Below are 72,089 nucleotides of genomic sequence, written 5' to 3' on the forward strand. Positions count from 1 at the left end.
GGGTGCCTGGCATTTACTTTCAGAGCAGGCCACGGGGCCATATATAATTTGTCACATTGTCTGCAAAGGAATTTCCACAGCAAAGGCCACACTGGGACTCTGCCCCCTGAGTCTTCTGTTCACCATCTGTTCTGAATGGGATATATCTCTTCCAGCAGGATATCCCTGGTGTGGGACGAAGCGGCTACTCAAAGATGTCTTTAGCGCCCCTCCCTGCCAAACTCAAAGCTCCTGAGCACTTGTCTGGTCAATGTGGAGTAGAGGAAAGAGCCCTGGCAGCAGGAAAGTGAGGCTGATGGAGCCCCAGAGCCTAGGGGAGACTCAGGCACCAGTGACTGCCACCAGCTGAGGGGGGTAGAGCCCAAGGCATGAAGTAGATCCCCTGTGGGAAGAAGAATGTGTAGAGACACTGCCTCAAGACTCTCGTAGGATGTTCATGTTCCACAGCCTCACTGGTAGTACCGTTTCACAGCAAGTCACTTGTGAAACGAGTAACAGAATTAATCATAGACCTGCTAGGACACAAGCTTTTACGCTAAGTTATTAGAAAAGTAGCTCATGGTTTTTTGTCTGCTGTTTGTTTTATTTATTTATGTTTTAGCTCATCTTTTTAACACACACGATCCTATACATATAGCAATACATTGGAAAGCATGCTGCTAGGACTCGAGTGGAATTGGTTATCCATACTGTGTCGGTGTGCAAAACAGGACCTGCTCCATTCTCCCACAAGCAGAAAACAATTCCCTTCGGTCTACACCACAGGGATCCGACACAGAGTCTGAGAGTTGGAAAGCTCACTGGAGGTCACGCGGTCCAACCTCTCCCAGGCAGAGGGCTCAGCTCCTATGATTCTTGGCGCCAGGGAATAAGGTAAATGGAGAAAAGTGAGTTCACTTCTCCTAGGGTAAGTCCTACGTGAAGGGGATAAACAGCAATAGATAATCCTAGAGTTTTCCAGAGGCAACACTATATGGGTCTATGAGGCTGCAATACTGAGGAGGTTAAACGGTAATAAAATGCCCTGTCTGGAACCAAAAGGTGAGTATAGCTCTAGGTATCAGGATATTACTGGTTTGGTTCCCCACTTCTGAGACAATAAAGTAGTATTGCTTTAACTTCACCCTGAGACCCTAGAGGGAACAAAACCTCCCCTTTCTGTTAGATCCAAGATCCTCAAGCATTTGTGTTTCAAATGTTGGGTTCCTTTTGGGGAGGGAGGAACATAAACACTTGTGGTGTTTGATTTGTGTGTGTGTGTGTGTGTGTGTGTGTGTGTGTGTGTGTGTGTGTATACACACAAAGAGAGGTTGCTTCTTGCCTCTCACCTCCCTGCAATACAAGTCTTTGCCTCTTTCTCTGAACTTGTAACTTTCAGCATTGTGCCAGGGGGCATGCAGTTTCTAGGTTGTCGGTTTTCCAAGGTCATCCTTTGAGATGAGCTGTCTGCTGTATGCATCTGTAATAAGTCAGACAAGGGTTTCTTCGGCTGACTTGGTAGGCTCTTCCCCTCTGATCTGAACCTGCCGAGGAAGTCTGTGCATCCTGTAACCTGTTAGTGACTGTAAATTCCTGAAAGAGAATGAAAGCAGAGTTTAATAATTCGAAGCACCCGGTCCTTCTCTCCTCTCCTCTCCCTCCCTGTCCTTCGGTGAGTGTGAGAGGATGTGACAACGTCTGGAGGAGTTGGTGGAGAGAGAAACAGCGGCCTGTGGGCTGGCACTCAGAGAAAGAGGTTATCCTAGAATGAAATACAAACCATATCACATTGATTTTCCCTTTGGGGGGCCCGGATATCACATCCTTCCATTTCCCTCTAGTCCCGGCCCGCCATCGACGGGGAAGCATTAACAGGGAATAATCAATGGTGTTCTGTCCTGAAAATAAAAGGCTTGTCATGTCTCTCCATTTGGTGGAATGGATGTGGGACCAGGGGTCATGTGGCCAGCTTCCATCTGTCTCCTGACACAGGCACTGACTCAGACATGCTTTCCATCCAGAGGGCTGCAGCCCACAGCCAGGTGATTGCAAACTCTCCACGGGCATCAAGAAAAACAAGACCTCAGTGTCTTTGAACTCTTGTATCAGGAGTTTGGCTAACTATCAACATGGCAGCTTAGGAGTGGCTTTACTGAACTTTAATTTCTGGGTTCCATAATGGACTGATGTTCCTTAATATGATGGGTGCTGTGCTTGCAGTCAAAAGAAGGCTATGTATTTACTGTTTGACAATAAAAGCACAGAAATTCAGAACTAATAGGGACTTAACTCTGAGGTCCAGTCCTATTCCCCATCTGATATGTGAATTTGTTACAATTTTCCCGGGAAACCCAATAGCTGCCTGAATGTTACTGCCTCCTAATATTATTCATCCATAGTCAGAAAGCTCAACTCTTAGAAGGTATTTCCTTATACTAACGAAGATCTGTTATGGTGCTCATGGCCATTTCCCTAGTATCCTCTCCATATGCTCCTACTTCTTTCACTTAGACCCTGTTTCCACTTGGTTCCCAAGTACTGATTCTTTGCCATTCACAATCCTGTTAAGTCCCTTTAGATTTAACCCTTATATTTGGTTATTCATCAAAGACTCTGGCTTAGGAGCGTGCCAGTGGCCCTTTCCTTTTAAACTCTTTGAGCAGCCTCCTTATCCCTGCCTAATCCCCCACTCCTCCCCTCAGAAGTAAGTGGGAAGCATCCACTTCCATTTTCTGTACTTGTGTCTACTTTGCTGAAGACTAACTCTGCTGGTTTCAGTAGATATCCTTTGGACTTCTTTTAAACTATCACTAATCTAAAATCTCTCTGCATTTTTGATGCCTGCTATAGCTAAAGCCATATTTTCCCATCCTATATGTATATGATTTAATTTGATTTGGACCTACTTGAAGAACAGTACAACTGCTATTGCATTTAATCTTCTTAGAGGGATCCCTGGGTGGCGCAGCAGTTTGGCGCCTGCCTTTGGCCCAGGGTGCGATCCTGGAGACCCGGGATCAAATCCCACATCGGGCTCCCGGTGCATGGAGCCTGCTTCTCCCTCTGCCTGTGTCTCTGCCTCTCTCTCTCTGTGACTATCATAAATAAATAAAAAATTAAAAAAAAATCTTCTTAGATTAGTTTGCTGCTCCACTTTTTAAAGATCTTTTAAAATCATATCCTGACATGACATGCATGCACCTTGATTCATACGTAGCTTTGGTTAATCTGCAGATTTGAGAGGCATACCTTTTCTGTGTTGGCCTCCATCACTGGCAAAAATGAGAGGATGGGATTCAGGACAGAGCCCTTGAATAACCTCTAGAAACCTCTCTTTAGATTAATATTCATGAGGCAATCTCATTGGGTATGGTAGTTACTGATTCCCCCTAATTAAACTAGCATCTATGCTGTATTCCTAATGATGAAGATTATTTATTGAGACTTACTATGTGCCAGACAGTGTTCTGGTGCTTTATGTGCATTGTCTCACTTAATCTGCATAATAGCCCAGTGGGGTAGGTACTAACATTATTCCCATTTAACAGACGAGGGACAGAGCAGTTAATTAACTTGCCTGAGAGCACAGAGCTCTTAAGTGGCAGAGCCACAATATGAACCCAAGTATTCTGACTTAGAATCCATACTGTTAACCACTCTGTTATATTTATATCTCATCCTCCACAGCGTAAAATTCCTTGTCAGATGCCTGTGTATTCTAGCTCCTTCAACAGCTGCATGCTTATGAAAGCCAGGGTGAAACTAGATAAAGCCACTCTGAGCATGAGCATCCGACCTTGGGGACCTCTTCCAGTTTGCCTTGCACTGGCCTGGCCCTCTTTGCCATTGTTCTCTCAATGGCTCCTCTGATTTGACTGTGATTGGTTTGGGGATAGGTAGATAGATGAGATCTTTTTTCCTTCCCGAGTTGCAAACCAACTGAGGTATAGACCCAGTAACCAGGGAGATGGAGACCCAGATGTCAGCTTTACAACTGAATGGAATGCATGGCTCTAGATTTGCCAAGTGAATTACATTTCACTTCCTGAAAGAAGCCTCCTTGTGACAAGGACAGAGCCCATTCCACTAAGTTACTACACATAAGAGAGCAATGACCCCTGAGGGCAGGCAGGCTTCAAAAGAGAGCCCAGAAGGTGAATATGTCCTATTCCTTCTCAAAATGTACCAGGGAAGTTTTCTCCCTCCCATCCTATTAATAATAAGAGTAAGCATCTTAGCATTTCTGAAACACTTTCCTATTCATTTTCCCATTCAGTCCTGCCTCAACCGTTCTGTGGAAGGAAGAGTGGTTTTTTTGGGGGGGGGGGGGCGTTTGTTTTTGTTTGTTTGTTTTGTTTTGTTTTGTTTTGCTGAAATCCCTCCACATATTAGCGTGGGTTCTGGAAACAGATTACCCCTGGGGCCCAAACATGGTTTATTCACCTTATTTCCAGCAACAGCTCTAATTTTTTGGGGGAAGGAATCTGTCCTCTTCCATTCTCACTTCATGAAGTTTAGATGAAATTTCTCCTCCCCTTCTCAAGGGATGGGAATACTACTAAAGCTAAGCAGTGGGATTCAGTGTCCCAAACTTCCAATCTTGAGTAGTTGGATGTAAGGACAGCCTCCAATAGCAAAAGACAACACCAAATACACACATTCCATGGGGAGTGCCCTGACAACATGGTTCTCTAGCCAATTAAGTCCTGTCCATCCTTGCCCTACCACTCCTCCTTTCTGTCAGTCCTGTGAGTTCACCAAAACTTTCTCAGGAAAGTCCACTGTTTCCTGTCAATAGATGAAGAGTCTATTGCTTATAGCAATATAACTGTAAGAAAAATAGGATACACATTTTAATAGTTACTGGGCTCTGACCCAGCCTACCCTGACTCAGCTTCTGGCCTCATTAACACAATTTTCTAGGTTTCCTGGTTGGCACCTCTTCTGACATGCTTCTACCATCCTTTAAGGGACAGCCCAACATTGTGCCTGATGGGAGGGGATTAGGAAATCCTTTGTTGAATTACAGATATACCATATCCAAGAATCTAATAACCATGGCAAAGATAGAAATGATGTCATCATGTTATATGTGTGTGTTTTGTAAGTGAATCCATACAATGTCCTAGTGTTTGACATTTTGTTTCCTGAGTGCTTGGAAGTTATTTAGAATTTGAAACTCTTGCTTGGGTGTTAGTAATTAGATCCCTGTATTTGCAAAGTGAACCAGCAATGGGAACTTGGGCAAGTCTATTTGAATCTCAGTGTCTTCATCTGTAAGATGGATGGAATAATTGTATCTATCCTACTTATTATTCCAAACCTCTGTTTAGGGCTTTACCATTTAGCCTTTATTCTCTCATTTGATCCAACCATACTGTTTATTATTATAAACATTATAAATATTATTATTATTATTATTAAAAAACAAACAGGAATTTGTATGAAAATGCTTAGTGAAATGTAATGCATTATATCTGGGCTGCAGTTTCTTATAAAAGCTCCAATCTCCATCTCTGAAAATCTTCTATTCTCCTGGTTGCCTCCAAGATCCCTGACAATAATTTAGCAATCCCATTTGCAAGGGTTATCAGCATCCTGGAAAGTAATTCATTGAGGTAAGCGACTTTAATTCATTAGAGTAGCTAGGGAACAGGTGCACTTTTTATAATCTCTTCACTCAGGGTTTTAATTCTCTCTTATCAACATTTGTGTTGCCCATTTCGTGGTAGAAGATGTTATTTGACAGAAAAGATGGAAGCAAATTAGTGGTGTAGAAGTTCTGCCTTCTATCTGATAAAAATCACCACCATTCCTAAACAGTGGCTTCTGTCATCTTTGTTTTCCAACTTGCCCTAAATTTAACTTTAAAAAGCAGAAGCCATTTCTGATGCTTTTGGCTTTGTGTGTGTGTGTGTGTGTGTGTGTGTTGTGTGTGTGTGTAAATTTCAACTCATTGCTGGCTTCAGCCTTCTGATACTCTTTAAGCCAAAATTCATCTTGTTTATTAGTTTTTGTGCACATTCCACTCTGCCAAGATTTCCAAGAACAGAATCCCATGAGAATAGGTGCCTTATTTGGGAAAGTGTTTTGAGCACTCAATTCAAGACCCCCTTTGCCTCACTCAAAGACTGAAGCCTTAGTTAGTTAGTTACCCTCCTGGAAGTGATCCCAGGGATTTGCCATTGTCCCAGGGACATTTCTGATTATCAAAGTAAGTCATACAGATTGGCATACTATAGAGCATTTGAAAAGTTTAGAGATGTGGAAAAGTTTTTTAATCTTAGCACCCCAAAATAGCTACTCACTGGCATTTTGGTATAATTCATCTAGACATTATTCTACATGTATTTCAAAATCTACGTGCATATAGTGATAATACTCTGCATTGAATATTTTGCATTGGACATGTTGCATAGCCTCCCTCCTATTAATATATAAATTCTTTATAAGTGCTGTATTTAATGCCTGTATAATATTACATATGTGAAACACATAGTAGTGCTATTATTGAACTATTATTCTTGTGTTCCCAGGGATTTTTTTTTTATTTTGTAAATAAGCCATGCAAAGTTAGAAAGGAAACAATCCACAAGACTGCCCTCATTTTCTTAAAGCTTTTTTTGAGATAGAGAAAGAGTGCATGGGCATGCAGGGGGAGGGGCAGAGAAGGAAAGAGAATCTCAAGCAAACTCCTTGCTGAGCACAGAACCGGATATGGGGCTCAATCTCATGACCCTGAAATCATGACCTGAGCCAAAATCAAGAGTCAAATATTTAGCCAATGAGCCACCCAGGCACCCCTGCCCTCATTTCTGATATCAACTGCAAAGTTAGGAACAGCTCACAGGACTACCTTCATTTGTGACACCAATGATAAGTTTGGGAGTTCCCAAGACTGCCCTGAATTTCAATAATTCCCTAGAGGGACTCACAGAGCTCACAGGTAGCTATCATATTCATGGCTATGGTTTATTACAGTTAAAAGATACAGATGAAAACAGCCATGGGAAGAGATTTCAGAAAAGATCCAGACATGGAGTTGTTCTTTACCCATGGAGTCATAGACGGCATTACTTTTCTGGGAATAATATATGACAACATGCATGGAGTGACTATGGCCAACCATGGAAGCTCACCTAAGCCTTGATGTCCAGAGTTTTTATTGGAGCTCCATGGTTGACAACCTGTGTGGCTGATCTTTAGCTTCCAGATCCTCTAGACATAGATTGGATATCACATGGCCCAATGACCTGATCATAAATCATCCCCAGGTAAACAAAGACACTCTTATTAGTCAGGACATTCCAAGGACCTAGGAAGCACCTCCCAAAGTTGAGGACAAAGACCAGAACATTCTTTGGGTAAGGTGAATTCTCTATTACACATTCTGTAATAAATATCTTTGTGCATAAACTGTCTACTTTGAAGGTTATTTCTTTAGAGTAAATTTCCAGAAATGGAATTATGGATCAAAGGATATGAGTATTTTATTAAAGAATTTACTTATTTGAGATAGGGAGTGAGAGAAAGCATGAGTAGGGGTGCAGAGGGAGAGGGACAAACAGACTCCCCCCCTGAGCAGGGAGCTCAAAGCTGGTCTTGATCCCAGGACCCCAGCATCATGACCTGAGCTGAAGGCAGATGCTTAACTCACTGAGCTACCCAGGTGCCCTAAAGAATATGAATATTTTAAAGACTCGATACATATTATCAAAATGCTTTCTTTTTTAAAAAAAAAAGATGTTATTTATTTATTCATGAGAGACACGCACAGAATGAGAGAGAGAGGCAGACACAGGCAGAGGGAGAAGCAGGCTCAGCTCCATGCAGGGAGCCTGACTTGGGACACGATCCCGGGTCTCCAGGATCCCGCCCTGGGCTGAAGGCGGCACTAAACTGCTAAGCCACCTGGGCTGCCCTCAAAATGCTTTCTGAAGAGTGTACCCATTTGTACACCACTCATCCTCCACCCTCTTCCAACAATGCATCAGAAATCTGTTTTATCACACCCTTGCTTGCAATGGGTATCATCACAAAAAAAAAAAAAATTCTGGTGAATTGATAGACATGAAGTGGCATCACATGGTTTTCATTTGCATTTCTAGGATTAGTATCAAGAGTATATACCAATATGTTTATTTTTAAAGCTTTTGTTATGCAGGATTTTGAGCACATTTGTGACATTTCTGTCACAAAAGTTGACAGAATAGCTTAATGAGCTTCCATATGTCCATCATCCCCACGACACCACCACCAACCCCTGGGAATTCTGTTTCACTTATATCTCCACCTTCTCTCACTCCCAAGTTTTTTTTTTTTTTTTTTTTTTTTTTTTTTTTATGAGAGAGAGAGAGCACAGGAGAGGGAGGAGAGAAGGAGCAGAGAGAGAGGGAGAGAGAGAATCTTAAGCAGGCTCCACGCCTAGTGCAGAGCCCAACACAGGGCTCCATCTGAGATTATGACCTGAGCCAATATCGAGAGTAGGACATTAACCAACTGAGCCACTCAGGCACCCTCACTCCCATAGTTTTTTAAAGAAAATCTCCTAGATATATCATTTCATCTTTACTATTTCAGTAAGAAATTCTAAAAAACTAAGGACTCTATTAAAAGACCACAAATACTTCTAAAATTAATAATTTCTTAATGTCATCAAATATCTAGTTGACATTCAAATTTCCAATTGTTTCATAATTATCAGGGTTTGTTTTTTACATTAAAAAAATCAGAATCCAAATGAGGTCCAGATATTGAGATTTGTAGATATATCTTTTTTAAAAGATTTTATTTATTTATTCATGAGAGACATAGAGAGAGAGACAGAGAGACAGAGACACAGGCAGAAGGAGAAGCAGGTTACCTGTGGGGAACCCGACATGGGACTTGATCCCATGACCCCAGGATCACACCCTGGGCCAAAGGCAGGCACCAAATCGCTGAGCCACCCAGGTGTCCCTGTAGATATATCTTTTCATCTAACATGTGACCTTTAATTTACAGATTCTCCCTCTCCCTCCTTCCCTCCATTCCCCACCCCTAACCACTTCCCTCTTAAGATATGACTTGTTCACTGCTGTACCCCTGCTGCCTAAAACAGAATCGGGTTCATAGTAGATGTGATAGACAGGCTCTAAGATGTTCCCATGACCCCTGCCTCTTGGCGTCTGCATCTTTGTTTAATCCCCTGCTTTTGACTGTGACTTCATTTTAACCAATAGAATATGGCAAAAGGATGAGATGTCACATCCATGATTGCAATATGTAAGACTTCATTTGTTAGCTGCCTCGGTTTCTCTCTCCCTCCCCCTCTCCCTTTTACTGGCTTTGGAGAAGCAGGCTGCCATGAAGTAAATGACCCTGTTGGAGAAGCTCATGTGGCAAGAAACTGTGAGTTAGCACTCTCTAGGAGCTGAGAGTAGATCCCAGCAAGAAACTGAAACCCTCAGGTGGTAACTACAAGGAAAATCTGTGGGAGCTTGAAAGCAGATGTTTTCTCACTAAAGCCTCTGATGAGACCACAGCCCCAGCCAACACCTGGATTGTGAGACCCTTACACAGAGCACTCAGCCAAGCTGTGTGCAGACATCTAACCTATAGAAGCTACAGATTATAAATGTGTGTTGTTTAGGGCTGCTGAGTTTTTGGTAATTAAGTGGTATAGAAAGTGAATGCAGCAGCTGTGCAATGAACTGATGTTGAATTGATTGAGTGAATACATAAGGAGGTTAGTTAGGCAATGGTCAGAAACTGTGCTTTTAACTGTTGAAAATGTCTTCCAGCCATTGACCGCATGGTCAAACTCCACCACCACTCCACTGCCTCTTGAGATGGTTTGTGCCCCACATCTTCACTGTTTGAGTGGGGTCAGGCCCTCCATCAAGCCAGGCCAACTGTGGTATCCTCCACATGGCCTCACACCATTCCTAAACCTTCCCCCCATCATCTCCTCTCAGCCTGCTTCCACTGACCTCAGGGGGAGTTTCTGGAGGGTAAGCCCCCTCATGAGAGCCCTCCTAAAGGTTTGAGTCTTCTCAATAGACCTAGTAGTTCCTTCTGTGATGCGGACGACATGGAGCAGGTGGTCTTTGGGTGTCTGTCTCCACTTTATTTGCCCAATGACTGTTTCTGCCCTTGATAAAATTTACTTTCTTCTCAAAACACACCATAGCCAGTACGATACTGAATGGTTGTAAATTGTTCCAAACAAAAAGCTTTGGGTGGGGCATAAGCAGGAAGCTTCTGATGACCCTGTGTGGTCACAATGCAGAGAGGCCACCCTGGGAAACTTCCTTGTACTTCCACTCAGCAGGGGCCATTCTCTGTCTCCAGAGACCAGGGTTCCACAAACCTTCTGTTTTCACATTCTCTCTACCACCTCCTTTATTCTAGCCTGGGTGTTTAAAAGCAATCATTGTCAGAATATGCCATTTAATCTGTTTTCATTTTTTATTGTAAAAAGAGGATGCAAGGGCTAGCAGTAATATTGTAGATGAATAATGAAAGAATTCCTCACAGCTGTTCAGGGATATATATTTTTCCTGCAATGGAGCGAGACGGATTCCCATCGCAGCTCGGAGACTTGTTCCATGAAGCCCCTCATCTGTCATGTTCTGAGGGGAAGGGGAAGGTGGAGAAATGTCATTATGGATGTAACTGGGCTCAGAAGTGACTGGTCAAGGTTGACACTGCAGTCCTGACGGAGCTGTTTATGGAAATTTTCCTGGGAGGCACTGCTGGCTGGTGGGGTGGGCAGCTCCAAACAGCCCCCACTCTGTGGCTGATTCCTAATTCCTTTCCAATCAGCCTGCCTTGAAGCTGGAATAAGTCCCTCCAAGGTAGCTACCCAAGAAAAATACCCTTGATCTGTTCCAAACTAGAAAGACAGGAAATCAAAACAGTAAGTATTCTCTGACTTTTGCAATAAGCCTTCACCAGATGTCCCTATTGTCTCTATAATTTCCTGTCCCCAAACTGCTGGCCGATCTCCCTGGGAACTCTGAGCAGAGTGGGGTCAGGGTGGTCTATATCAGTGGCTTGTGCATTACACTTAAAGGGAGAGATGCCTGGGGTCTGGGTGGCCTGCATCCTGTTTGCCAGTCCTGTGTGGATGCCGATTTAATCTTAAAATGAGACGACTGAGAGGACAAGAAATAGATCCATCTCATAAGATAGAGAAGCTAGACCTCAATTTCCTCTCCCCACCCTCTTTTCCTAACCTCAGGAAACAACTAGTGCAAAGAGCTCTTCTGCCACTAACAGCTGTTCTTCCCCTCTCCGCTCCTGATTTTTCAGAAGCTGACCCTGATTTCAGTGCCTACCCCACCACGGCTCAGTACATCAGGGAAGGGGCTGCTGGACAGTTGGCTGTCACTCCACCTCTCCCCTCTGGTTTTCTGTTTGCTTGAGGAGAGAAACTATGCACCCCCACCTCACCCTTTAGATGTATTTTTGTATTGCCAGCCTCATTCCTAAAAGGATTTTAAATGTCTGACAGAAATATGAATGGTACAGCAAGGTAGATACTAAGGAGGAACACCAGGCCGAGGAAATAAAAGCAGGAAAAATAAGATAGCCTCGTGAGGCTCCTGTGCTAAAGGCTGATTGATGTTCACTTGCTAATTTGACTCTGAGTTTTCTAGAAGAAGAAAGCATAGTCAACAATTCCCTTCACAGTGTGTACAAGTTAAAAAGCAAACCACAGATATCCTTGAACTTACAATGAAGTTACATCCCCATAAACCCATGATAAGTTCAAAATACTGTACGTTGAAAATGCATTTAATCCACCCAACCTACTAAACATCATAGCTCAGCCTAGCCTACCTTAAACGTGCTCAGAACATTTACACTAGCCTAGAGTTGGGCAAAAATCATATAACAAAAAGCCAATTTTATAACAAGATGTTGAATATCTCATGTAATTTTTTAAAAAATATGTTTAGGGATCCCTGGGTGGCGCAGCGGTTTGGCGCCTGCCTTTGGCCTGGGGCGCGATCCTGGAGACCCGGGATCGAATCCCACGTCGGGCTCCCTGCATGGAGCCTCCTTCTCCCTCTGCCTGTGTCTCTGCCTCTCTGTCTCTCTCTCTGTGTGACTATCATGAATAAATAAATAAAATCTTTAAAAAAAATAAATAAAAATAAAAATATGTTTATTATTTCAGAGGGAGAGGGGCCGGTGGGGATGGGGAGGGGCAGAAGGAGAGGGAGAGGGAGAGGCAGAGTCCCATTGAGCATGGAGCCCATAGCTGGCTCAATCTCACAACCTGGAGATCATGATCTGAGTTGAAATCAAGTCAGACGCTCAATGGACTGAGCCATCCAGGCACCCCAAATATCTCACGTAATTTAATGAACACTGTACTGCGAGTGAAACACAGAATGGCTGTGTGGTTATAGAATGCTGTAAGTATATTGGTTGTAACCCTTATGATCCTGTGGCTGACTGGGAGCTGTGGCTTGCTGCCACTGCCCAGCATCACGAGAAAGTGTTGCTAGCCCAGGAAAAGATCAGAATTCAAAATGTGAAGTATGGTTTCTACTGAATGCATGTTGCTTTCTCACCATTGTCAAAAACTTGTAAGTTGAGCCATCATAAGTTGGGTACCATCTATAGTTTGGGAGAAAGTTCTGACGTACCAAGCACATCTTTGGTAGGATGTTTATTCTTTTATTCTTTTTTATTTTTAAAAAAGATTTTATTTATTTATTCATGAGAGACACAGAGAGAGAGAGAGAGGCAGAGACATAGGCAGAGGGAGAAGCGGGCTCCATGCAGAGAGCCCGAGGTGGGACTCGATCCAGGGACCCCAAGATCATGCCCTGGGCCAAAGGCAGACGCTCAACTGCTGAGCCACCCAGACATCCCAGATGTTTATTCTTTTAAATATGTGAACAATGCTGTCGATAATGTTGAGTTTTGGAGGCATAAAATTATTTAAAATGTTTAACTTTCTTAAGGCTGCTGTGAAGATCACTGGTGTTTGCATTTTGTGATTGTAGAAAGAGTTGATATCTTAAGGACTTAAGTTTAAAAATACACAATTTTTTTTCTCTTCTTACCCCTCCACCTCCTCCTTCTCCCTCATCCTTCTTATTCTTCTTATTCTCCTTTATTTCTTTATTCTTATTTCTTTATTCTTCTTTATTTATTTTTAAAATAAAGTTCTTTATTTTTTTTTTAAAAGTTCTTTTTTTTTTTTAAAGATTTTATTTATTTATTCATGAGAGAGACACACACACACACACACAGAGGAGGGGGGGGCAGAGATACAGGCAGAGGGAGAAGGAGGCTTCACGCAGGGAGCCTGACGTGGGACTCGATTCCGGATCTCCAGGATCAGGCCCTGGGTCAAAGGCAGCGTTAAACCACTGAACCACCTGGGCTGCCCTCACTGACTCCATTTTAAATCAGGTTTCCTTTATTCATTTTCACACTCAGGTATTATAAAATTAAATGCAGTGAGTTGGGCATAGGATTTTTCTAAAGTGTAATTTTCAAACTTGAGCATGTATGAAAATCACCTAAAAGCCTTGTTAAAAACATCTGGCCCCACTTCCAGAGTTTCTGAATCAGCAGGTCTGGGCTGGGTCAGAGAATTTGTGTTTCTTACAGGTTTCTAGGTGGTGCTATTGCTGTTTGTCTAGGCAGCACACTTTGAGAACCACTGTTTTTAAAGAAACTACCTTTCATTTCCTTTGCCCTAAACTGCCAGGAGCCAGTGTGGTCCATCTGGAAGTTCCCATCTGATTTTTCATCCCAAGCCAGGCAAAAATAGCCTTTGTCTTTTGTTTTTTTTTTTTTTAATTTTTATTTATTTATGATAGTCACAGAGAGAGAGAGAGAGGCAGAGACATAGGCAGAGGGAGAAGCAGACTCCATGCACCGGGAGCCCGACGTGGGATTCGATCCCGGATCTCCAGGATCGCGCCCTGGGCCAAAGCAGGTGCTAAACCGCTAAGCCACCCAGGGATCCCGCCTTTGTCTTTTGGCTAATAATCTGAATAATCTGAACCCAAACTAGAAATCTGGCTGGGCAAGGTTCAGAACAGCTGACACTGATGTTACAAGGAAGCAAAAGTTTAGGCTGTGAGCATGCATGTCTGTTCTATTCTATTCTATTCTTCTATTATATCCCAACCCATTCCATCACAAGTCATCCCATCTCATCTCATCCCAACCCATCCCATCCCATCCCACGCTATACCACACAGTAACATTCTATACTAAAATATACTACTCCATAACATACTATACCATTCTATACTACTAAACTATACTATTCCCTACACTATAGCATACCATACTATTCTATACTGACTACATTGGTTTTTTTCACACTTCTCATTTGGGCAAAGTAACATGGGGTGCCACTCAGATGCTTGAGAATTTCTGAAAATTAGAGAGATAACATTATCCATGTGTGTGTTAAATATAAGTATATGAAGGCAGGTGACAGACTAAAAACTCTGTTTTGCTGGGTAAAGATTCAGGCTCCTTTCCCAACCTGTCATCTGAAACTAAAATCACTTGCTAGTCAGAGTCCATTTTTGGCCAGAGTCTGGCCACTATCACCAACCAAATAGGGTTTCAGGAGGACAAAGATCAAACAGGAATAGAATTTCTTAGCCCCATAACACCTTGCATTCTTTGGGCTTCTTGGCCATCTTTACCAATATATCTTCTGTGGTTCTGCTACTGATGCTAGTCAATTCAAGAGCAGGGAATCAATACCTACTTGTGTGTAGTTTTAAAATATGTCCACTAAATTCTTTGATACTCTTCCCTTAGAGAGTGAAGCTTAATTTCCCATTTTTTTGGCTCTATGTAGTGACTCCCTTATAATGAGCAGAATCTGGCAGAAGTAATATTTTACCTGAAACTTGATAATTTTTGAAGGTAAGTCATAAAAGCTTTGCAGCTTCTTTCTGCTTCCCCACCTCCTAGGATCATTCAGTTTAGGGGAAGCCAGCTGCCATGTTGTGAGGACCCTCAAGCAGCCCTATGGAGAGTCCCAGGTGGCAAGGAACTCAAGCCTCCTGCCAACAGCCTGTGAGTGAGCCACCATGGGAGTGGGCCCTCCAGCCCTAGTCAAACCTTCAAATGACTACAATCCCAGAAAATGTTTTGACTTCAACCTCATGAAAGACCATGAGACACAACTGCCCAGGTAAGCTCTTTCCAAATTCTTGACTCACAGAAACTGTGAGATAATAAAAGTTTGTGAATATCTTCTCCCATTTAGTAGATTGCCTTTTCATTTTGTTGATAGTTTCCTTCACTGTGCAAAAGTTTTTTATTTTGATGTTGTCCCATAGTTTATGCTTGCTTTTGTTTCCTTGCTCAAAGAGACATATCTAGAAAAATATTGCTAAGGCCAATATCAAAGAAATTACTGCCTATGTTTTTTTCTAGGAGTTTTATGGTTTCAGGTCTCATATTTAGGTCTTTAATCCATTTTGAGTTTATTTTTGTGTGTGGTGTAAGAAAGTGGTCCAGTTTCATTCTTTTTCATTTAGTATTCAGTTTTCCAACACTGTTTGTTAAAGACATTGTCTTTTCCTCATCGTATATTTTTGCCTCCTTTGTCATAGATTAATTGACCAAATAAACATGGGTTTATTTCTGGGCTCTCTATTCTGTTCCATTGATCTGTGTGTCTCTTTTTTGACCAGTACCATACTGTTTTGATTACTACAGTTTGTAGCATATCTTGAAATCTGGGATTGTGATACCTCCAGTTTTGTCCTTCTTTCTCAAGATTGCATTGACTATGTGGAATCTTGTGGTTCCATACAAATTTTGGGATTATTTGTTCTAATTCTGTGAAAACTGCTGTTGGCATTTTCTAAGGATTACACTGAATTCTATAGATTGCTCTGGGTAGTATGCAAAAGTTTGTTATTTTAAGGAATTACAATTTGAGATAATTTGTTATATAATAATGTAAAACTAATACATTACAATAAGACAGACCTTTATAACACCACTACTGAGATTCCAATCCTGTCACATTCCTTCAAAGAAACTTTTAGTGACTCTTCATTACTTTATATTAAGTTGCCACTGCTCAGTTAGGTGACCAAGGCCCTTCTACATTATCTCCCACAACTTTCCTAAACAGACCCAACTGAACTATTTGCTGTGCTTCAAACACCCATCAGACTTTCATACCTTTGCCAGCTAGTCTGAAATTATTCCCCAGCTCTTGTCTCCATCTTCACCTTTAAAAATCCTTATATCCTCCAGGTCCTATCCCTAAAGCCATCTTTTCCATGAAACTATTTTTTAGTCTCTCAACCAGATGTTTCTCTCCTCATCCAAACCTCCACTGTTACCTTGTGCTTCTGTTTGCTGCCTACCCAGTAGACTTTCCTTCTTGCTCATGGGAGCAGAGCCCTGGTTTAGCTTCTGATACCTTTCCTCATTTTGACACAGGCAAACCCTGATTAGTTGAAACCATCTATAGTGGTCCCAATGCCCTTTGTAGTGATTGGTGTAGGAGTGGTCATGTGATATAATTCTGGCCAATGAATAATGAGGAAATGTCTGCATTCTGGGAAAAGCTTTTATTTTTTTAAAATATTTTATTTATTTATTCATGAGAGACACACACACAGAGAGAGGCAGAGACACAGGCAAAGGGAGAAGCAGGCTCCATGCAGGGAGCCCGATGTGGGACTCGATCCTGGGATTCCAGGATCACACCCTGGGCCAAAGGCAGGCGCTAAACCGCTGAGCCACCCCAGGATCCCCTAGGCTTTTTAAAATAAGGGTTAAAATAATATTTTTAGGGGTGCCTGGGTGGCTCAGTTGTTAAGTATCTGTCTTCCACTCAGGTCATAATCCCGGTGTCCTGGGATTGAGCACCATATCTGGCTCTCTGCTCAGCGAGGAGACTACTTCTTCCCCTCTCTCTGCTACTCCTCCTGCTTGTGCTTGTTCTCTGTCAAATAAACAAATATCTTTTTTAAAAAAATAAATATTTTAAAATCAAAGATATGGAAAGAACAGTTCTGCTAGCCATTATCTGTGTGGGTATGATTTCTAGAATCATAGCAACCATCTTATAAACATAAAGGGAGCTAGCCAAAGGATGGATGGACACTAGATAGGAAGAACCTGGATTCTTTATGATTTTGTCAGACCACGAATTAGCCAATCTTGTTATTGCCCTGCCTTTGGATGCCATGGACATGAAGTCCTTTTTTAGATATTCTAGATTAAATCAGTTAGATTGATTTTGTTGTTACTTGCAGCTGAAAATGTCCTGATTAGCACAAAAACCTGGTGAGGATACTTTTTAAGACCTATATTAAAATTATCACTGTATTCATTTTTCCTTGTATCCTCTCATAATCTGGAGGGCAAGGATTATGTTTTTATTGAAGTAAGACATACATACAGGAAAAGATAAAAAGCCCCTTGGTAACCACAAATAAAATACCTATAGAAGTTACACAAAAGAAAAAGAGAAAGGAATTGGAACTGAATAATAATAATAATAATAATAATAATAATAATAATAATAAAAGACTTTGTTTATAAAGGAAGGCAGCATAAGAAAAGAGGCAAAAGAACTATAAGACAAACAGAAAATTGTTTTAAAAAGTGCAATAGTAAATCCTTCTCTATCAATAATTACTTTAAATGGAAAAGGACTAAACTCCTCAATAAAAAGATACAGAATGTTTGAATAGATAAAAACCCAATATCCAACTGTATACTGTTTACAAGAAACTCATTGTAGATCTAAAGACACACATAAACTGAAAATGAAGGAATAGAAAGGGTATTCCATGCAACAGTAACCAAAAGAAAGCAGGAGTGGTTATACTTACATCAGACGAAGTATACTTTAAGTCAAAAATTATCTCCAGTGATGAAGAAGGCCATTGCATCATGATAAAGGGATCAATTCAATAGGAAGATAAAACAATTATAAATATAGGGGCACATGGGTGGCTCAGTTGGTTGAGCGTCTGCCTTCAGCTCTGGTCATGATCTCACAGTCCTGGGATGGAGCTCCACATCGGGCTCCCTGCTCCTCGGGGAGCCTGCTTCTCCCTCTCCCTATGCTTGCTGCTCCCCTGCTTGTGCTCTCACTCTCTTTCTCTCAAATAAATAAAAAGAAAATCTTTAAAATAATAATAAATATATATATATATATACCCAACATCAGAGCATCTAAGTGTACAAAACAAATATCGACAGATCTGAAGAGAGAAATTGACGGCAGTACAATAATAATAAGAGACTTCAACTCCCTACTTTCAATAATGCATAGAATATCAAGACAGAAAATCAAGAATGAAACAATGACCTTGAACAATACTATAGACCAAATGGACCTAACAGACATATACAGAACGTTTCTCCCAGCAGCAGAATATACATTCCTACTCCCAACAAAGAAACACCCAGGGCTAGATAGCTTATGGCTGAATTCTACCCAACATTCAAAGAAGAATTCATACTAATCCTTCTTATATTCTTCTAAAAAGTAAGAGTAGAGGGAATACTTCCAAACTCATTTTATGAAGCCAGCATCACTCTGATACCAAAGTCAGACAAAGATACCACAAGAAAAGAGCATTATACACCACTATCTCTGATGAATATAAAAGAAAAATCCTCAATAAAATACTAGCAAACTAAATTTAACAACACATCAAAAAGAATGAACACATGAACACATGACCAAGTGAGATTTATCTCTGGGCTGCAAAATTTGTTTAACATATGCAAATCACACAATGTGATATACCACATTAAAAAACCACATGGTCATCTCAGTAGATAAAGGAAAGCACTCAAATTGGACCCCAATAAAAAAATAAATTTATTATTAAAAAATAAATGCAATATGAAGGGAAAAAAGGGAAAAGCACTCAATAAAATATGACATCTGTTTATGATAAAAACTCTCAACAGAATAGACATAGAAGGAAACTTCCTCAACATAATAAAGGCCACTTATGAAAAGCCCATAGTTAATACCTTAAGGAATGGGGAAAACTGAAAGTTTTTCCTCTAAGTTCTAGTATAAGGCAAGGAGGCCCATTCTTGCCACCTTTACTCAACATAACACTGGAAGTACTAGCAAGGACAATCAAACAAGAAAAAGAAATAAAAGGCATCCAGATTGGAAAGGAAAAATTAAAACTATCTTTATTTGTAGATGACATGATCCTATATATAGAAAACCCTGAAGACTCCATAAAAAAAACTCCTAGAACTAATAAATAAATTCAGTAAAATTACAGAATACAAAATCAACATACAAAAAATCAGTTGCATTTCTTTTTTTTTTTTTTTTTTTTACTTTTATTTATTTATTCATGAGAGACACATGAGGGGCATGAGAGAGGGGCAGAGATACAGGCAGAAGAGAAGCAGGCTCCATGCAGGGAGCCCAATGAGAGACTCAATGCCAGGACTCCAAGATCATGCCCCGGGCCCAAGGGAGGTGCTCAACCACTGAGCCACCCAGGTGTCCCTCAGTTGCATTTCTTTACACCAACAATGATGTAGAAAGAAAATCAAGAAAATGGTCCCATTTATGATAGCATCAAGAGTAAAATACTTAGGAACAAATTTAACCAAGGCAGTAAAAGATCTGTACACTGAAAACTATAAAATTTGAAATTGAAGTCATAGGTAAATGGAAAGTTATACTGAGTCTATGGATTGGAAGAATTAACATTGTTAAAAATGCTCATAACACCCAAAGTAATACAAAAATTCAATTCAATCCCTATCAATGGCATTTTTCACAGAAATAGAAAAATGATTCTAAAATTTGTATGGGATCACAAAAGGCCCTGAATAGATGAAACAATCTTAAGAAAGATCTAAGTTGGAGGCAACATACTTCCTGATTTCAAATTATACTACAAAACTATAGTAATCCAGACAATATGGTATTGGCATAACACGAGACACATTCACCAATGAAACAAACTGGAGAGCCCAGAAATAAACCCAAGTTTTATGGTCAATGAATTTTGGACAAGGACATAACAGGGAAAGGATAGTTTCTTCAAAAAATGATATTGGGAAAACTGGATTTCCACATGCAAAAGAAACTGGACCCTCATCTTACACCATACACAAAAACAAACTCAAAATAGATTAAAGACTTAAGGGCAGCCCAGGTGGGTCAGCGGTTTAGCGCTGCTTTTGGCCCAGGGCGTGATCCTGAAGTCCTGGGATCAAGTCCTGGGATCAAGTCCCACGTCGGGCTCCATGCAGGAGCCTGCTTCTCCCTCTGCCTGTGTCTCTGCCTTTCTCTCTCTCTCTGTGTGTCTCTCATAAATAAATAAAAATCTTAAAAAAATAAAGACTTAAATGTAAGACCTGAAACCATAAAACTCCTAAAAGAAAGTATAGGGAAAAATTTCATTGATATGGTCCTTGGTAATGATTTTTTGGACATGACACCTAAAGTTCAAGTAACAGAGGCAACAATAAACAAGTAGGACTACATAAAACTAACAAGTGACTGTCCAGCAAAGGAAATGATCAACAATGAAAAGGCAACCTATAGATTGAAAGAAAATATTTACAAACCGTGTCTCCATTTATTTTAAATAGGCTCCAGGCCCAACATGGGGCTTGAACTCACAACCCTGAGACTGAGAGTCACATGCCCTACTGACTGAGCCAGCCAGGCACCTGACAAATCATATATCTAATGCAGGGTTAATATCTCAAATTTATAAGGAACTCATACAACTCAATAGCAAAAACCCCCAACTTAATTAAAAGATGGGCAAAGGACCTGAATAGACATTTTTCCAAAGATGGCATGAAAATGGCCAACAGATATATGAAGAGGGTCTCAACATCTCTAATCATCAGGGAAATGTGAATAAAAATCACAATGAAATATCACCTCACATCTGTTAGGAAAGCTGTTATGAAAAAGATATAAGTCCTAGTATAGATGTGGAGAAAGGGAATATTTGTACACTGTTGGTGGGAATGTAAATGAGTACAGCCATTATGGAAAACAGTCTGGAGATTCCTCAAAAATTTAAAATAGAACTGCAGTATGATCAGCAGTCCCTCTTCAGGGCATGTACCAAAAGGAAAGGAAATCAGTACTCTGAAGAGATATCTGCATCCCCATCACATGCAAGCAATGGAATATTATGCAGCCTTAAAAGAATTTTAAGCCTAAAAATATTTGCAACATTCGCAATAAGCATGTATAAAACTGGAGGACATTATGCTAAGTGAAATAACCCAGACAGGAAAGACAAATGCCTCATGATCTCACTTCTAAGTGGGATCTTTTAATTCAAATATATTGAAGAAGAGTCTAAAATCATGTTTATTAGGAATGGGAAGATGGGGGAAATAGAGAGATGTTGATCAAAGAATACAAAGTTTCAGTTATAAATGATGAATGAATCAGAGATCTGATGCATAGCATGATGTCTATACTTAATATTGTATTGTGTACTGGAAATGTGCTAAGACAATAGATTTCAGGAGCTTTCACCACACATTAAAAAAAGGTAACTATGTGAGGAGATGAATATGTTAATTAGCTTGACTAGTAATCTTTATATACATATATATCAAACATCATGTTGTACATCTTAGATATATTATTTTTATTTTAAAAAGTAAAAAAAAGTTTTTAAAAGAGGAAGATACATGAAGTCCAAGTTCTAGTTTGATGAATATTCACAAGTAACACATCTGAATAACTAGCACCAGATCAAGAAATATTACATTGTAGGTACCCTGGAAGCCACTCTTGTACCTGCCCCAATTTAATCACTCTTCCTTTCCTCCCAGGGGTAATCACTATCCTTATTTCTGACAATATGGAACAGTTTGCCTGCTTTTAAGATTTGTGCAAATGAAAACATATAGCACGTGCTCCTTTAGTCTGGCTTCATTTGCTTATTATTAAGTCTATGAGAGTCATCCAGTTTGTCATATGTATCAGGTGTTCATTCTCACTGAGATTTATATTCTATCAGATAAATATCTCATAATTTATGTGTTCATTATACTGTTGATGGACATCTAGGTTGTGTCCAGTTTGTGGCTATTAGAAATAATTAACTATTTGAACATTCTTATACATTCTTTTAGTGAATATATGTATACATATCTTTGGACTTGGTCATAGAGTGGATGTGTACTCAGTTTTGATATATATATTGCCTTTTTTCAGCTATTGTCTTTTTTTTTAAGTTTTACTTATTTATTTTTAAGTAATCTCTATACCCAATTGGGGCTCGAACCACAACCCCAAGATTAAGAGTCGCAGGCTCCTCAGACTGAGCCAGGCAGGTGCCCCACAGCTGTTGTCTTTTTAATTCATCTTTTTATCCCCACTCTTATGCTCACATTCTCTTGTATACTCTCTTGTCTCTGTCCTCTCAAACAACCTACTCTGCACATAATGGGTACTTAACAAATAATCATTATATAATTATATGTATATGTGTGTGTACTTATGCATCTTCATTGTATATGTAATAGAATTAAATATAGGAACCCTACCCTAGCAAGCCAACTGTCAAACATGCTATGCTGGGGTCACAAAGGGTTATGAGGTCAGCTGGGGGTGGCTGGGGATCCCCATTCCCATTTGGAATATGGGCCAGCAATGAATTCATCCACAGGTGTAGTTCAGTTGTAGTTCACAAGTCTGAATTCTGAAAGTTGCCACAACTTCTTTCTCATAGTAGTTGACAAAATGGAAGCAGGCCTTTGTAAAGAAGAGTCCTTAATAAAGAAAGGGGTTTCAAAAAAAAAAAAAGAAAGAAAGGGGTTTCTTTCTTTCATAATGCTGGGATGGGGGGAGATGAGCCAAGTTAGAATGCTTGGAGAAGAAAAACAAGATTTGTGTGTGAGAACAGTCCAGTAAAAGCTGCCAGGCTGAGGCTCTTAGATGTGGTATTGATTTTCTTAGAATCATTTCTGTTTTCAACAAACTACCTTTTCCTGAATGCTTTTCCTCATTCAAACTTTAGAAAGAAATTGGTTTGCAAAGTGATATTAATTCTGCTCTTCTACAAACTCTCTTCCCAAACTAGGGACAAGTTTCAGAATTTCTATAAAGGGAAACATTTCAGCGTTGGGGAATTTATTTTTGTTTATTTGGTTTTTCGTTTTTGAAAATTTTTATTTATTTGTTTGTTTGTTTGTTTGTAAGCTCCACACCCAGCGTGGGGCTTGAACTCACAACCCTGAGATCAAGAGTCACATGTTCCACTGATTGAGCAAGCCATGCTCCCCAGGGGAATTTTTTTTTTTTAATCACAAGAGTATATGCTAAAATGTGTATTACAATTTGTTTCAATCTTGACTGGTCCTAAGAAGGGTATTAAGGACTGAAATTTCATATTCCTAAACTTCCATTAGCACATTCCCAGGGTTCCCTGGGGGATTTCTGGTCCAGGATCTGCTAAGCCATCTGCTATCTGTACAGTCTTTGGCCATATTGCAGACTAACTCCTGAACATACATGTGCAGAGTCAAGATGCCCATAGCTTTTAGAAAGGACAATTTATTATCAACGTGGCATTAGTCATCAGTGTTCTCTTAAGTTGGTCAGCACTTTCAATACTTGTCAAATGAAAAGAAAATTCTTTGTAATTGCTCATCATTTGCCCTGAAGAACCAAGAAAAGACTCATGCTAGTTCTTGGCCCAACAGGGGATCCCACCCAGCCCAACAGAGGGACTATGGTTGCTAAGAAGCAGAGTCCTGTGCTACTAGAATAAGTAGGAGTAGAAGTACTAATCCTCTTTTTTTTTTTTTTTAAGATTTTATTTATTTATTCATGAGAGACACAAAGAGAGAGAGAGGCAGAGACACAGGCAGAGGGAGAAGCAGGCTCTACACAGGGAGGCTGACATGGGACTCAATTCTGGGTCTCCAGGATCAGGCCCCAGGCCGAAGGCAAGGGCTAAACCGCTGAGCCACCTGGGCTGCCCCACTAATCCTCTTTGTGCAGGTGTTTAAATATTCCTGCAGGACTGATGCTATATGGTAAGAGTTAAAGACCTACTCCAAAGGAGCAACCACAGAGTGCAGCACTATGTAGAACCAGGAGTATTAGCAAGTGGATGAGTTTGATTGAGACTCTCAAGTGCCAAGGATATTGTGGTGGGGGCTAGGGGTGGGTGTTGGAGGTGGCTGAGGTTGGGAAAGGCCAGGTCAATACATTGTTTTATTATATTTAGTCTTCTCTTTTACTACAGAAAGATTTTCAATCACCCCCTACAGCTTATATATACACGTGTCAGATAATTTCCCTAAAAAGTAATCAGTAAACCAGAAATTGATTTATAGCTGAAGTCAGTTTCTATGTATGTTGCTTGGTTCCAAATATATATTTCAAAGCTCTGTGTGATATATAGAACCATACAGAGATCAGAAAACATACAAAGATCAGATCTTGTCATTTGTGAATTTGGTGATTTATGCCATTTGAATCACCACTTGAAGGTATGTTGTCCTACAACTCTTATGCACTTCTCAAAATAATGGTGGTCTTTACCTTTATTTTGAACAGTGAGCTCCAAAGTGTCCAATTGCCCCTTCATTTTAGCTACCTCATATAGTTTGTACTAGTCTCCACTTTGCCTTTCTTAGTCCTCGGTAGCTAAGCATTACTCTAACCGAAGTCCCAGTTGATTATTTTTTAAACAAGTGTGCTTGTGAAGGTTGCTTATAAAGCTAGTTGCACATCCTGAGCTCCTGCAGGGCATCAAAAGATAGAATTAGACATGAGCCTCCCCTTCTGTGCTCACCATGAAAATATTAAATAGGGTAGAGGCATGAGGAAGGCACAAGAACACACACCTTTGTAGTTGGGTTTTTCCACTGGAACCTGCAGATCAGTGTTCATTTTGTGGAATATTTTTACAAATGTGTTTATTGACTGAGTTTTAGAAAGGTAGGTATGCCTGTGGTTTATCCTATGTGAGCTACCAGTAGGTTTAGGATTTCCTGCCTAATGTGTTAAGCTAGGTGTCATGAACCTGTCATGCCCAATAAGCAATAAAAGGCCACCAGAACCTGAGGAAATGCCTAGTGCCTGAATCATAATTGACATATCTAGTTTGGGTTTGGATGAAAAGTAGACAAATTTAGAAATTCCGCTTTATTTCTGTGGTTGGTATGTCTATATTCTTGACTCTAAACTGCTAAAGAATCTTCTACCAAACAACAATTTTTAGCATTCCAACGTGTGGTAGTGGCATTAGGAATCGTGCAAATATTTTTTCTACCCCTATGAATGGAACTTTTCAACAGAGCCACTTTCTATACTGGCAAGGGGAAATGTGAACTTGGCTATAATTACTGCTCTAATATCTTCTACCCTCCTCAATGTTTGGGGTCACCCAAAGCCTGATTGAAATATACACTTGGTGAATATGGGAGTCTACCAGGAATGACAAGTGGGAATGAGAATTTTGGAGAAAGAAGACAGAGAATTGAATAGAGGATATAGCTGTCTCAATGATGGATTCAAGCCCTCAGAAAACTGGAGAAAGACCAGATCAGAGAACAAGCAATGATGTAGTGACACACCTTGAGGCAGGAGGAACACTGGGACTAAGAGCCTTTGGTAAAAGCCTTCCCCTTACTGTGCATAATGTCACATACCCAGTAGCCGGGGTGCCTTTGCAGTCTAGGGAAAGGAGAGATCACCAGATAAGCAACCAGAGACACTGTCTCCTTCTCCAGAGACTTTTATACCTGAAGGAAGATGACTCTCTTTATAGGTTCTTGGAGCTCACTGCTCAGAGTTGGTTATGGTTGGAGAAAGAGCAGGAGGGGAAGGAAATGTTGCTGTCTCTATATTCACCCCAAATGTCCTGTTACCATCTCTGTTCCCGTCATCTGAGTGACTCCTTTTGCTTTTCTAAAGTGTGTTTGTTTCACGGAAGGTCTTTATCTTCATGCTCCTTGCAGATAGAGCTTCCTACTTGTTTCTAACCACACTTTAGTGGCAAAGAATCCAAGAAAGATGATGAATTAATTAGTGTTATTGACTTCCTAAAAGGGTGAACGGTTCATCTTAGAGTCCAGTAATTTTCTAAAGTGAGAAGAAAGGGTTTGCACATAGAGATGTGCATATATAATGAACTTTCAGATGTATAGAGTGTAACATACACTAGAACCATTCTTAAAAAATTAAACAGATCCTCATTTAGTTTTGTCACATATCCAACCAAGCCTGGAAAATGGCTGATATGACAGGTCAGTTAAGCAAGCACTAGTTCTGGTTCCAAAGTCAACGTAATGGTAGGTTTTTAATTGTGTGAAACAAACACACAAATAGTCCAACAACACACATCGTTTTACGGAACAGATCGAACCTCGTCTTCTCCGGCCAACGTCTCTATCTATCTCAGGCACTATCTCCCAATTCTTCAATTCAAGTCACTGCAATAACATTAATACAGTTTGGCCTCATTTCCTCTCCTTTTTTCTATCTATTCTTTTTTTAAAGATTGTATTTATTTATTCATGAGAGACACACAGAGAGAGAGGCAGAGACACAGGCAGAGGGAGAAGCAGGCTCCACGCAGGGACCCCGACGTGGGCCTCGATCCTGGGACTCCAGGGTCATGCCCCAGGCCGAAGGCAGGCGCTAAACCACTGAGCTACCCAGGAATCCCCTTTTCTATCTATTCTTAAATGGATATTCTGGGGAGTAGGGAAGCAGTCAAAAAATATCGTGAGTGATTTTCGGAGAGCAAAAGATCTAAATAGAGTAGAGTGCCTTTTATATTGGGATTAGTTATGTGTACTCAGGAAGTGTGAGGCCAATCTCTCATCTCCCTCCTTCTCCTTTCTCCCCTACATCCAATTCCCTTCTCCCAACAGTACCCCTAGACTTATTCCCCGTTGGTCATCTTAAAGTAGAAATTGTGGATGGGAGGAGAGAGCCCACCTGCACACATAACTAGTCTTGACCTTGTTTGCTTATGGTGTATGTGTTAGTGCGTGTACCTGCATGTGCGTATTTCTTTATTCTCTTTGCATGTACCTCTAATTGATCTTGAAAAGAAGGGACAGTTAAAGAAGACGTTAAGGTGAAATGAAGCCATAACTGCAGCTGGAGACTTTTATTAAGTGTGGCAAAGTTCCCTGGGCTGCGCTGAAATTGTTTATTGATTTTGGTATGGCTGGGTGCTCGGGAGTAATCGCCCAGAATGCCGCTAGAGAGAGCGTCTTGTTAGCTCACGCTCGGCGTCTCCTCAGCACAGCGTTCACTCTGGAGCTTGCCTCTTTAACCTGTAAATAAATACCCCTGGTTAACTCCTGAGATGCCTCTGCCTGAGACCAGAGCCACTTCTGACCTGAACATGCACACCCCCAGCAGCATTTAAAGACCACGAGGGTTCAATTTCTTCTACTGGAAAGGGTTGTCTTGCCAAGGAGAGAAAACAGGATTCGGTTTGATGTTAAGGACGCATATCATTTTCCATTTTTTGGTGCGTATTTGGTCTGCTTCTTCTCATTTGACTTTTAGTATTAAGGTGGGAAATTTGAAGAAACAAAGTAAATTGAGATTTTTTTTTCAGCAGGGGTTTCACTGTTCCATCCCTGTGTCTTTCCTTTGTGTTTGTCAGTTGCATGCCAGTGCCTGGGTCTTCCTGTTTTCCCATCAGTATAATTAAACTTTCCCCAGGGTCCCAGTAGGGCAGGGGTGCCAGAGCTGCTGTCCAAGCAAGCAATCCTGAGTAGGGCAGTTGTGTGGCATGAGTAAAGTGTGCACAAGGTCCCATGGTCCGTGCTCTCGAGCTAGCAAGGAGATGGGATGAGAAGCCTGGTTCCAGGATCATCCAAGGGAGGGATCGAATTGTGGGAGGAGTACAAGGGTGTCTTGGAGAGTTGGGAGAGGGCTGGCTTACTCTGAGGACATCCTGACTCCCAAGATAGGTAAGGTTAGTGTCTCTCGGGGTCCCCAGGTTGACTCTGAACAGAGTCACACTCCTAAAGATATTTTGCTTCAGAATTAGAGTTGGTGGCGATGGTGGTTGCATTGGTGGATATTATTCCACACCATCCAAGGAGATACCCCCAGTTGTTCTCTCCTGGCCTTTGCGATCCTTCTGCAATGCTCAGGCTCTATTTTTTGCAAGCTCCATGACCAAGCTACTTGCAGCATTATATAAATGACTCCAAAATAACAGACTTCCAGAGCACCTGGGGCCTGGGACGTACAGTGGTATTCTTTGGAATGAGTAGCTATTCAAAAATTACACTGTGTGGATTCCTTCTTTCCTAGTTATCCTTAAGCAATCTCTCTCAAGAAGCTTATATAATGTCATCTCCTTTGTGAGTCCCTCTGTATTTCTCTCGTCCCCCACTTAGCAATTATTTTTTTCCTGAAGTCAAATAGTAGTGTATTTCCTCATTCCATTCTGACCACAATGAGCGTTTCCCGCCCCCTCTGAGTTATCAGTTACCTGTTCCTATCAGTTATCCTATCTATTCCTATCAGTTATCTGAAAGAAACAGAGATTCTTCGGAAAGCACTACATTCTGAATATTTCTAGTTTGCCACTTTCCTCATCCTGAGTATTGTATTAGCTGTGCCCAGTGTCTGAGGGGATGACTCTGCTTCCAAGGAAAGGAGGCCCATGAAACACAAAGCATAGAGGCCATGGGTTCTATCCTTAACTACTATTGGTTATGCTTGTCATGGCTTTTTTTGCCTCTATGGAGTCCCCTGTAAGAAAGGGTTTATAATTATTCCCCATCCAACATGTCAGTGTTAGTCAAGACAAAGGAGGAAATTGGAGCTGTGAAGATGAAATGGACCAAAAGTTAACTCAGTGACAAGGGCCATCACCCTAAAATCTCAGTATAACCCAAAGGTTTCTTAACCTAAGAGGATATCTCCCTTAACCTCAATAGCTACTCAACTAATGACATTCTAGTGATACAGTGGGATTTGAACAATCCTTGGGCCAAATTTAACTCGTATAGACGTGTGACTTAGATATTTGACTTATACAGATGACATTATTCAGAGTGAACATAGTATTTTTCCCTTCTCCTAGCACATGTCCAAGGGAAGATTTTGTACATCAAGCAGACTTGTATTCAAATCCCAGCACCAATTTTAAATCTAATCCTGAGCAAGCTATTTTACCCTTAAGAATTAAAGTTTACTAATATAAAATGGAGATGTGAGAATTAACTAAGAACCTAGAAACTGTTTCCACAACAGGCCAGATAGTAAGTACAGCTTTGCAGGCGACACAGTCCCTGAGGCCTCTACTCAACTCTTCCACCATAGCAAGACAGTCATAGACAATACATAAATGAGTGGGCAAGCTTATGTTCTGGTAAAACTTTATTTACAAAAACAACCAGTGATTGGATTTGGTCATAGTTCACTGATCCCTGCAATAGGTGAAGTATTTGAGGGTGATCTGGTCTTCATAAATATGAAATGCCTTCCCTTTCACTGATCATAGAATAGTTAGCTAACACTTAGAGATTGTATTCAGCAAACTGGTCTGGCCAGTACAAAAAACGGATTTTTAAAAATCTTCTACAAGCTTGTTCTGGGTGTCGATCTTGAGTTGTAATCCATTTTATCTTCCTAGTTAATTTTTTCTTGTCTCCCTAAGCTTGTGTGTCACAGACCTCATCCTGACCCTCCCTCCCCAAAGTCTCCAATTTGGCGTTGGGCTACCTCGGTCTTCCATTATGTCCCCAGCCCACACCTTTTAGAGAATTTAGAATTCCTGTTAGAATTCCTCAGTCTGTTGCCTCCATTGGAAAGAGTTATTTTTGACCTACCCTGACCCCGTCTTGAACAACAATAAAATGGGGATTGGGAGAAACGTGACACAAATCAATAGGTTATCCCAACAGACGTGATCTTTGAAGCTGTTTTTTCTCGGACACTTGCAGCAGTAACAAAGACAAATAGCAACTCCCTCACATTGCCATCTGAGCAGTAGGTGGCTCGGCAGATCACAACGTGACCTCTAGTCTGGGTGAGCAGCAGGTTTGAGCAGGATGAGGGATGGGAGAACAAAGATTTTGGTCACAAGGAGAGAAAGGGGGACAGCCAAAGGACAACTGGTACCTCAGTTTCTCATTACAGTTGTTGGTGCCCATGGGTTTCCCACCTGCTTTGCAGTTTTTTCTGTTCCCCTACTTTTTCATTTACCCTCATCTCCTTATTTTACAGCAATTCAATAAACATTTATTGAGCACCTATTGTGTACAGGGCACTGACATGATAACTTGGGCATCATAGTAGCTGTAGTGTTTCTTTGCCTGATTCTGAGCAAAGTGGGGTTGAGAATTGATTGCTATGGCTGATTCCAGGATGCTGTGGGGAGTGAAGGAAGAATAACCCAATGCCTTCCTCTTCCACTTTTCTGGGTGTATTAACTGGCAGGAGAATGGTCATGAGCACACAGAACAGATGCAGGAAACTATTGCCTCTTGTTTGGGTTGTGTGCCCCCACGTGAGCTCCTGTGATACTAACAGTTGCGGTACCTGCAGTGATGGTAATAAGTGACAAAAATATGATCTATGACTTTATGCCAAGTGTAGTGTAGCTTTATTACCTCTATTTACTCATCTAATTCTCACAACAACACCATGAGGCAAGTATGGTTATCATTCCCATTTTATATAAGAGAAAGAAGCCAACAGAATTGAAGGCACTTGTCATCGCATGGCTAGGTGATGGCAGTGCTGGGAAGGGAAGCCAGGCAGTCTGGCTTGCCATCACATTTATCTCATTGTGTCATAGCGCCTGTTTGTTTCTGCTTCTCCAACTTGACTGTGAGTTTGTTGGTGGTATGAGCATGAACATTTTTTTTAAATTTTATTTTGTAAAGTAAAATGCATATGCAGAAAATTGCATAAAACATAAAGTGTAAAGCTCAATAAGTGGCTATGAAACAAAGATCTCTGTATTCACTGCCTATACATTACCACCACCCCAGGAAATCCCCCAGTCCTCCTCTTAATTGTTACACCTCCACTTTCCCCCCAAGTAACAGCTCCCCTGCTCTCTAGCACCACAGATAGTTTTGTCTGTGTCTGAATAGAGCTACATGGGGTATCATACAAATTCTCTTTTGTGTCTGGCCTCTTTTACTCCACTTGATATCGTCACATGTAGCTGTAATTCATTTGTTTTCATTTTGGTATAGTGTTCCATTATAGGAGCACTATTGGGTCTATTGTTGAGGGACTTTGGGGGTGGTTTCTAGCTTTGGGGTGTTATGAAATCCTATGTCTTTTGGTGCCCATGTACACATATGTACACATATTTTTCTTGGATGTAGATCTAAAAGCAGTAGGTGATGGAACTAGACCTAAAAGTGAACTTTCTGAGTCAAAATGTATGTCTATGTTCACTGTGGTTTTACAAATTTCCCTTCCTCAGCAGCATATGAGTCCCTGTTGCTTCATGCCTCCTTAGCACTAAGGATGTCACATGTTTAAAGTCGATAGTGGTAACTTATTCTGACCTTAATTTGCATCTTTCTGATTTTTAATGACATGAACATTTTCATATATTTATTGGCTCTTTTGAATCTTCTTTTTGAATTGCCTGTTCAAACCTCTTACCCATTTTTCTTTTTCATCTTTGCCTTTTTTTAAAAAAACTGATTTTGAGGAGTTATATATTCTGAATTCAAGTCTTATGCTGGTTACATGTTTGGCACAGAAACTTCTCTTAATCCATTGCTTGCTTTTCACTCTCTTGATGGTGTCTTTTGATGGACTGAGGTTCTTAATTTTAGTAAAGTTAAATGTATTCATCTCTTCCTTTGTGGGTAGTGTTTTTTGTCTTATCCTCTAAAAACTTTATTGTTCTGTTTTCTTTATAGAGCTATAGTCTACTTGGAATTGATTTTTGTGTATGGTATGGGATAGGGGTTGTCTTCTTTCTTTTTCTTTTCTTTATTGATATTGAATTGACTCAGCACCATTTATTCAAACAACCATCTTTCCCCACTGCTTTTCAGTGTCACTTTTGTTGTAAATCAAGTGACCCTATATGTATGGGTCTGTTTATGGACAATATTTTGTTCTAAAGTTCCATTTCCTATCCTTATGCCAATATTATACTATCTTAATTACTGTAGCTTCACACTAAGTCTTATATTCAGCAGAGGAACTCCCACCTAGATCTTACCTGAATTCTATCTTTGTGTCCCCAGAGCCAACCTCATTGCTTGCCACATTATAGATGTTCAATAAATACTCATTGGATGAAAGGGACTCTGGTGCTGGTTTCTGTGGAGTTACAATTGCAGAAGGCAGTAGGAGGAGGATCCTGGAAGGATCCTCTCCCAGGATGGAGGTTGGATTTGGAGGGTGCTTTGGATGCATGGGTGGATTTTTGGGAGTAGAAAGACCACCATGTTTACATTAGGCATATTCAAAGAGTCCATGGGGGTTAATGGAGCTGGGAAGCTCTGACAGAGATTGGCATTAGGGATAGGGCAGAAATGGTGGAGTGGGTTAGCTGGATGCCCTTACCAGTGACAATGGCATCCAGCTGTGTCCCTGGCAGGAGGCAGAGGCTTCTGTAGGAAATGTAGGAAGCATTAGCAAACTAATACTTCCACCAAATCTAAAACTTCAACCAATTCTAACCCCAATGCATTCCATCAGCCTCCCCACCACCCACAGAGACTGTTCCTATGCCTGGAACTAGACCTTGGTGTCAAGCAAATTGGTGGGTTGCTTTCCACTCTCTTCATCTTCCTGTGGGATTCTGGAAGGGTCCATATTTCAGAGATGCCTTCCCTGACTCTGGCCTCTCCCTGTTGCCACAGGCAGCTAAGCTTCCTCAAACACCACCTTCAGGCTGTCACCTCTCCACCTCAAGACCAACAATGAACTCTGTCATTTGCAATATACATTCCAAACTCCTCAGTTTGGATTTTAAGACCCTCCATATTCTAGCCTCTAAATACCCAGTCTTCCTTCCTTTTTTCTCCCACCCTGGTTAATTATCTTATTTCCCATACATAAAATGCTCATTCCCAGATGAGTTGTTCCTTCCACTTAAATGCCTTTATCTTTTCTTCTATTTCTTCTAGTATTCTTTAAATTCAACCCATGTTTTGTCTTTTTCCTCCTCCAGTCCCTTCTGACTACTTTAGCACCCTATTCTCTCCCATCTCTGAAACTTCTGGCATATTCATATCTTGTTATTGAAAGGTTGCTATTTACAATTCTCTTCATAGATTGTAAGAAAGGAAAGCTGTATTAGTCAAGATTCTTCTGGTAGCTGTATTATTTTGCTAGGGCTACTGTATTAACCAGGGTTCTCCAGAGAAATAGAGCCAACAGAATAGATGATAGACAGATAAAGAGATTTGTTGCAGGAATTGGTTCACTTTGTTATGGAGGCTGAGAAGCCCCACAATATGCCATCTGCAAACTGGAGAACCAGGAAAAACTCAGTCCAAGCCCACAGGCCTGAGAAGCAGGGGAACTGATGGTGTAACTCCCTATTCTAAGTCAAAGCCCTAGAATCTGTATCCCAACTCAAGAAGACAGAGAGAATTCACCTTCCTTTGCCTTTTTTGTTTCATTCAGACTTCCCAACATATTGGAATGTGCTGCCCACATTGGTGAGGGCAGATCTCTTTATGCAGTCCACTGAATGGAATGCTAATCTCTTCCAGAAACACCCTCAAGAACACACCCAGAAATAATGTTTTACAACTATCTGGGTATCCCATAGGCCAATCAAGTTGACACATAAAATTAACTATCATAGCTGCCATAACAAAATACCACAGACCGGTAGCTTAAATTACAGCAATTTATTTTCTTATGGTTCCAGAGGCTACAAGTCTTGGGTCAAGGTGTCAGCAGGTTTGGTTCTTCTGGGCCTTCTCTCTGACTTGCAGATAATTGTTTTTCACTGTATTCTCACATGCCCTTTCTTTTGTGCATGCTTGTGGTGTCTCTCTGTATATCCAATTTTCTCTTATGAGGATACCAATCATATTGGCTTGGGGCCCATCCTAATGACTCCATTTTAACTTTATTACCTCTTTAAAAGTCCTTATCTCTAAATATAGTCATATTCTGATGTACTAGGGGTTAGGACTTCAACATATGAATTTGGGAGAGACACATTTCAGTCTATAACAGTAGCCAACTCACAGTGGATAAAGCCAAAAGAAAGAATTTTTCATCTTCAGTATCTGAAAAATTGAGGTTGATCAAATTGTTAAAGCTGGATCCTAGCCCCTTGTCTAGAATCTTGTGCTTTCCCTTTTTCATCTCCATTTTCTTCTGTGTTAAAATCATTCTCAAGCAGGCTTCCCTTCACTTGTGCCAAGGTGGCTGACATAGCTTTTGGCTTGTTATTATACCAACTTATCAACTCTAGGAAAAAGAAAGCTTCTATCCTAGTGGTGCTGGAAAAAGTCCTGGGGCCAATTCTCATTGGCCCAGATTCAGTCATGTGCCCATCACTGAACCAATGACTGAGATTCTAATTAGCTGGACTTCGGCCTATAACACCACCCCCCCGTGGTTGCTCACTCTGATCAAAAGGTAGAGTCAACTCAGTCAAATCACATAGACTAAGAGTGGGAAGAGTGACACCATACAGAAAACCCAAGGCATTGTTCTAGAAGAAGGGGGGACAGGATGCAGAGCAAGAAAAATAAATAACCATTCCAGGCTTTCCTATTCATCTTATTTTGATCCACACACTAACCCTAAGAGGTAGCTTTTGTTATTCTCATTTCATAATAAAGAAACGGAGGCAGAGAGAGGATACTTCGATCAAATAGTTAGTAAATTGAGAGCTAGATTTAAGTACTGATCTATGTGACTCCAAAACCCACATCCTTTCTCCTACTATACCATTTCCTTCAGCTTCTAGGCAAGGATTTAGCTTCCAGCTTCATCAACAACTGGCCGAGTTGTAAGAAACCATAGGAGCTCAATAGGTGATAGAGGCCAGAGGTTAATTATAGTTGGTTGCACATTGGGCATGCTGCAAAGTGTGTTCAGGGTCTGAGGTGGGGGCAGGTAAGGCTCAGGGCTGAGTACAGAGGATGTGTGAACAAGGAATTCTGGAGTGAGAGAGTGAGGGGGATGGGGAGGAGAGAACTGGGAAGGACATACAGCTAGCAAGTTGGTGGATGAAAGAGGTACAATTTACTTCCCGTGGCTTTACCTGTGCACATGTGGCTCTTTTGGGGGATTCCCCTGCTGTGTCCCATTTACCCATTTCTCCCCTCTTGAACTTGAGTTCTGCTGTATGAGTAAGTAAGGGTGGGTCTGCCTGGCTCCTTCAGATCTTTCCCTTTGTTCATCTTTGCAGACACCTTTCCAGAATTCCAAACCCAAGAACATGAAATTCAGAGATTGCTTAGTTCATTGCACTGGAGTGGAGTGAGAGACCAGCCTGAAAATGATCTTCCTGACTCTCTACCATTAGTTGTTGTGTGACCCTGGGGAAATTATTTGGTTTTCTGGGCTTCAGTTTCCTTATGTGTAAGATAGGGATAAGAAGAGGTTGGCCTTTTAGAGCAGAGACAATCTTCCAAAATTTCTCAGGATAGTGTCCTATTCACTCTACATGCTCAGAAATGAAAATATCAGGCATTACGGACTCAAGGCTGAGAAGCCTGGGTGGACAGGGGCTGCTCAGCCCAGAGCACAGGCTCTGAGAAGAGGTAAGCTGGCTCCTTGTTCAGAATGTTTCTGCAAACTCAACTCAGAGTTACAGTGTCCTTTGGGAGAGAGCTCATGGGCAGGCAAGCAGGGTTATATCTGAGTTTGCTTTCCTTGAAGAAGGCTTAGAATAGGCTTCTCAGAAGAAGTGAGTCATAGGGAGTGATTTTAAGAAAGGGGAGGGACAATGGAGTGGCATGAAACTTCAAAAACTGACCTCCATAAAAATGTAGCCAGTAAAAACGGACCAATTTTACACCCCCACCCATATCAATTGAGAGTTCCTTTGCCATGGAAATCTATATCCACTGATAATCCCAAATGCACCTTTGATTTCAGAATACATTTATGTATACATATTTGGCAGTAAATCTACTTCCTAATCATGTTTATAGCTTAAATTAGTATGGAAATTAACCCTGAAACCCCAAACCATTCCAAAGCACTGGATTTTACAGACCTTGAACTACTTTTCAATAAATGTTGAAAATGTGCACTGCATAAAAAAATAAAAGCTGATAGTATTAATTTAATTTCATTTCCATTAAAGATATCACAAATGATTTATTGAGCTTTTAAAAGTAAAAAGGCATATGCTCTGTTATGGGCACGTGCCGCTTAGAGATACAGGTTGTTTGAATGAAAAATAACTCTTTTGCCAGATGCTAGGTTATGGCTAGATCCCAACTGCAAATAAATTTCTGTGAGTTTCACCATAATGATGTCTATAACATATGTCTTTGTGCAGAAACATCTCATATCTTTAGCAATATATAGCTACATACCAGGTTTTATCACATTCCTGGTTCTGGAAAGATTAAGTTTCGAACTATCTTTCTGTGATTATGAATTTGTTCATTCACAAATTGAACACTCACTATATGTCTTAAATTGTGTTATGTGCTTGCTGAAAATAGTGGGTAAAGAGAGCAGATTTGATCTCTGCCTTCATGGAACTCTAGTAGCCTGGGGACCAGAAAGCCATGAGATAAATGAGCCCAAAGGAATATATAATAATAGTTTGGGATAAGTGTGCTTCAAATCAAATATGGAAGGGGCATTTAATTTAGTTTTTGAGGACTAGGAGGGCCTGGCATTTAGCCTGAGATGCAAAGGCGAGGACTGTGGTGTTCATATGTACACAGACCCCCTTTACACATGTGTTACTGGATATCTGTGGAAAGATAGAAGAAGGTCTGCAAGAACCCTTTGCATACCATGTATTAGGTCAGGGTGAGGGTGGGTAGGGACTTCATAGGTAGGTGTCTAAATGGGCACCATTCCCAGCTCAGAGAGGCTGTCACCTACTCCCAGCCACACTCCTGGTAAGTGGCACAGCTGGCATCTGAGCCCATGTCTCTGCCTCAAGGCATGTGTTCTTTCTCTCACAAGACAAGGCCTCTTGGGAGAGACGAGTCCCCTCCACCCCCTCAAATTCCAAATACTTCATCAAGTGCTTCCCTGCAGGCGGTTGGAATTTCAGCTGCCTTCTTCAGTTTAGGCTGAGACAAATGGGTCTTTTTCCCAGAGGGCCGCCCTGGACCAGAAGACCCGAGCTGTGGCTTCACCCTCTGAGGCTGCATCTGTCGGCGCTGTCAGGATGGTTGGGCAGCCTACACAGAACAACTGTAACCAAAGCCGAGGAACTTCTTTGGATGTTGAGAGGTTTCTGTAGCTCTTCTCTTCCCAGCTAGAAGCCTGTGGAGATAATTAGATCATTCAGGGTGATAAGGCTGGAGGCTCAGTATCACTGGACTTGCCTGAGGGTGGAGAGCAGGTCTGGGGAGCACCAGGTGTCATCTGTGGTTTGGCCACCCCTGTGGGGGAGGGGGAGATACATGGCCCCAGAGAAGAGCAGCTTCTGGACTTTTTCCTTCTTTTTTCTTAAACTGACATTTACAAAGAATAACAATTCAGTTATAATATATATATAATAAAATGCATGATCAGCTCAATTCCACAGATTATAACAAGGTATACACTTTTGCCACCCCAAACAAGGTATGAAATATTTCCATCACCCCAGAAAATTCTCTTGTCCCCTTTTCCAGTCAGTCCTCTGTCCCCACCCCACCATAGACAACCAGTGTTCTGACTTCTTTCACCATAGATTAGTTTGGTCTGGTCTTGGATTTCACTTAAATGGAATCATACTCTATGTAGTCTTTAGTGGCCAGCTGCTATCACTCACCTAATGTTTAGGGAGTTCATCCAACTTGCTGTCCATATCAGCAGCTTGTTCCTTTTTATTGCCAAATAAAATTCCACGGTGTAGATCTACCATAATTTGTTTATCCAATTTTAGTTGGTGAATATTTAGATTGGTTTTGGTTTGGGGTTATTATGAGTAAAACTGCTGTGAACATTTGTGTTGAAATCTTTTTATAGACATATGTTTTTATTTCTTTTGGGTAATCTAGAAGTGGAATTGCTGGGTAATAGGGAAGTTGTATTTTATGTACCTTTACTCTAGCTTATATTGGAAAGAGAAGCAGCATGGAGATGGAGTCTCCTGTGCTCATGGCTTTGCTGTCCTCCCTGATAAACTTCAGTGGGTACAGCATATTTATGACCCAACTCCACTCAGATGCTGATTAGGCAGCCTTGAACAAATGCTGTGGACACTGGTCAGCAGGTGCCACTGACTGGAAGGGCTGGATCTCACCCTAAAATCATCTTTCTTTTGGCTCCACATTCTGTCCATTCTTGGTTCCTTAACCCCAATAACTAGGCCCATCTCCATGTATCTGCTCTCCCTTCTGCTCTATAGGAAGGCAGCGCTGTGTTATTGGAAAGCTCTGGAGTCAGGCAAATTTGGTCTGTCTCCTGGCTCTGCTATTTGCTAGCTGAGTGAAATGAGTAAGTTACTTAATGTCTCCGGGCCTTGGTTTCCTAGAAACTGTGGGAAACAAGTGTTTTGAAGAGTAGTTATAAGAATTGCATCAAGGCTGCCAGATACGCCTATGGAGGTTGTCCTTGCCCTAAGGACCCACCACATGTTCTGCTGAGCCCTGTGCCTCCTTGCGCAGCTGTATCAGCATAGAAGAAGGGGCATCTTTTACAATTTATCTGCCAGAGGGGGAAATTTTTTCACATTTTTCCACCCAGATGGGATGTCTTGTAGCTGTAGTCCTACCATGAGATGTACAATGTTCCACATTCAGAAAGTACTAAATAAATGCTAGCTATTATAATGCAAATTGCATCAGGCAGGATTCTTGGTAGCAAGCAATAGAAATAGGCTCTGGTTCTCTTACAGATAAAAGGGAATTTTCTGAAGGAATACTAAGGGCTCACAAATGTATTAGGAGAGGGGGAAAGCCAGGCTTGGGAATGTCAGGAAGCAGTGACAGGAAGCTGTTTTGACGATTGAACAACAGGAATTTCAACCAGTCACCTAAGCAGGAACTGCCTGGTCTATAACCTGCAGTATTTGCTGAGATAAATATGGCCTCCAACAGTCCTACAACTTTGTCTTACTTGCTCTGGGGAGAGAGTATCTGATTGGCCAATTCAGATTCACATTCTTGCCCACTGTTGGGGATGAACTGGAAGAGTGAGTATTCAACTCCAGTTTCCTTAATAAGGGACAGCCCCTCACTATCCAGAAGATATCACCCCATGGGAAATCCCCATAGGTTCTCACTATCCCCAATATGTCACCCTCTGGAGGATTCTCCATTATGATGGGCAGGAACTCTCTTACCCAAGAAGGTATCCCATGGGTGATTCCCTGTAAATGATGGCAGATCCTCCCAAGAAGGCACCCAATGGAGACTTTCCACACTGGGATAGTAATGGTTGGGGAGATTTTATGCTGGACAGCCAACAAAATGATGAATCCACTATTTAGGTACATTTTGAGGAGTGAAAAATGTTCTGATTTATTGCCAGGAGTTGTCATCACTTGGTAAACCAAACCTTAAAAATGCAGGATCCCATTAAGCCAAGTCTTCTCTTAAGTTGATAGAGGGATAATGACCTCTCAGACAGAGCAGGACACAATGCCTCAGCCTTTCCACTTTCATTTTTGGAAAACATACTCATTCATTGTTTTTTTTTTTTTTTTTAAAGGCAGAATCACCTGAAGAGATACCATTTGAGTTCTGGGAGAGCTGCCTGCTGACTTCCAGAAGATTTATTCCTCACATTAATGACTGTTAGCATAGCAGAGTGAAATGTGCTTGAGAAGCTGTGAAAATAGTAATGATCATGGTGGTGATCAAGGCTGATAGGAAGATGCTCTTGGGGAGAGTTGAAGCTTTGATTTATAGCTTTAGTACCAAGGAATCACAAGCATCTCTGTTGCAAGCCACACTGGCACCTGATACTAAACCATGGGGCGGTGGGGTCTTGCATCTAGAAGGTTGCAAGATGAGTAAGTGTTTGGAGGGGCACAGATGCCAAGGAGAATGTATTATACATTCTATGGTGGGGCGATAATGCAGTGGGGTGGGAGAATAACATGGTCTCAGTTCCTAGAGAAAGAAAGCCAGCTTTGTGGAGCAGAGGAGAAGATGTGCATAATAGTTGGCCATTGGGGCACCTGGGTGGCTCAGTTGGTTAAGCATCTATTTTTGGTTCAGGTTATGATTCCAGAGGAGTCCCACACTGGGTTCCTTGCTCAGTGGTGAGCCTGCTTCTCCCTGTCCCTCTGATGTTCCCCCTACTTGTACGTGTGTTCTCTCTCTGTCAAATAGATAAAATAAAATCTTTAAAAAAAATAATAGTTGGCTATTGTGCCTGGAACTTCACCCATGTCAGCTTGTTTAACCCTCACCATAACTGGGAATAGTAGGTATTATTATTTCCATTATACACATGAAGGAACTGAAGCTCAGAGAGATTATGTAAATTGTATTATGGTCTGATTTCTGTGGAGTGACTTGTGGCTAGAAGTTCTAAAGGAAGCCTTAGAACACTGCCACATGGTTTAGATCTTGAATCAGTGGGAGGAAAGAATATTCTAAACTGCCACATTGGCCAGAAGAGAAGACACCTTCATCACCTCATTTTGATGACTTTTTCATGATCATTAACATGTCCTTAGTGGACCTCAACACACAAGTTCTCGAGGCAGATCTCCCTGATGGCAGGAGAGGGCATGGAGACTCATCCCCACCACTGATGGCTGCTCCTACATGGAAGGTCCAGCTGCTGCTTGTCAAGGAGAGGTGGAAGATGGAGGAGGGAAGAAAGGTGAGAGCTGATTGGTACTCAAGCCACCCAGGCTCTTTTCTCTAAGCAAACAGCCCCAGCAGAGCCACAGAGAGGCCTGGATTTCAGTGATGCCCCTGGCTGCACTCCTACTTTTATCATTGGGGCTCTAAACAGAAGTGGCTGATTCTTCCACTCCATACTTCCCATGTCTCATGTGCTCTGAAGAGACACTCTGTCCCAAGGATAGGACACCCCCAACTAGCTGGAGAGTAACCATAATTATTTGGTTAGTAACCGCCTCCACTGTTGAACTTCCAGGAACTTGCTCCTTGCAGAAGCTATCCAAATAATCATTCATTCCCTCACTGATTCCTTCAACCCACAAATACTTACTGAGCACCCACTATCTGTCACGTACTGTGAGGCCCCATGAGTGCAGCAAGCAGTCTTTGCTCTCAAGAAACTTACAGTTTGGTGGGGAAGACAAAGCATTCTCTTCTGTACCCTTCCCCACCCCACATCCATGCCATTCTCTCCCACATGCCCCATGCTTACAGCTCCCGGGTCATCCCGGCAGGCCAGACACCATGATGACAAACACTGGGCTGCCCATCAAAGACTCCATTGAGAACTGGTCACCACATGCAGAAAGCGGCAGTGTTAGTCCTGAACCTGACCCGGGAGGATCTCAGCTATGATCAGTAGCGTTTTGACAGCCCTTGACAGCCAGTGTCTGTCAGCAATCTAGTCCTCCCTCGACCCCTACGTCACTCCCCAGGCTCAAAGTGTCACTTCCATTTGGAAGGCATGGAAGAAGCAAGGTGGAGAGAGGAACCTACTGACCAGGGACAGAGGCCCGAGGGCAAAGGCAGCTGTGCTGAAACATCCCAGAGTGTGATACAGCCCTCTGCCCTTGAGGATGAAGGCAGCTGAGGTCACAGCTGGGGTCAACCACAGCACTTCTCTCTGCCTGTGCTTTTAAGAAGGGGTTTTCTTCCATACAGCTATCATCAAAGCACACCTTTTCAGTGTCTCACTCAGTGGAAATCACATTTCTCTGTGTAGGAAAAGGGTGATAACTGGAAGGGAATGTTCTGGGTTTGAGTTGCCAGGGACTGGAAGGGAATGTTCAGGGTTTGAGTTGCCAGAGACTGATTTTAAAGGAAGAAGGCAAAAATGAGCATAGGGTAGTAAGTTAAAGACAGACCTAGACTCAAGTCCAAAATATGATCCAGCGGTATCCACTCCTAGGTATCAATCTACCCCAGAGAAATGAAAACATTTGTCCACACAAGGACACAGATGCAAGTATCCATAGAAGCATTATTCGTAATAGCCAAAAAGCAGTAATAATCCAATATCCATCAACTGATGAATGGCTACACTCAATCTGATAGATCCATACAGTAGACTACGATTCAACCATAAATAGAAATGAAGTCCTGATACACGCTATAAACATGGACAAACCTTTCTGCTAAGCAAAAGAAGCCAGAATGCAAAAAGTTCACATGCTGTATGACTTCATGTATATCAAAAGTCCAGAAAAGGCAAATCTCTAGATACAGAAAGCACATGAGTGGTTGCCTAGGGCTGGGAATAGGGGGTAGGGGATGAACAGGGAGTGAGAACAAAGGAGCACAAAGGAGATCTTTTTAGGAGAGAGGAAATGTTCTAAAACTAGGTGGGGAGGGTTGCATAAAACTTATTAAAATCACTGGATTGTACACTTAAAATGGGTAAATCTTATGGTATGTATATATTTCAGAAACAGCTTTTAAAATCCTAATTATGCCACTCACTCCCTGACAGACCCAGGGCAAGTTACTTAACTACTGAATATCCTCACCTATAAAATGAGTATAAAGACATCTACTTAACAGGCCCATTGTGAAAGTTAAGGGCCTGATTCATAGTGAGCGCTAATGAATGAGAGCAGCTGTTGCTATAACTTCTGTTTTTGTTTTTTTAAAGAAGTGATTTGACTTATAAAAAGAGAGAAACAGTTACCAAGACCCATAAGTAGCAGTGAAATTAGATGATAGGGTTTAAGGGTATAGGATGTGACCTCCTCTCCCTGTACCACATAGATTTTTTTTTTTTTTTAATGATCTGCCTCCATATACATTTCTGATTATTTCTCTGAATGCCAAGGAGTCTGGTTAGAAACAAAAACAAAAGCAAAGTCACCCCAGCTAGAAGCATACTGGAGATGCATGTGTTCTATTAATATTAACAGCAAGGGGAGTGAACTATGTAGAAGGGGTAGTGAGGGGTATCTTTGGGGTTCAAGTGGTGTCTAGGGCCCCTTCTTATTCCAGCTCTTCATTTTTGTTTATGAATTCAGGAATGTATTTAGCATCTACTAAGAGCCACAGGTGGACTGAAAGATCTTTCTGGGTCAAGACCCTTCTCGTTGCAAGTGCTGAAACGCAACCCAGAGTGGCCAAGGAAAAAAGAAAAAAAGAAAACAAGAAAGGAAGGAAGGAGAGACAGAGAGAAAGAGAATAAAATGCAGCCCCCAGATCTAGAGACAGAAAGGGCTTTACGTTTGCCTGACCCCTCTACCTCTTGGCTCTGCTTTCCTCTGGATTCATTTCATTCCCAGGAAACTGCTCCCCTCGTGGTGACAATAGGGTTTTCAGCAACCCCAGCTCCTGTTCCTTCAGCTTAATGCCCAGGGAAACAACAGTTCTTTCCCAATAGTTTCAGTAAAGGCCCCAGGGGTTGGTTACTCTCCTCAAGCGTTCTCAGATCCCATGCTCATTCTGAACAAATCACTGGCCTAGAGAAACAGCTGTGCTGATTGGCCAGACCCCATCACTTGTCCGTGGGTAGCCAGGGTCAACCCCACGTAACCCACACTGGTAGAAAGAAGGGAGGTCCTCAGAAGCAGCTTAAGAGACTCTTGCTATGGGAAGCGATGGGCGGATAAAACACAGATGTCCACTGTGACCATCCATCTTGGGACCTCCACCTCCCTGTGCAGATCTCGGGGAAATGTTCAGACTGTCGTTTGATGAGCACTTTGGCTCTGTTTGATGGGTTTCCTTAGTCTGCTGTTTTCTGTTCAAGCATGAGTACTGGTTTAGCAACTTCACTTCCATAAGAGGTTGCTAATCCCACCTCCTGTCTGGCTCATTTTCAAAACATATGTTTCAACACTTAACTAGAAACACAATATCTGCATTATAAATTCTTGATAAGGAATATAACCTCAAAGATTTAACTGGCCAACGCTTACAAAAATAAAATGTAAATCTCATGGAGAACTGTTTGGAGCATTTACAGTCTGATAGTTTCTCCAGATATTCTAAAACTGCACCCATGGGTCAAGCCAGAACTACCCAAGAGCTATGTACTTTGACTGGATGGCTTTGCAACCCGCCCCCCCTCCCCCCATACAACCATCCATTGGTAATATGCCTGTGGCTTTAACTGCGTATGCTATTAAAAAAAGCAGTTGTATTAGTCAGGATATTCCATGCCATGATGCAACAGCAAATAAACCCTAAAGTCTTAGGAGTTTTACATGGTAAAACTTGACTTTGAATTTACCTTACAGTCTAATGTGGAGCAGATGGTTCCCCTCCAAAACAGACTCAGGGATCCAGGCTGCTTCTGCCTGGCTCCCCAGCTATCTCTGACTTCTTTCATTCTTGAGGATGAAGGTGCCAGGGGTGGGGGGGTAGGGAACAAGTGAGCAGAATGCATTGAGCTTACATTTCCATTCCTGAAAACTTGGCTACTTGATCCCAAATGACGAGGGAGGCAGGGAAAGCTAGTCTCTGAGTGCCTAAGAAGAGAAGACAGGCTGGCAAAGGCACAAGCTCTGTCTGTCACGTTGGTTGTAGGAAAAACACAAGTATATTTATTATAAGAAGGCTATTGAGATGCAGGACTAAGTACAGCAACCCAGAACACATACATTTATTACCATTCCTCCCCACAACCCAGCTAAATGGGTAGTAAATGGATTTTCAAGAGGTGTGGATCCATAAGGATAAAGAGAATGAGGAGGACATGATAACAATTAAGTATTGAAAGTGGGAAAACAAATGAAAAGTGGTTTCTGACCACTTCAGGGAACCCTGAAGCCTAAAGTCCAGAGTGGTGGTCGAGGTAGGGGTTAGAGAGGAGCCCAGGGCAGGTTAAGTGGAGCCCTCAAAGAGCTTAAGTATTAGAGGCACCAGGTATTTTGAAAATGAGAAGATAGTTGTTACTAAAAACAGAGGCCCGGGGTGCCTGTGTGGCTCAGTCAGTTGAGCGTCTACCTTCTGTTCAGGTCATGATCTCCAGGTCCTGGGATTGAGCCCCATGTTGGGCTCCCTGCTCAGAGGGAGTCTGTTTCTCCCTTTCCCCTTCCCCCCAGCTTGTGTGCGCACATTCTCTCTCTCCAATAAATAAATAAAATATTTTTTAAAAATAAAAAATAAAAATAGAGGATTGGCTTAAAGGTGGAACGGTACCTTTAGACAACCCATCCGGGTGGGTTGGACAAGGGATTTCTCTACCCCACCCCAGAGAAAGAAGAGAGATTCAATTTCTAGGGAAACTGAGCCAGAAAGGCTCTGAACTCACATGTCTGGAGCAGGAATCACAGCAATCGGTTGTAACCCAAGCTGGAGAGTGGAAAAGTTCCCTCTGAGGGATTCTGTGAAACCAAGAGAAAAGACCCACATGAGCTTGATATTTCCTTTATTGCTTGGTGCCCTCTTGATGGGCCTCAAAGTTAAAATTTCTCTCAAACTTTAGTTGTGCTTCTGTTGAACAGCTGAGGATCACTATCTTAGGAACATTGTGGACTTTATAATGAAGGAACTTTTCCTTTTTGTTTCGTCTCTAGGAAACTTAACTCTAAATTTTCTACCCAGCTCAAACAGTTGTATGTGACATTCTGGTATATATTTCTGGGCACTGAATTTATTCCAGACGTTACTCTGCCCCTTTATCTCAGTTTCACCCTGATTTCCATCCACTGCTCCACTGACTCACTAATTCAACAAAGATGGGTGGACTGAATGCATTTTGTGTGCCAGACAATAGGCTCAGTGTTGGGGCCTAGGGACCTGCTCCCAAGGACCTTACACACTGGCCTTGTATGCATTTTGGTAAATGTTCTCAAATACATTTTGGAAGTATGTGTGGGTGTATAATTGTTACAAATAAGTACATATATGAAGAATAGAGCTGATCATTTCGCCATGATGCTGGAAAATATGCCTCATTGCAGAGGCAAAATTCCACTGGGGTGGAATACATATATATATCTTCAGGGATGATATTTAGGCATGGAGGGGTCATGGTGTAGAGGGGAAGGCCTAGGAATGGTGTGCCTTCTCATGGAGGGACCCCATACTTCAAGGAATCTAAATAAGAGAGAGACGAAAGAATGAGCTCTTATCCTTACTGCTTGGGTAAATCTCCAAAGAGTCTTTATTCTGGATTTACACCTCTGAGTACCTAAGTAACCCCGCAAGACCACAACATTGCAGAACATCCCTAGCTAATTTCAGGAACACCGCATTGGGTCCAGTTCCTGTTCTTTCCATATTGATCTCTACTATGAATGGGGGTCTCACTGCCCAGGTCTCCCCCTGTCCCACCACCCCTATTGGGTGAGGCCAGGGAGTGCAGAACTCAGGTGACCTGCCTCCAAGATGTACTGCCCTGGTCCAGACCAGTCTGAAGATCTGTGTCACTTCAGGGCACTGTTAACAGGAGGCCCCCACCCATGCATGTGCACACACGCACATGCTCACATATGTGCACACACTATAGGGAGGTTAATAGAGATCTACAACTGTTGTTACCATTTGCTTTCATAAATAAATATATTAAATAGGTAAGCCAAATTTATTTCCAGCAACAGCTTGCTGGCTACACCTCCCCCTCTTATTCACAGTTCCTGCAGCGACTCCAGCCTCTTCCACCCCACCCCCAGGCGTGACTTTCTCTCTTAAAATTTTATTTTTAATTTGTTGTGATGAATGAGTGACACCTCTGACAGCCGATTCGCGGAGATTAATAGAAACGACACAATATTTACGTCGGCGCTACGAACAATTATCCCGCCATCTATCTCTGAGATTATCTTCCTGATTGAAAACTACTCATCCGTGTAATCGGAATTATTTGGAATTAGAAGGGAATTTATAGCCTCCCTGGAGCACACTCTCTCCCCTTCTGTCTATACCGAGATCTCCATCATTCTCTTGTCCCTCATCTGGGCCTTTGGCCTTCTCTTCCATCTTGGTGATGGGGTAGAGAAAATTCTCCTCTCCTCCAGGAGGGCCGCTCGTCAGGGCACCCAGCATCCCATTGATGTGGTGAAGGGTTGCTTGATCAGGGGTCTAGACCTAGTGGTCGGTGGGAAGGAAAGTCTCAGTGATGTTCAAAGGATTCGAGGTCAGCAAGGCCAGCTCATGAGCTCAAGATAGATGAATATAATCTCAAGAAAGAGGTTTAATGTGAGGGTGGAGAAGAAAGGTGACTTTGGAAAGTGTGTGGAGTCAGATTGTGTCCACTTCAAGAAATCTAAAGGAGTAGAATAGGGTTTTCATAGCCATGTTGAGATTGCTTTTAAGACAAGTGGTGTGAGGGGCTGAGGGGGCTGAGGCTGGTTGACTGGATCTGGACGTAAGGGACACATTTGGGTTGTGGGACTGGAAGAGAGGAGGCTGGGTAAGGGCATGTGCAGATCCGGAGAGGCCAGAGAACCTGCTTGTCACACTGAGAAGCCCAGGGCGTGGGAGTCAATGCATTAGAGAATGGAGATACTGTGAGTGTGTTCTCTGTTCTCTGTTGCCTGTTAGTCCAGTGGATACTAGCTTTGGGTCAAACAGACCTCAATTTGACTCCTTACTATGCCACTTCAGAGCTGTGTGACCCCAGGCAAGTTTCTCAACCTCTCTGAGCTTCAATTTTCAAGCTCTAAATCTCTGATTTACAATCCTCCCCCAAAGGAGTATGCGCCGTCTATAAATTGAAAGTATAATAGTACTTACATGACAGGGATGTCATGAAGATTAAATGAGATAATTCCTGCAGGTCACTTTGCACAGTCCCTAGTACATAGGGAAGGCTCAAAGTACATAGATGCCACCAGGGAAATAAACTTGAACACTGGGCCTATTTAGGAGGCAAAGACCTGGGCTCCAGGAGTAGCCCAGCTTGCCAAGTTCCTCCCTCTCCCAACTCCACTCCCCCCCACTCATCCCAACATCCTCATCCTGATGACCTGTCAACTTGCATCCACCCCCATGCTACTGGAAAGTCATCTGCAGCAGCAGCAGAGCAGGCAGGAACCTAGGTTGATGGGTGCACACCAGGATCTCAAAAACATTCTCTGTCGTTTCTCCTCTCCTCTCATATTTGCAACTGCTGGCATGTATTGAGCACATGCTCTTCCCAGGCACTGTTCTGAGTTCTTTACCTGTGTTCATATACTTAATCCACACAATATCTCCAGAGGCTAAGTGCTATAAATTATCAACATTTTACAGACGAAGAGACTGAGGCCCTGAGAGGTTGGATAACTTGCCAAAGTCAAATGCCTAGTTGGGTAGGCCACCTCTAAGATGCCCTCACTGATTTTTACCTCTGGTATTCATACCCTTGTGCACTGTTGGGTGTGGGCTGGATCTAATGACTTGCCTCTGACGAACAGAATATGGCAAAAGTAATGGGATGCCACTTTAGAAATCAGGTCACAGAAGACTGTACCCTTTGTCATGCTCACTCCCTCCATCCCCTCTCTCTCCAGCTCTTCTTGAGTCAGTTGCTCTGGCAAAGCAAGCTGCTACATTGTGAACTACTCAATGGAGAAGCCTCAGGGACTTAGGGTGGCCTCTGGCCAATAGCCCACAAGGAACTGAAACCTGTCAACGACCAAGTGGGCAAGTTGGTAGATATCCCCAGTAGATACTCAAGATGACTACTACAGCTGGTTGGACACCTTCCCTATAGCCCTATAGCCTTTTGAGTAATGCTGAGCCAGAGGACCCAGAGAGGTGGGTCCCAGACCCATACAGCTGTGAGATAAGAAGTATTATTTGAAGCTGATGAATGTGATTATTGGTTATGCAGCAATAGATAACCTCTGCAAAAAGTAATAGCTGAGCCAGGATTTGGATCTAGGCCACTAGACTCTGGAGTCTACTCATGACCTCTTTGCTACGTGGCCCCTAAGGGGTTATCCACTCAGGTTCTTAGGTCATCAAGTGAGCTTACATGTCTTTCTGACATCACCTCAGACATAGAGTCAGACTGAAACTAAAGTAACAACTTGGTGGTGGAAAGAGATTCTCAAATACCACCTGGAAAATGTCTCTCTCCCCCTTCGGAATAAGTTAGCTTTCTGTACAAGAGAACAATGGGAGCTATCCATTCTTTAGGTCTAGAGGAGCTCTATTCTTTAGGTAGCTGGTAGCTAAGGAAAGCAGTGTCATCAAGAGAGTCATGGACCCTGAGCAGGTGAAAATAATCTCTGATGGTGTTCTCAGGAAATGCTTCCAAGTCAAGGAAGCCTCATGTGGTATAGAACATGGTCCTGCCTGGAGGGTTGGCAGGACTTTGTCTACAGCAGGAAAATGATCCAGGCTTTACCTCACTAGCACTGGAAAGAAGTGGAACCAATCTGCATTTTATTAGAGTGTTCTTTATTTATTTTTATTTTTATTTTTTTAGAGTGTTCTTTAAATAACAAAATTCTGCTGTGTCTCTTCTGGAAGTAAGGGTAACATAAATTTGTTATTAGGAAATTATTCCTCCCTTTTAGTGAATCCTTCCTTCAGTTCTGGAAGAATTGGCAAAGCTCTCAGAAGGAGACTGTAGAACTTTTAGAATTTATTTATTTATTTTTAAAATATTTTATTTATTGATTCATGAGAGACACATAGAGAGAGGCAGAGACATAAGCAGAGAGAAGCAGGCTCCCTTCAGGGAGGCCGATGTGAGACTCGTTCCCAGGACCCCGGGGCCATGACCTGAGCCAAAAGCAGATGCTCAACCACTGAGTCACCCAAGCTATCCCACCCTGAATGTGCCCAATCTCATCTGAACCTTTATAATTTAGTGGAGTCCAGAACTCATCCTTGAGAACAGTGGAAGTCATGGTTAAGGCAGTGTAAGGCTTTTTTTTTTTTTTTTTTTTTTTTTTTTTTTTTTAATAGGTGGAATCCAGATGGAGCAAGAAAGAAACCAAATGCTTCATTCAGATACTAGAAAGCACCACCTGAAGGAAGGGAAAGATAGCTTCATAACTGAGAAAACATTACGTTTTTCAAGTTGGCTTTAGACTGTGTTATCTCCCCCAAATTAATCCTTTGGGGAACTATGTGTCTACTTTAATGGACCAGTGGATGAAGCAGCCACCTTTCCTGTAGCATATGCTGATTTAGCTACTAAGGAGGGGTTCTACCCAGAAAGACCCCCTCCCCCCATCCACCATAGGGCCCAGAGTCCCTTTATCCTCCCAGTTTGGGTGGATAGCACTTGGGTAGAATCAAGTCCATCCTGACCATCTTGTCAGGTCTTGGTCTACTACTCCAGAATGATAGGCTTAGACTGGGGAACATTGCACAGGAATAGGAAGGATGGAGCCAGGAAAGAGAGCCCTTCCTGTGTGGGCTATGGTTCCCAAGGGAGGTGGAGAAAGTTCCTGAGAAAGTTTCTAAGAAATACTCTGAGAAGAAAGAGACTCAGAGACATGATAAGGAAAAAGGAATGTTAATTTTCAGCCTTATATTTCATAATTTCCTTCTAAAATTGCCTGACATCTGAGTAAAGAACATTCCTACCAACTGGTCTTAGGAAATAAGAGGGGGGAGGGAGGTTTAGGCTGTCCAGGTTATGTAGTCATCATCACCATAGCTGTCTGGTTGCAAACAATAGAAACTGACCGAACAAACGTAAGCAAAACTGGAATATACTGGAAGGATGGAGGAGCTCACAGGAAGGGCCAAGCCTCAGGGAGGCCAAGAGCTACAGCAGCTAAAGATCTGGATGTGCTTGGCTGTTTTCAGACTTAGGGGCACCTGGTTCAAGACTCAGCACCATGGAGAGAGCATCCTGTTGGCCTAGCTTAAGTCGTATTGCTGATTGTACCAAGGTTGCAAGGAGTGGGCATGGGACATCTCTCCAAAGCAAAATTAGAGTGAAGTTACCAGGAAAAGCGCATGCTGAGCAAACAAAAGCAATAGGTCATCTGCTCTATTACAATACACACACATGTAAAATCTTTGTGTTTGTCTGATAAGTTAATATTGGGCAAAGAGTGCTTTCTTTCAATCGATCCCAAGCTCATCCAACAGAAATGAATTCATCACCACCTCATTGTAGATGACCCTCCATCCCTTCACAGACACCCATCAACACCAAGTCTCCCTTCTCACTGCCCTTGTCTGGTGTGCATTCTGGAGACATAAGTGGAAAGGGCAGAAGCTAATAGGGAGAAACATGTGTGAAATGATGTGTGTGGTTGCCCCTTTCTTAGGAACTTCTTTGGATGCAAATAGACAATCCTACAGAGGACCAGGGCAGGGCCCAGGGACAGAAGCTGAACCTTATTTAAAACGACAGTGAGATGTCTGTATTTGTTTGGGAGTGTGGATTGTGGGGGCAGGGGGCACTGCAGTGAGGTGTGTGCTATTCTGATGGGGCCTGGGAGCAGAACAGACAGGGCCACTGGTGTCTCATCCACCCAGAGCTGAGGGGCGTGAACTCGTCTATCCTTGGGCATCACCTGATGCTGGAGAAAAATCAACCCAAAGCAAGTCCTCAGAGAACAGCCTCTTCATGAGAGGGGCCACCGGGGGGCATGTGGGAAAGTCATCAGGGTAACCAGCCTTAATAAAGGTAGAAGATGAGATGCGAGAGGGGTGGGTTGGAGCAGGGGGAGTCAGGGGAAGGAAATGATTGCAGGGAAACAGATGCAATTGAACAAGACTCGTGGAGATGGATTTCCCTGCCTTGGTCCAAACTCAAATCCCTGTGCTCAGATTAATTAGCAAGGAAATATTTTCCTGTCTGCAGAAAAAGGCTGCTGGATTGCCAGTGGGACATGAGGGTGGGCAGTCTATCAAATAACTACTAATTAGGTTACTTCCCACTGCTGTTGACATGCTGGGGACACATTCCTGGGCCAAAATAAAGCAGGGAGGAGGGGAGAGGAACAGAAATGGAGAGAGAGGTACAGGCCAGGATCCTTTCTGCTCATTGTAGAAAATTGTTGGCTGGAATTCAGAAGGAGACCTAGGTCCAGAGTCCAAGGGGAGAGGACACAGGAGGAGCAACATGCTGATTAGCAGACAGCCTATGGCCGGGACCCGCACTTGTGCTTGTTTTTCATGGCTGTCTACCAATGCTTTGAAAATGTGCACAGTGTGGCCAGGCACAGATAAGCCCTGGGCGGGACTGACATCAATGGGGTAGGAATTTGGGTGGTGGCAATAATGACAAGAGGCACTTTTGGAGTGTTTACTACCTGTCAATAACACCGCACTCATTCATTCCCTGCACAAATGTGAGAAAGGGATGAGGAGATTAACATACGTTTGCCTCACTGATTCTCATAACTATAGAAAAGGTATTTTAGCCCTTTTTTATAGATGAGGAGATTGGGGCCCGGAGAGGTTTAATAATTTGCCCATCATTACACAGCAAGTAAAAAGTGGTACAACTGAGTTTGGAACCCAAGGGTAGCCTGACTCCAGCCCTGCCTTTAACCACTGCTCAGGGGATAATGCACATTGGACAATTTATATTGTCTTCTTTTGTGTTCCTTTGCCTAAGTTCCCTAATCCTGCCCTAAAGTTCTTAAGGCATATTCTTCGGTGTGTCATATGCAGGAATTTTAATTTTGCCATTTTTTCTGATATCTGAGACTCTGAGGTTATCACCTAGTTCCCTATCTTAGAGACCCCAAAGGAGGGTAAAACAACCCATCCCGGTGGCAACACCCCCAAGTCAGCTACATTGTGCCTGTGCGGGGTTTGCCCACTTCCTCACATCTGTCTTCACTAGAGACAGAGCAGTAAATCAGTCGCCGTGCAAAAGGGCCCATGCCTTCTCCTGGGCAGGTCCCCCCTCACCTCCCTCCACCCTTTCCTGGTAAGCAGAGTTGGACCACAGGGTACCCCACCTCCCTGGGTAAGCTCCTACCTACTGAGACCTGTTCTTCACTGTTGTTTCTTTTCTCTTCCTACTGTTTTTTTTTTTTTTAAGATTTATTTATTTATTTATTCAGAGAGAGCAAGAGAGAGGCAGAGACACAGGCAGAGGGAGAAGCAGGCCCCATGCAGGAAGCCCGATGCAGGGCTCGATCCCGGGCCTCCAGGATCACACCCCAGGCTGCAGGCGACACTAAACTGCAGCACCACTGGGGCTGCCCTGTTCTTCCTACTGTTTAAGTAGTTATCTATGGCCCACATATTAGCTTGTGAGTTTCTTGAGGCCAAGCACTCTGTCTTACTCATCTTTGTGTCACTTGTCCATAATAGTGTATCAGGGACCTAATGATGAATTTTCCACAAATATTTGCTGAATGGGGGAGTAAATGCCTGAACAACCTTATTTGGCTGGCATTCAGCCTGCCTCTAAATGTTTCTCTAATTTTTAGCAGTCCCCCAGACACCCCATGGGAGTACTGGCAGCCGGGGGCAGGAGTCTAAATATTCCCTGTTAAGTATGGCAGAAAGATGACAGTGCCCCCAAGAAGCCACTTTACCATTCATGTGTCCAGGTAGGTATTTAGACATTAAAACAAATAAAGATTACAGAAGGTGCTGCTCTTGCTACAGATGGAGATTGGAGGTGAGATACTGCTGCTTTCCATCTCATATCTTTGAGAGCTAGGCTGAGACCTGAGGGCCTGGTCATGGGGACACCACGGGGTTGTATGGGGACACACACCAGACTGGCTGGGAAGGAAAGAGTGTACAAGAAACCTGCTTCCTTCAAGCAAGTCCTGTGCAAGCAGAAGGAAATCTATCCACAGAGGGGTGAGATAGCAGAGCAAGTGGGTTACCTAAAAATAGCAGTGCTGGTTTTCCCACGTTTAGAGTTGGGTCCTCTGCGATTCATCTTGGCTAGTTTGTGCAAGTTTGCTTATTTGTCGAGAGTCAGAGAAAGGATCAAATCATTCACTCTAAGATGGAAATCTGCAACCCCTTCTACAATGAGCAAACATACAGGTGAGCTGAGTAAGAACTCCTGAAATCCTGGAGGCCTGGGGTTGGCTGTGGGGGACATCAATATGTCTAGCAGCTTTCAGCTGGTCTCTGCCTTCATGGCACAGTGGAAGGTAGGCAGAACCTCACCCTTGTCTTGGGGGACACCTCTGGAAAAGGCACACATTGCCATGCAAGTGCATATAGAGACATAGAAGTGTGTATCTCTCTGAGGAAGTAGATGAAATACTGTGCATAAATCACCTAGCTCTGCACCAGGCACACATAATAGGGACTTAATAAATGTTAATTAGGGAGTCAGTTAGGTGGGAGTTGAAGTCAGGGCAAGAGGTGGCAGGGAATGAGGAATATGATGTAAAATAGCCTTCATGTTTTTGAAGAAAAGGGATGGATTTTGAAAGCAAAAAATTGTATGTTCATATCCTAACTCTGCCACTTACTAACACTGTAACTTCAGGCCAGTTACTTTATATCTCAGAATCTCAGTTCTCAACTATGCAGTTAAAAAATGAGGGTAATAATACATGCCTCATAAGATTTCTGGGATAATTAAGTCAAATTATATATAGAGAGTATCTGTACAAGGCTGAGTTCAATAAATTATTGCTATTTTTCTTTTTTTACCATTTGGTATAAATATCTTCAACAGCAAAGATCCTAAGATTAACAGTTAGGATGTTACTTTGAAAAAACACTCAAATTAAAGATGCCAGTTTCCCCCAAATCTATCTATAGATTTAATGAAATTCTAAAGTTTCAGTAGTCTTACTTAAAATCAAAATAGACAAATGTATTCTAAAACTTATATGAAAATGCAAAGACCTCATAATAAACCAAAACAATTTTGAAAAAGAACAAAGTTGGAAGAGTTATACTACCATATTTCTTTTTTTAAAAAAGATTTTATTTATTTATTCATGAGACACACAGAGAGGCAGAGACACAGGCAGAGGGAAAAGCAGGCTCCATGCAGGGAGCCCGATGTGGGACTCGATCCCAGGACTCTGGGATCACGCCCTGGGCCAAAGGCAGATGCTCAACCGCTGAGCCAACCAGGCCTCCCTATACTACCATATTTAAAGACTTAAAAGCTACAGCATAAAATACTGGCCTAAGGATAGGCATACAGATGAATGAAATAGAATGGAGAGTTCTTATACAGACCCATAGACATATGGTCAGTTGATTATTCTGCAAAGGTGCTAAGTTTTTCAATGGAGAAAGGACAGTATTTTCAACAAATGGTGCTAGAATGGTTGGCTATCCATTTGGGAAAAAAAATAATAAAAACTCCATTCTTCTTACCTCACATCATACACAGAAATTAACTCAAAATGGACTATAGATCTGTGATGATTAATCTTATGTGTGAACTTCACTGGACCATAGGATGCCCAGATATTTGGCCAAACATTATTCTGCATGTTTCTATGAGAGTATTTCTGAATCAGACTAACACTTAAATCAGATGGACTGAATAAAGCAGATTTCTCTCCTCAACATGGGTGGGCCTCATCCAATCTGTTGAAGGCCTGAATAGAACAAAAAGGCTGATGGTCCCTTAAGAAAGAAGGGATTCCTCCTACTTGACTACCTCTGAGCTGGGGCACTGGCTTTTTCTTGCCTTCAGACTTGAAACCTCAGCTTTTCCTGAGTCTCAAGCCTGCCAGTTTTAGGACTAGAACTACACCACTGGCTCTTCTGGATCTCCAGCTCCCCAGCTCACCCTGAAGATCTGGGGACTTGTCATCTTGCATAATTGCTTGAGCCAATTACTTATAAAAAAAATCTCTTTCCATAAAGATTGATCTATCTATCAGCTATTATCTATCTATCTATCTATCCTCTATCTATCTATCATCTATCTATCATGTATCTATCTATCTCCTATTTTTTCTGTTTCTCTGGAGAAACCTGACTATTACAGACAAAAACTTTTGCTCATTGAAAAACAGTGAGGGTTGAATAACGGCCTCCACAAGATGTCCATGTCTTAATCCTGAAATCTGCGAAGATGTCACCTGGCATGGCAACAGAGACTTTGCAGCTAGGATTAAATAAAGGATCTTGAGATGGGGATGTTTTCCTGGATTATCCAGTGGGTCTAATATAAAAAGGTCCTTTGTAAGAAGAAACCAGAAGAGTCAGAGTTGGAGAGGAGATATGATGATGGAAGCAGAAGTTAGAATTGTGCAGAGCCACCAGCCAAAAAATGCATGCAGCTGTCAGACACTAGAAGAGGCACAGAAATAAGTCCTGCTCTAGAGCCTCCAGAAGTAATGCTGCTCTGCCAACACCTTGATTTTAACCTAGTGAAATTGACTTCTGACCACCAGAACTACAAAATAATAAATTTTTGTTGCTTTTACCCCCTGTTTGTAATAATTAGTTACATCATCAAGAAAACTGATACATACACCATTAAGAAAACACACACACACACACACACACACACACACACACAGGACTTGTACCAAGAACACAGAAAAAAAATCTTACAGATGAATAAACAAGCAAACCAATTTAAAAATTGACAAAAGATTTGAACAGACAAAAAGAAGATATACAAATGACCAATAAGCACACAAGAGGATGAATATCATTAATTATAAGGAAAATGCAAATTAAAACCACAACAAGATACTATCTCATGCCCATTAGAAGGGCTAAAGTTAGGAAGATTGCCAGTACCAAGTGTTGTTGAGGATGCGGTCCAGTTAGAAGTCTCATACATTGCTGGTGGGAATAAAAAATGGTCAACCACTTTGGAAAATTATTTGCTAGTTAAACATACACAGGATTCAACTTTTATTTACCCAAGATAAATGAAAACATATGTCCCTGCAAAGGCTTGAGTATAAATGTTCATAGCAGCTTTACTTGTAATAGCTAAAAACTAAAAACAACCCCAAATGTCCATCAACCAGTGAATAGGTGAATTATATTATAACAATATAATGGAATACTACTTGGCAATAAAAAGGACCAAACGAAAAAAAACAAAAGGACCAAACGACAGATTCACGCAACAGCATGGATGAGTCTTAAAAACAGTATGACAAATTAAGTCAGACACAGAAAAGTACGTACTCTATGGTTACGTTTATATGAAATTTTAGGAAAGTCAAAACAAGTGTAGAATATCAGAAAGTAGGGCAATGGTTGTCTGGGGCCCAGGGGGATTGGACAAAAAAGGAGGGGTTTTCTTGAGATGACAAAAATATTCTATATCTTGATTGTAGTGGTGGGGGCTAAAGGTCAGCAAACTTTTTTCTATAAAGGGTCGGATAAGAAATATTTTGCTTTGAGGACTATATGGTCTCTATTACAACTACTCTGCTTTATCACTTAGCATAAAAGCAGACATAAATAATAAGTAAGCAAATGGATGTGGCTGAATTTGGCTCAAGAGCCATAGTTTCCTGACCCCTGTTCAGACTCATCAAACTATCCGCTTAAAATAAGTGCTGGGGTGCCTGGGAGGCTCAGCTGGTTAAGCCCCCGGCTCTTAGTTTCAGCTCAGGTCATGATCTCAGGGTTGTGAGATTAAGCCCCACCTGGGGTCTGCGTTCAGTGTGGAGTCTGCTTGAGATTTCTTCCCTTGTCCTCTCCCCTCTCCTGACTCCTCTGCTTCTCCCCCTGCTTGCATGCCTTCTCTCTCTAAAATAAATAAATAAATAAATAAATAAATAAATAAATAAATAAATAAATAAATAAATATCTTATAAAATAGGTGCATTTTATTATACATAAATTTTACCTTAATAAAGTTGATAAAAATAATTTTTAAAATGACTTGTAGCTATTTTTGAAGTTGGTTTTTTTGAAAGCTACATGCAGAAAATGTACAAAGCATATGTATATAGGTTGATGAATTTTAATTTTAGCCATTCTGATAGGTGTGGAGTGGTATCCCAATGTGACTAATTTGTATTTCCTAATGACAACTGATACTGAGAACTTTTTTTTATAACACCTTTATATATTCTGGATATAAGTCTCTGTTGGATATGGGTATTGAAAATATATTCTTCTAATCTACAGCTGACTTCACAGTCTCTTAATGGTGCCTTTTGATGTACAAATTTTAGCCCTTAATTTAATGCAGTCCAATTTATCAATATTTTCCTTTATGGTTAGTTTTTTCTATGATCTGTTTAAGAAATATTTGCCTACTCCAAGGTTATAAAGATATTCCCCTGTTTTCTTGGAAAATCTTTATTATTTTACGTTTCACATTTAGTTATTCAATCTGGAAATGGTTTCTGTGAATGGATATCCAACTGACCCAGTCCCATATATTGAAAAGGCAGCTGTGTCCTATTTCATGGAAGTGACATCATCATAAATCAAGTAACCCTATGTGTGTGGGTCTGTTTCTCTATATTCTTTCTTTGGTCATAGAAATCTTATCTTCATCTCATAGAACCAGTCTTCATCTCATAGAACCAATACCATTATCTTTTCTTGTAATATCTTTGTCTGATTTTGATATTAGGGTAGTGCTGACATTATAGAATGAGTTAGGGTGTATTCCCTCTGCTTCTATCTTCTGAAATGGATTTTAGAGAATTGGTACTATTTCTTCCTTAGATGTTTGGTAAAATTCATCAGTGAACTCATCTGGACCTGATGTTTTCTGTTTTGGAAAGTTATTAATTTTTTATTAATTTTCCTTAATAGCTCTAGGCCTGTTTAGATTGTCTATTTCTTATTGTGTGAATTTTGACAGATTGTGTTTTTCTAGCAGCTGGTGCATTTCATCTAGGCTATCAAATCTGTGGGCATAGATTTGTTTATAGCAGTCCTTGATTATTCTTTTAATGTCCATAGGACCTGTAGTAATGTATCATTTTTTCATTTATGATATTAGTAATTTGTATCCTCTCTTTCTCTTTTCTTGTTAGTTTGGCTAGACGGTTATTGATTTTATTGATCCTTTCAAAGAAGCAGCTTTTGGTTTCATTGATTTTCTCCTGATTTCCTGTTTCCAAATGTTATTGATTTCTGCTCTAATTTTTATTATTTCTTTTCTTCCACTTACTGTGCTTCTTTTTCTAGCTTCCTAAGGTGAAAACTTAGATTACTGATTTTAGATGTTTCTTTTTTTTTTTTAAATATGAGCTTTCAATGCTATACATTTCCCTCTGAGAGCAGCTTTCACTGCATCCCATGAATTATGATAAGTTGTGTCTTCATTTTCATTTCATTCAAAGTATTTTAAACTTTCTTTTGAAGGATGCTTCAATGCTTAACAGTTGGTTAAGCATCTGAATTCAGCTCTTAGGTAATGATCTCAGGGTCCTGGGATAGAGCCCCACATCAGGCTCTGCCCTCGACATCAGGCTCCATCCTAGACATCAGGCTCTGCCCTGAGTGGGGAGTCTATTTGTCCCTCTCCCTTTGCCCTTCCCCCACTCATACTCTCTCTCTCTCTCTCTCTCTCTCTCTCTCTCTCTCAAATAAATAAATAAAATCTTGAAAATATTTCTTTTGAGATTTCTTCTTTGACCCTGTGTTACTTGTAAGTGTGCATACTGTCTTAATTACTTGAAATTTATAAAAATTCTTGACACCTGCTCATTGGTCAAGTTTGGTTATTCTTAATTCAATCCTGTGGCTTTTATTGAGCCTTTGTATTTCCATATAGATTTTAGAATAAATTTATCAATTTCTTTAAAAAACTGCTGGGTATCTCCACCATTTGCTTTGACGTGGATGGAATTGGAGGGTATAATGCTGAGTGAAATAAGTCAATCAGAGAAGGGCAATCATCATATGGTTTCACTCATATGGGGAATATAAGAAATGGTGAAAGAGATTATAAGGGAAAGGAGGGAAAAACAAGCGGGAAAAATCACAGAGGTTAATAAAACATGAAAGACTCCTAGCTCTGGGAAACGAACAAAGAGTAGTGCAAGGGGAAGCAGGTGGGGGGATGAGGTAACTAGGTGATGGGCACTGAGAAGGGCACTTGATGGGATGAGCACTAGATGGTATACTATATGCTGGCAAAGTGAACTTCAATTAAAAAAATAATAAATAAATAAAAAAATAAAAAAATTAAAAACTGCTGGGTATCTGATTGGAAGTACACTGAAAATATAGATCATTTCATGAACAATTGATCTGTTTAAAATATTGACTCTTATAATTCATAAACATTGTATATCCCTCCATTTGGATTTTATTTTCTCTCAATAACATTTTGTAATTTTCTATGAAAAATTTTTTTCAAATCTTTTGTAATATTTATTTTTAAGAATGTGATTTTTAAATGCTATTGTAAATTGATGTCTTTTTAGAAAGTACATTTTCAAAAAATTTTTTTTAAAATAAAAAGTACATTTTCTAATTTTTTGGTTCTAATATATAGAGGTACAATTGGCTTGTGTATTGACTTTATATCCAGAAATCTTACTAAATTCACTTATTAGTTCTAATAGTTCATGAGCATGTGTTTTGTATTTTCCACTTAGACAATCATGGTGCCTGCCAAAAGTGATGATATTATTTCATTTTTAATTTTTACATTTTTTATTTCTTTTTCATGCATTGTTACTCTCACCAGTACCTCAGTACAATATTCAACAGAAGTAATTTTAGTGGCTACTCTTGTTTCATTTCCGATTTTCCTCTCTCTTCCTCTTTCTCCTTGTCTTGAAGGAAAGTTTTCAATAATCTGTGATTAAATATAAGAGTTTTTTGTAGGCTTCTTTCGGATACTCATTTTTATTTTATTTTTAATATTTATTTATTTGAGAGACAGAGAGAGAAAGCATGCAAGTGGGGGGGAGGGGCAGATGGAGAGAATCTTCAAGCAGACTCCCCACAGAGCACAGAGTTCAATGTGGAACTCCATCTCATGGCCCATGAGATCATGACCTGAGCCAAAACCAATAGTCGAACACAACGGACTGAGCCACCCAGGTGCCCCTGCAGACACCATTTTTAAAGTATAAGGAAGTTCCCATTTATTCTTAGTGTGCTAAGAGGTTTTTTTTTTTTAATCATAAGTTTTACCAAATTATTTTCCAGCCTCTGTTAACATGACCATGTTTCCTCTCTTTGTTCTGCAAATATAGTGAATTACATTGATTTTTGAATGTTAAAGTAACCTTACTTTCCTATAATAATCCTAGCAAGTTGTGATGTGTTTCCTTTTTTTATATAGTTCTGGGTTCAATCAGCAGGTATTTTATTTACAATTTTTTGCATCTGTGTTTTGAGGGATATGGGCCTGTATTTTTCTTTTTTGTAATTTCCTTATTATATTTTGTATCTGATTATGCTGGTCAAATTATGTCCCCTCCCCGACCCCCTGCAGATAACAATTTGGGCAGTGTTTCTTCTTTTTCTATTCCCTGGAAGACTTTAGGTAAGATTGGTGCTTTATTTCTTCTTTAATCTTTGGTAACATTCAACAATGAAGCCCTTTGGGCCTGGAAATTACAGGTTTAAATTCCTTAATATATAAAGAGAATTATTCAGATTTTTCATTATTTGTTGAGTTTTAAGTTTTATTTTTAAAGGAATTTGTCCATTTCATTTAAATTTTCTACTATATCAGCACGAAGTTATTATAATATTCTTTCATCTTTTAAAGTGTGTAGGATTAATAATGGTATTCCTCATTTTATTCCTGAAATTTATGTACATATTGGGGGAAGGGACAAGAAAAAATATATATATATTAGCCTTTTCTGAGAACCAATATTTGGCTTTGTGAATTTTCTCCTATCCACATTTATTTCCTACTTTAAAAAATTTCTACTCTAATCACCACTCTCTCATTCCTCTACTTTGTTAGGACTTAATTTACTCTTGATTTTTAAAATCTTGAGATGAATTCTTAGGTCATTTGCTTTCAGTCTTTCTTATTTTATAATATATACAATCAGGATACAAATTTCTAGACATAGTTTTAAATTTACCTTATAATTTTTGATTTACTACATTTTTATTATCATTTAATTATCAATATTTTCTAATTTCCACCACAGTTTCTTCTTTCACTTATTGGTTGTTTAGTAGTGTTTTACCTAACATACTTGATTTCTAAACATGTGGGGGTTATCTATTTATATTTGTGTTATTGATTTCTGGTTTACAATGTGATCAGAGAAAATAGTCTGATTTATTTTTTTTTTAATTTAAAAAAAATTTTATTTATTTATGATAGTCACACACATAGAGAGAGAGAGAGAGAGAGAGAGGCAGAGACATAGGCAGAGGGAGAAACAGGCTCCATGTACCGGGAGCCCGACGTGGGATTTGATCCCGGGTCTCCAGGATCGCACCCTGGGCCAAAGGCAGGCGCCAAACCGCTGCGCCACCCAGGGATCCCCTGATTTATCTTAGTCTCAGAATTTGTTGTGAGTTGCTTTTATAGCTTAGCATATAATTCTGTAGACATTTCATGTATTTTAGAAAATGGTATATTCTGAAGTTGTTGGATAAACTCTCCAATATATGTCAATTAGTTCAAGTTTGTTAATCACGTTGGCAGAGCTTCTGTATCCTCGTCGATTTTTTGTTTGCTTGTTCTATATAATTGTTGATGACTATAAAGTCAATTTTTTTAGATTTGTCCATATTTTGCATTTTTCATTTTTCATAATTCTTTCCTTCATTTCCATGGTTATATAGGGGCTCTTTTTCCTTCTTTTTGAGCTGCCTTAAGTTATTTTACTGTGGGTCTTATTGCAAAAATATGTATTTTCCTAAAAATACCTTTATTTTCTCTTTACTTTGAAGGATATTTTCAAGAGTATCCTTGGTTGGTTATTATAGTCTTTAAGCACTTTAAAGATGCCATTTCTTGTCTTCTTGCTTCCATCATTTATGTTAGGAAGTCAGCTGTCAGAATTATTGTTGCTCTTCTAAGTGTAATGTCTCTTTTTACTCTGGTTGCTTTTAAGGTATTCTCTTTGGTTTTAATTTTCAGAAGTTTGAATACAATGTGCTTGGTTGTGATTTCATTTGTGCTTATACTGCTTGGGGTTTGTAGTGCTTCTTGAATAGGTGGTTTGATGTTCACCAATTTTGAAAATTCTAGGCCATAATTTCTTCAAATAATTTTCTCTTTTCTCAACTCTGGGACTACAAGTCTCTAAACTTTTCACCACACTCATGACTCTTTGTTTTGTTGTTGTTTGATTTTTCATCCTGGGTCTCAGTCTGATTTTTTTCTATTGCCCTATCTTTTAGTAAAATAATTCTCTCCTCATTTTCATTCATTATGCTGTTAATCCATGTGTTCAGTTTTTATTTGACATTATTTTTTTCATTGGTAGAATCATCAGTGTTATTAACACATTCCAATTCTCAGATGAAATTCTCCACCTTGACAATTATTTTCTTGAACATTTTTATCACATTTATTTTAAAGTCCATGTCTAATAATGCTAATATCTGGCTCATCTGTGAATGTGTTTCTGTGGTCTTTGTCCTCTCCCTTTGTGTGTCAGGAAATTTTATTCAGTACCAGATTTGTGTAAGTATAATCATAGAGGCTCTGGACAAAGTTATTTTCCTGCAGAATGGTTTTAGTCTATTCCCTGGAGGGTAGTAAGGGCAGGGCAGATCACCTCAGTCCAATTAGGGACTGAGACTACTTAAAGCTAGCCTGAGACCTTTGAAGTCTTGATCTACTCCTGATGTTCTTACTCTTAGGGTGTAGCCCTTCAAATGTTCTAAATGGTTTCAAGACATCCTCTTCATGTCTGACATTAAGAGTGCCCCCAGACAGAATTTTGTATTTTATTCAGATTTTCCTCTTGGTTTTGTGGGTACATAGGTCTGATACAAGTCACTTCACTGTAGACAGAAGGAGAATGTGGCAAGTATTCTTTTTATAATCTCTAGAACTGTCATTTAGGCTCTGATACAGAACTAAAATATAAACATTTTCTGAAAAATATTTATTGAAGTTCCACTTATAATTTCAGGCATTGTCTCAGCACTGGAGATACAACAGTAAGCAAAGAGCAAAAATCACTGTATGTGTGGTGCTTATATTTTAGTGGGAAAGATAGAAAATTGGCAAAATGATTAAGTAAAACATATAATGTGTTTAATAATGAAAACTGTCAGGGAAAAATACATGGAGAAAGGAATAGAGAATATTTAGTGGAGAGAGTTATAATTTTATATATGACATCCAGTTAAAGTCTCAATGGGAAGGTGACATATATATATATATAAAGATCTGAAGGAGGTGAGAGAGCAGGTCATACACATATCCAGAGGAAGAGCATTCTAAGTGGATGGAGCAGTAAATGCAAAGTCGTGAGGCAAGGGGCACACCCAGTATGTTTAAGGGGCAGGAAGGAGGCCAGTGCAGCTGGGGCAGATGAGTGATGGGAGGGTAGAAGAGGAAGTCAGCGAGGAGATTGGGGCAATTTATATAAGGGCTTTAGCTTTTACTCTGAATAAGATGGGAAGCCATAGGAGGGTTTAAAACATAAGAGTGACATGACTGACTTATGATTTACCAACTTCACTCTAGTTACTATATGGTGACTAGATAGAAGAAGGGCAGTGGAAGAAGCAAGGTGACTTGTTAGAAGGCAATGATCTAGGTAGGAAAGGATCAGCGTGTAATAGAGGAATTGCTAAGATGGAGCACAAAGGACCAGATATGGGGTGAGAAAGAGGAAGTCAAGGCTACTTGAAGGTTTTTGGCCTGAGCAGTTGGAAGAATGAAAAAACCATTTACTAAAATGTGAAGAGCAGGTTTGTAGAGGTAGGAAGGGGGCTTTAGAAGCTCAACTTTGAACATGATAATTGGAAATGTTTAGTAGCTACTCAAACAGAATCAGATGATTGGATATAAAAATATGAAATTCAAGGGAGAGGGCTGGGCTGGAGATGTAAATTTAGGAAGCATCAGCACATTTAAAGCTATGAGACCTGAGGATATCTTCAGGGGCAATATAGGTAGAAAAAAGATGAGAACCAGAACTGATCCCCAGGCTTTTCCAACATTTTGAGATCCAAGAAACGTGGGAAAACCAGCAAAGAAGACTAGGAAGGAGCATCCAGGGATGTAGCAGGAAAATGAGAAGTGAGTGATGTCCAGGAGGGAGTAAAAACTATGTCAAGTGTGTTGCAGAGAGGCCCCACTACACAATGATGGGCAACTGACTGGTGGATTTAGTGATGTAAAGGCCATCGCTGATTATGATCCGGGCCTTTTGGTGTCACAGTAGGAAGGAAGGTCTGTTATATGTGGGTTCAAGAGAGATCGGTAGAAGAGAAATTACGGACAGTAGTAAGTATGGGCAATTCTTTCAAGGAACATCACAATAAAGCAGGACAAAGAGGGGCAGAAGATCTTTCTTCCTGCATTGAGAAGAAAGATCAGAGTATTTTCAAATCAGGACAACAACTGCAATAGTCCAGTGGAGGGCAAAAATTAATGATGTGGGAAAAGGACGGGGAGAATTACAGGAGCAACGTCTTTGAATGGGTGAGAGGGACTGGGATACAGTGCAATGTGGGGGCTACCTCATAGTCACACCCACAGCTCAACAATAGCAATGTGGTCGGCGTGAGCCAAAGACTGTTTTAAACCACAGATGTGCAAGAAGAGGCTAAGATTTCTGACCTGTTCATCCTAGGACTTCCACATTTTAAAAGCATTTCTTTTATTTTTTAAAGATTTTTATTTATTTATTCATGAGAGATATATACACACACACAGAGATAGAGAGGCAGAGACACAGGTAGAGGGAGAAGCAGGCTCCATGCAGGGAGCCTGACATGGGACTCAATCCCAGGTCTCCAGGATCACACCCTGGGCTGCAGGCGGCGCTAAACCGCTGAGCCACCTGGGCTGCCCTTAAAAGCATTTCAATACTAGAGTTGACTCCTCCAACAAAGATTCAGCAAAGAGAGGGAAGACTAGTGCCAAGAGAAGGAGGCACTTTCAGAAACACAGAAAGCAGGTTTCTTCTCTCCTTCCCATGCCCTTCGGTTCAGGCTGTTTCCTAGGAACTGCAAGGTAGCCTGAGGGCAGACCAAAGTCTATGGTTAGGATCCAGCCCTGAAGGTTGGGTTATCACTTTGGCCTCACCCTAAGAAGGGATGCATCATCTCTGCCATGATTCAGGTTGTCATTATCCCCTAGGATTCCAGGCCAGAACTCTCACAGCTACCTTGTCTCTTCTCCTTCTGTCACCTCCATCAACTGGTCAATGATCAAATCTTATAGTTGCTATTTTAGAAATGTTTCCCCCAAATCCCCATTTCTCTCCATTTGCTTAGAATTACCTAAATTGACACCCACATCCTCTTCCTCTTAGCCTACCTCAAGGCCTTCTACTGGTCTCCTAGCCTCTTGCTCCCTCCTCCTCCATCATTGTATGACCATGAGAGTTATTATCTTAAAATGCAAAGCTGGATTTTTCATGCATCTATTTGAAAGTTTTTTCTGGCTTGCACATGTTTAGAAGCAGGAATTTTGAACCTGGGGTCTCTACATTCCCTGAAATCACAGGTATAATTTTATGTGTATCATTAAATGTGCATTTTTTTCTGGAGAAGGCAGTGGCTCATAACTTTGTTCAGATTCTCAGATATGTCCATGACCTCGATCGCCTAGGAATCACAGGCCCAAAGGGTAATGCTTGAACTCCCTGCCTGAGACTATAAGGTTCCCCATTATTTTTCCTCAGTTGACCTGCTGTCACTCTTCAACATTTAACACAACATTTGGCATTATTGTACTACTAAGTGCTAGGTATTGTGCTGGGGGAGACAGAGATAAATAAGATATGGAGCTTATCTTTCATTAAGGGATGGGGTTGGAGAGGATCTGGACATAAATAAATCAAAAGAATATTTAAATAAAAACAGTAAGTACCATTTGGGGGAATTAAAGTGAGATTATATGAATGCTAGTGGAAGCTACTTTAGGTAGTGTTGTAAACTGGATTAGCCAATTTGGTCAATGTTAACTCCAAGGTTCTTTCTGGTTGACCATGGGAGTGGCTAAAGAAGTTTGACGAGGATGAGTGTTAGCTACCCACTGCGATTTTACAATGTTATTATAAGAAATTCAATGGCAGACCAAAAGAGAAATTCATCAACTAAACTTTTCCAAGAAGCAAACACAAAACCAGTTCATACACCTGTTCAGTAGGCTCAAGGAAATCCCAGCTCTCTCTGTCCTTTTAAGTACTCCAACAAACACCAAGATTCCAGAGGCAGGATTCTTACTACCTTGATAACCCACCAGCAACCAGAATCTTCCAGAGTTTATAGCTGGCTGATGATAGCCAATTCTTGGGAATTGGCTTAGAGCATCACCCCAGTGGGTAAAGCCTATGGAATCCATTGGTTTCTCATACTCTGTGCATACAAAGGGCAGGAGAATGTTTCCAACACATTTCAGCTGGCCCATCTAATGTCTCACCTTGGGATCTCACACAGGCAGACCCTGAGACAAGATCATGGGTATAACTATGTTATTTCAGGGATGATTTCAGGAAGTACAAATGAAGGAGTAGAGAAAATGAAACAGGAAAGAAAGAAGACAGCAAAGGGAGAAATCAGAAGGTTTGCTAAGGAGAGTGACTGTGCCTTAATGCATCTGGGAACCCTCTCAGACACCATGTGAAGCAAACTGTGGAATCTTTCCACCAACAGACTGGGAGACTGGGGGTATTTGTCCAATGACTCCTATCTCCTATCAGTTGAAGATTGCTCCCGGGGGTATTAGCTCTCCCGGTTAGACCTGTTTTTTAGCAGAGCAAGCTCCAGTAGTGGCTGAGTAAAGTCAGGCAGAAAGAAAGAAAAGATGGATGCTTGAGGTGGGAGGTGGCCAAGCTGTTGAATACTGACCATCTCAGAAGCAGTTGAACCTAGATGGTGAGGGATCTTGGGGTGGGGCACCCACATAGCACCATTTCACATAGATCTTGAAAATTTCACAGAACTTACCTCTAATTTACCAGTAATAATTCATTTCTGGCATTCACTAGGCTACTTAGCCAAGTGTTGCTCACTGATCTAGACACAAATACCAGACGCTCCAGACAGGGGCCTCCTGGCTAATTACCAAGCCTCACCCTGTGCTGTGCATTCTTGATTGAAATGCTAGCAGCCCCTGCGTTATAGCTTAACCTAAGCCACACATACATAATCTCACACTTACATGCTGGTGTCTTTTAAGGTAAATTACAGACACTCTGACCGATTGGGTGGCCAGGGAAGGCCCCTCAGAGGTGACCATGAAGCTAAGATCTGAGTGACAAGAAGGAGCCTGCCAGGCAGGGTTGAACATTATAGGCACAGGGACTACCTCCTGCCACTCTTTCCTCTCCCCCCCTCCTTCTCCAGGCTTGCCAGGACCTTGTATGCTTCTTGTTTGTCTACATGGAAAACAGCTCTTGCCCACAACCTCCTCTTCAGGCTTCAAAGCCTCGCTCAAATATCCCATCTCATAAACTCTCTTTCCACAATTTTACTGGAGTCCTCTGAGCATTCAAGGCACTTGGTCCAACCTCTGCTATGTTGTATTAGATCTTGTCTTTCTATCTTTGCCTTCTTAGGAGGGCTTGTTCATCTCTGCATCCCTGGTCCTTAGTCCAATGCCTGGCTTATAGTAGCGGCTCAGTAAACATTTGCTCAGTGAATGATATCAGGGGGGCTTGTCAGGGAAGGGCAGTTAGTCAGAATGTGAGCCAGGGTTGGCTCCTCTTTCCAAATCACTTGCTACCAAGTCCTCACATCCCGCCCAAAGGCTCATCCCCTATAATACCAGGAAGGGATATGTTAGTAATGTCTGAAAGGGAGAGACTTTCTTCTACATGTTGAGCACAAAGGCAGGTCTTTGGGGCTACGCCGTGGGGGAGGTTTGGCCCTCTCCCATTCCATGGTTTAATGTGTAACTTGTCACCTTTCCTGAATGTCAATTTCTTTTATTTGTCCATAACACTTTCACCTTGCTTGATCTCCTTGGTTACAGTTCCAGTCCCACTGCAGACCTGTCACTGGCTTAGCCACCTCCGCTCCACTTTGACTGACAGGGGCTTTGACACCCTCGTCTCTAGCCCCAGGTGCCTGACCAGGGCTAGGCCTCCTAAATCCACCAGACACCCCCCTCAACCCACCCTCACCACAGGGGCAGCATTTAGTAGCACTGGGTGTCCCTTGAGAGTAAGATCCTTGGGGGCAGGACTTGTCCTGTGCTCTTGCAGAGTCTTGTACTTTGGAGATGCTCAGAGAGTATTTGCAGAGTTAAATCAAATCACTGTCCCTCCCTCTGCTGAGATTCCTTCCTCTGAAGACTGTTTTCGTTTCCTTAGAAAAGTCCATGCTAACCTATCTGCTTTCCCTCCTTCCCTTCCCCCATTTCTTCTACAAATATGTATTGGGCACCTAATGTATGTCAGTGACGGAGGGGCCCATGATAAACAAGACATCCGGTATCTCTTTTATGGAGATGACATTACAGTGGGGTGCGAATCAACAAATCAACAGGGTGACCAAAAATTGTGGGAAATTCTTTAAGGGAAAAAAAAAAAAAAAAAAGAAATTCTTTAAGGGAAATAAGCAGAGACCCCTGACAGAAAGGAAAGGAGAGGGATCTGCTCTGGAAAGGGCAGCCAGGGAAAGCACCATCAGAGGAGGTGACAGATCACGTAATGAACAGGGTCAATGTCTTGATGTAAACTTTTGTTTCTTAAAAAAAAAAAAAATCTAGGGGGTACGTGGGTGGCTCCGTCGATTAGGCATCTGCCCTTGGCTCAGGTTATGATCTCAGGGTCCTAGGATGGAGCCCTTCATTGGGCTCCATGCTCAGTGGGGCGTCTGCTTCTCTCTCTCTCCCTCTGCCCCTACCTCCACTTGTACATGCTCTCTCTCAAATAAATAAATAGCTAATGACACAAGGTTACCATTGATTCGTTTTGGCAAGTACATGGGTATTTATTACCTTTTGCACTTTTCTGTATTAAAAATGTTTTCTGCATTAAGTCATCTAATTGGAAACTTCTACTCCAACAATTCATAATTTGTAACATGAGCCAGAGCACATATGAATGATGAATAGCCACTTTGGAGCATCATCAAGGGACTCTGTGGCCCTTGTCTTGTGGCCATCCTTGCCTTTAACCTTTTCTCTTACTGTCAGACTCTTATTCATCCCTCAAAACCCAGCTCAAATACCACCTTCCCCGTGAAGCTTTCCTTTACTTCCTCCTAGGGAGAGTCAGTTGCTCCCGATTGTGGTGGCTCAACACCTTGCTTATATATTTCTAGTAAGTCTTCTCATATTCATAGTTTATTTGTTTGCATATATAGATTCTTCCAAGGCATCCTCTGAATCTTGTTTATCTCTTTATCCTTCGCTTCTAGCACAGAGCACATAGCAGCACGTTGTAGATTCTCAATAATGATTCTCCATGATGCTTCTTGGACGAATGAATGAATGTTTAACCTTCAAACAACAAGCTCTCAAAAGAGTTTTAATAGAAGATATTTGTATACAAGGAATGTGCTAATTAAAATTAGTTTTATTTATTCATTCACACAAACTCAGCAAGAACTCCATTTGGCTGCTATTAATGTTTAGTGTGATTTACTGTAAGTACCAGAAATGTAAAAAATGTGGTTCTTCTAAAAGGAAAGCCACAGTTCCCTCTGGTTTTCCCCCACCACTCCCCCTGTCTGTCTGAATTAGTAAGGCTTTACTTCAGGTCTTTTCCTAAGACTTGGAGGCTGGTTGTGCAGTAATTTAATTACTTCTAAATCTACTGAAGGCAAATACCAAGCAATCTATGGGGAAAGATTATGGAGTTCCAGATTATTTATTAAGTAAGGCTTATGTAGCCCTCACGGCGTTGATGGTGACCCAACCCCTCACCCCCACCCTGTGGGTGTTAGCCCTGGGAGGGAAGCCCAATTAGAAAAGTTTCGATCTTGGAGGTATCCAGCCGAAGAACTGCAGAACCCTTAAATAAAGGCCAGCCAAGACACAGGGCTGCTCAGCTCCTCCCAACGCTTTAGGTTCTTCCTGGAAGGACACGGATTAATAAACATAGAACCACTTTCTTTTTTTTTCAGGAGGGAGTTGCCACCATCATTGTGGCATCGTTGTTGGGGGCAAGTGTAGGTATAGAGTGGGACTGACTTGGTTCATATCCCAGCTCTGCCTCTTTCAGGGTGGGACTATTACAGGGTCTCTCTCTGCCTCAGTTTCTGTATCTAGAATAGGGATGAGGAAGGTATCTCCACTTCATAGGCTTGCTTTGAGAATTAGATGACTTAACACATACAAAATATTTAGAACAGGACACAAAGGAAGTGCTCAGGTGCACGAGGAGCTCTCAAGAAGCTCACGAGGTTTAGTCAATTTAGAGAAAGAAGGGTGATCTTTGTTGTTGTCCCCTATCCCTTGGCTGGTTTCCTCACCCCTGTCCCATCTGTCTGGGGGCTATTGTGACTTAACCAATGGAAAATCATTTTGTAAAGTGCTCCAAAAAATATGCAGGGGAGTTTTGCTTTATTTTTTATTTTTTCTGTCCCAAAGACTAAACATTTTTTAAGGGCAAGGCTTGGATTACAGCTAAGGGGAGATAGTGCCAATGTATCACATATAAGTTGGAGAAATGGAATAACCAAAAATATGAAAAAGAGTTCACACCATTGGCATTAGTCTACCAACGTTTGCATTTAGACTCTCTTAATCCAGGAGGTCTGATTTCCTACTGATTTACATTAGTTGGCTGGCTCCCAGCTTGCATTGTCATATTTGGCATGATCCCTACTCTCTAATACATCGGTTAGGATGCTTTGGAATGTAATTAATGAAAACATAACTAATAGTGAGGTAAGCAATGAGCACACACATCATCTCCTACAACAAGAAGTATATGGGTGCAGGGCTGGTTTTAGTTCAGCAGCTCACCAATGCCATCGAGGACCCATGCCTGTTCCCTTCTTGTGCTCCGCCATCCTCTGCATATTGGCTTTTCTCCTCCAAGCTTCTTGTGTCATAGTTACCAGGTGGTTTCTGCAGCTCTTTCCTCAAGTCTATCTCTCTGTCATGGAGGACA

The 72,089-nt window shown here is 41.3% G+C and overlaps 1 long non-coding RNA gene across 1 annotated transcript; it reads left to right on the top strand.

Annotated features, from left to right (window-relative positions):
• Window positions 1-10,313: 10,313 nt before the first annotated feature.
• Window positions 10,314-40,359, top strand: LOC111097113. The gene is made up of 3 exons (XR_005362899.1): window positions 10,314-10,879; window positions 14,929-15,151; window positions 39,749-40,359. It is a non-coding gene; the product is annotated as an uncharacterized LOC111097113 (long non-coding RNA).
• Window positions 40,360-72,089: the final 31,730 nt, after the last annotated feature.

Source organism: Canis lupus, chromosome 8 (assembly GCF_011100685.1).
Source record: "Canis lupus familiaris isolate Mischka breed German Shepherd chromosome 8, alternate assembly UU_Cfam_GSD_1.0, whole genome shotgun sequence".
NCBI classification, from domain to species: Eukaryota; Metazoa; Chordata; class Mammalia; order Carnivora; family Canidae; genus Canis; species Canis lupus.